Source organism: Microtus oregoni, unplaced genomic scaffold (assembly GCF_018167655.1).
Source record: "Microtus oregoni isolate MIOR12 unplaced genomic scaffold, Mior012 000021F_ref0000039, whole genome shotgun sequence".
In the NCBI taxonomy this organism is placed as follows: domain Eukaryota; kingdom Metazoa; phylum Chordata; class Mammalia; order Rodentia; family Cricetidae; genus Microtus; species Microtus oregoni.
Window position 1 is genome coordinate 18454260 of NW_024543080.1, and position 60948 is coordinate 18515207.

Sequence of the window (60948 nt, forward strand, 5' to 3'; positions counted from 1 at the left end):
GCAAAGGGGGCTGGTTGCCTAGTAAAGAAAAGAGTGCAGAAGGAAATCAGTGATGGACAGACAGCAGTCGCAACCCCCAGGAGCATAAAGGGAGCATAAAGGGCTCGTTAGTGTCGTTCAGCAACAAACAAACTTCGAGCAGCTTATGAGACACTGAAGGGTAGAAAGCTCAGCTTTTTCCTCTGCGTCAGGATCGTCCTGTTGCAGGACTGGGAGGAAGCAATGGTCCTGGAACTCAAAGGGGCTGAGCACAGTCTAACTACCAGTCACGTGACTCAACTCCTCAGAACTTCAGATTTCGCATCTCTACCGTGAGCAGGGTCCCATTTTGTCCCTGGGTTGTTCCAGGAATTAAACAACGTCATTTATATGGCATCTAGTCCATGATAAGCCTTGCTTTGATAATGAAAGAAGTAATAACATTGAGTGTACTTCATGCGCATGCCAGTCCCTCTAAGGATTCCTGCATAATAATTCAGAGTCTTCATAATTGCCCTACAAGGTAGGCGTGGATGTTATCTCCAATTTCTGATAAGGAGGTGGAAAGATCAGGGGTCGCATCAGTTCACAGAGTTGGTGGTTCAAACACAGCCTGTCTGATTTCTGAGCCCCAAAGCCTCACAACCCTTGAGCCATCTGTCTCTTTAATTCTCTGGCTACAGGCAGTCACGGTGTAACAGGAAAGCCTAGCGCAAGCTTAAGCAAGAGGCTCATCGACCACACAAGGCGGTGGAGAAGGTGGCTCAGATAAGGACAGCTGCCACTTCCTGGCAGAGAAGGCGTCAGTGCGGATGTGGCCAAGCTGAGTGATGACAGAGGGGCAAGATTTAGAAGACGGTAGGACAATGTGCCAGGCATGGGGAGAGAGCGGTTTGAGACGAAGGAGGGACTGGAAGGTGGTATTCAACTGACACAAGCAGTCCCTCGAAGGCTTTGAGCAGTGAACTCCTGAGAAATCCAGTGGTGGTTGCAGGAGGTGTGGCCGGCAGGAGGCTGGGAGACTAGTTAAGAGGCCTTTGGCATGACCTAGCTGTGAGGTAATGGGAATCTGAAGGGAACCATTAGCAAGAGGTATGGATGGAATGACAGGGTTGTGAGAGACATCACGGGAGCTGGGAGTCACCAGGGGTGGCTGCCAGGATGGAAGTCTGAACAGCAGGAGGCTATTGTTTGGAACAGGGTGGGTGTGAGGGGACCTCCATTTGCTCCTATCCTCTGTAAGGTCTCTGTATTGGCCGAGCCCTTTAGTATCCTCCAAGGTATGGGCAATCCTTGGCCAGCTTCTTTCTTCTCTGATGCAAGGTGCTGCCTCTATCTGGGAAGGCCCGTGGAGGGGAAAACATAACCTTTGTCTAGATCAAATGAAATCTGCTCTGCCCAGGACTAGGGCTGCAACCAAGGACACGTTTTATTTTTGTGTTTTCCTTTTATAATTTAATTGCAACCTACTTGCTGGGGACATTTGGCACAGTGTCTGATGTGTAGTAGATGTTCAGTCGTGAGGGCTAATGGGTGATGCTCACTATCTACACTTCTCTAAGTGACCTACATATACTGTCGCCCTCACTATCTGTGGTAGTGGGTGTGGTCCTAGGACTTTCACAGGTACCAAAATGTGAGCGTGCTCATATTTCCATTGTAAACTGGCGTTGCATTTGAAATAGCATGAGCTAGCCATTTTGCATACTTTAAACCCTCTCTGGATTAGTAACCCTGTCTGATACAATGTGAACGCTCTGTAAATGTGTATGCTTGGGAGAGATAGAATTAAAAATGCTTCAAGGGCGGGGATGCCAGGGACTGGGATGACGCTCCCAAACTTAACATGACAGTTACAGGTGGGGCATAGCCCCAAACAGAAATTTAGTCATAAGCAGGAATGAACCTAGTTTGTCTTTACTAGAATATGGTTTTTAAGTCTAATATGGAGGCAGGCTGGTTCATCACTTTACCTAGGATTGAGGCCCCATAAGCTCCTCCCCCATTTCCATGTTAACAGGTCTATTGGTGCCCTTGTTCAGGCCGTGTTTGGGCAGTCATGTTGTTGCGGTTTCACAGGTATAAGTTCTAGAATTTCTAGGAGATATGATCTCACAGCAGACACCTCTTCCTCTTACACCCTTTCCAGCCCCTCTTCTGAAATAATCCGAAGCTTTAGGCTGTTTCTGTAATTGACCTAAATTCTTAAATCCCTCTACCTAGAATTTAAGTGTGAGGATCAAGATGGCATTTTGACATGAATCCAACAGGCATTCTTGTTCATAAAGAGGTTGGCTTCATGTACTGTTCCACAAGGGCACCACACAATAAAAGTGAAACACACCGTCTCTGCCTTGCTTCTGCAGAGTGGAAAGCCAATGGGCTTTGATTGACAGAGAGAAGCCAAAACAGGGTCAGTGTGACCTCAGAGGAGGGGAATGTGTTTTGGAGCATGCTTTTCTGCTTCAAGGACCTGCCTAAGTGTAAAACACTAGTCTGGGTAGGCACTTCACCTAACATAATTTGCATGCCGGAGATTTCCTTGCACTGAAGCATAGGCAGAACGTGGCAATAAGAGCTCCTTAGGAGAAAAACAAGCTACTTTGCGAGTACTAGAGAAAGCTGTGGAGCCTTCCAGCTTCTCCAGGAGAGGCAGCCGCACAGTCTGTGATTCTTTCCTGAAGCACCTTGCAACATTAAGAACACACTGTTAGAGGATGTAGCCCCGTGACAGGAAGCATAGCCTTGAACAACACAGTGCGACTTCAAGCTAGGGATTGAGAGAGATTACAACTGTAAATATGTAAGAGGAAAGGGGGTTACTATCTGATAATCAATGTGATAGTATTTAGTATCAAACCCAAATTGGAAAACTCACTGCTAACATCTACTAAAACTAAACCAGAGACTTCCAGCTTGTTCCTATGTCCTGGAAGGAATGGCTTCTGCCTCCCTTCCTTTGCCGTTCCTGTGACGAGTTGCCCAGATCTCAGCACCCCACTTAGATCAGAGTGCTTGTCTGCTGACTCAGAAGTTGAACCTCAGAGGCTCCCCCTTTATGTTCTGGGACTCTGCAGGGTGTCAGCAGCCCTGGTACCCAGACTGCTCCTAAGGGTTCCAGCCGGAGCAATGTCCTTTTGCTTCTGTTCTTCAGGACATAAGAAGAGAACATGGACACTGTGACTTCTAGCAGACGGAGACAATGCCATGGCCATGACAGCCTGCCTGAAGATAGCTTCCTGAAATGCCTGTGCCTTGGATCTGCCCCTCACATAGGGCCATTTTGATGCTTTTTGCTTTATTTTTGTGTGCTAAAATTGTCAAGAATTTTCATATCTCACAGGATGTAACAGGAAGTAACTGTTTGATGGCTGGGTGATAATTTGAAAATGCCAAGTACAAGTGCCGGGACAGGAAAACCAAAGATTTGTGGCTTCCCCAAAAAAGCAGCTGGATGTGTCTGTCTTCTCTTTTCACTTAAATATTCAAAGAAAATGGATTTCACAACGTCTGGGCAATTCTTTCTCTCTTTGAGAGCTCATGCCCGCACTTGGGTGTATGCAATTGTTCTTCCCTCCCCCCTCTCCTTCTCTCTTTCTTTCTCTCTTTCTTTCCTAAGACAGGGTCTCTCTCTATATCTCTGGTTGCCCTGGAACTAAGTAGACCAGGCTGGCCTTGAACTCAGAGATCTGCCTTCCTCTGCCTCCCAAACTTTGGGATTAAAGGCCTGCCTCACCATACCTGGCTAACTATTCTTTTCTTAAGCATCTTTCTCTCTTTTTCTCCCTTAATACCTACACTTAACTCTGTATTAGAACCTTTTCTTTGTTAATTCCAACTTTGCTTCAAAGGAAAAATAAATAAAATGTCATACTGGGCAGGAGGGAGGAGAGAATGAGCCAATAAGCTGGCCCTCAAGGCTCTTTTTACAAGTCAGACTTTTGTTGACCTGCAAGTGACAGGAAACACAACCATGAACAGCGCTGTGCAAGTTACATAATGAGCGATCATGACTATAGCGAAGTAAGAGCAAGAGGAGGCCACTGTCTGACAATCAGTTTGATAGTACTTATTTTTGTGGGGCTGGGAATTAAACCCAGAACTTCATGAATGCTAAAGGAGTGTTCTGTCACTGGGCTGTGGCTCCAGCCCCGATATTCAATACCAGTTTGATGGACTAAGAGCCCATATTAATTGCTTTTCCCATAGCAATGAAAAAATAACTGACAAAGTCAGCCTAAGCAAGAAAGGGTTTATTTTAGCTCAGGACTCAAGCATACAGTCCTCCTATCAGCAGAGGTAGGGCTTATCTCTTAAAGGGACAGGGTATCCAGCAGATTACAACATTCTCATCTTTTTCTTATAATAAAAATGCAATGAGTTAAGCATAGCAGGTGAGGGAATTGGGACGGCGCATTCTCAAAACTGCTTCCTGTTTATTTGTGAGCATCAAAGTCTTTCTTCTGGGGGGGCTGAGAAATCTGGGTGCTGGTCACATCTTGGGGTAGCTGGTCACTTTACTCCTGTGTTCAGGATTTGTGCTGTAGAACTGTCCTCATGTCTCTTGGACCAGGCAAGGTGTTAGCAGAGCAGAGGACAAAGTTAAGTTTAGGAAGAAGACAAAAAAATTGTTTTCAAGACCAGGGAATTGAGAGGGGTGTATCTGACCTGTTTAAGGTAAATTCTTCAATTTGGCTCCTTGGAACTCATAAGAATTTTGTGAACTCATAAGAATTATGTTGTGAAAACATAAGTTTTAGACACATACATTGTATGAACAGCAGCATATTTATGTCAGAATGACAGATTTTTTTGCACAATAAAAAGTATCTTTAAGACTGAAAGGCATCTTGAGAGAGAAATTTGATAACTTGCATTTATCCTCACACCTTTATAACTTGCAGGTGCACACCTTAGTAATTTGCATTTGTATATCATAAAACACGTTTTATTTAGAACAAACAAGTCAAGAAGTTGTACTGAAATTTGTTTGATGAGGTTGTCCTTTTAAAGTGACAAAACCTCTCAGCTGTCAAACTGCATCTTTGAGAAGGATAAAATTTTACTTGAGTTATTGATTTAAAAAAATGACAGAGGACTTACTTCCTCTATTGGCTACCTAGAACCACGCCTCAGCATCCTCCATGGTCGCTGAGGGCAAGGGCATCAGGACTGTATTTGTCTTCTGCTGTTTAGCACAAGCTCCAGAAGATCCTGTGGATTAGAAAATCTGTAGGAAGACAAGCCTGCCTTGACCTGAGCAGCTCCAGCTTTTAAGTGCTGCCTAGCGCATGAGCACAGGGGGATGGCGTGGTTCCATCATACGCAGATGACAGAGCTCACGCATGCGCGCAAGGGTTTACGCAGTTGCGTCTTACGTAGATAATGCAGCCATGCTGCACGTGGGTCACGCCTGAAGGCCACCTGTGTGGCCCTGGAACCCACAAGTGTCAGCCGTATTGTGGCTGAAATCCCCTACCCACAGAGACCAGTGGGGTTAACAAAATAACCACAATTCACCGAAATCTCTACATTTGGTAACTTCTTTTGCAGGAACCAGTAACAAGGCATGACTTAATGCATCGCTCTGATAATTAAATTTCTTGACTTTTAAGACAACTGTCTCAGAATTTAATTTTCCCTGGGAAAGGACGAAAAGCCCAACAGAAAGGTGATTTGGTAACCTAGAAACATCTACTTTGTGGATTCTCCCCAGAGTTTGATGAGCAATTCTACAAAGGCTAAAGCTGTCCCTGCTACTCCCATTGGCATTCAGCCAGAACTTCATGTCAAAAGCAGCCCTCAATGGGGTTACCTTAGGAGTGAAAACCCCTAGCTGCATGCATGTTTATGTAAATCAGCAAATTTACATAGGTTGGAGATCCCCTTTCTCCTTGCTGTTTCCAAAGGTGTTCTAATTATGCAAAATTATGTCATCAACAGTCCTGGACATAGACAAGTTCATTATCAGCGGAGGCGCCAGAGTCTTGCATACTGAGTTTCCCAACTTTCAAAGGCCTTCAGTTTCAATGGGAGTCTGGCACCGATTCCAGTGATTTGTGATGTGTTGGGAGGGCCACGACGGCAAAGGTGTTCGCAGTTTAAATAATTCCCCAGCCCTTGGCATACGGCTCTGATTTAACTCTGCCCGATAACTGAAGCCCAGTGCCCCTCACCCCCACACCCAGTCATTTCCTTCCGTTTAGAAAGAGCCTGAATCCCTTTGACACACTCCCTCGCTGCCCGCAGCTTGTTTTCTATGGCATCTTTGATTAGGCCTCCTTCTCGCAGGACATTTGAATAAATAATCTGCTTGCTCCTCTTTTGTTAACAGAGTGCTTGCCTGCTGTTTCTGGTCTCCAAGACAGCTCCCAGCGTTTGCAGCCAGGAATTAAGATGCCTGTGAAATCCGCCCTTGTGCGGCAAACGCCTTGTGAGGGAGCGCTTAGAAAACACTAACTTCTTTTTCTTGTTCAGCCACCAAACAGTAGTTACTGGGAAACAGCCATTGAGAATGGGCTATTAGCGAAGAATCTCTGCAGGCAACAGCTGAGGGGCAACAAAGAAGCCGCAAAGAAAAGGCTTCGTAAGCTCCTATTTGTGACTCCTTCCTTGGAGCCCTCAAAAGTGACTTCTGCGTGCAGGCAGCTGCTTCTGCCATTTACCGTTAATCAGATAATCGCAGGGCCGGGAGAGCCCTTAATCCACTCTTCTGCATTAGCCGGGCTTGAGGCTTTCTGAAGAGCTTCCAGAATCCTCCATTGCTTTCCTCACTCCTCTGCTGGGAAAAGCCAAAAATGAACTTGGATAGGAGACATCAAGTCCTTCCAAAAGAGAGAGGGGCTTTTTGATTTGATTTTATTATTTATTTATTTGAGTCGATCCTTCACTTTCTTCCTGAACAACATGTTGACAACCGTAGTCCCTGTGATGACTGTTCTTGGCTGTCAACTTGACTACACCTTAAATTAAAAATGGAGGGCACATCTGTGAGGGTTTTTGCTTAATTTGAAGTAAGATCCGCTTCTAATCTGAATTTCTGAGTTGGGAAGTCACACCTTTAATCTGGGTTGTTTGAGCTGGGAAAGCCCACCTCTATCTGGGCCTCACCTGCTGGAAGCCTCTAGAGGGACATGGGAGAAGGAAGGTTTTGCTTTTTGCCCATTTGCTCTCACCTTGCTAGCAAGTCCATTTCTTCCCTGGTATTGGGGCTTACTTCCTCAGGATTCCAGGATCTACTGAAGACCAGCTGGGACATCCAGTCTTGTGGACTAAGCAACTGCCGGATTTTTGGACTTTCCATCCATAGGCAGCCATTGTTGTATTACCTGTACCGCAGCCTAATAACCCCTGTCTATACATACAGAGAGAGATATTATGCCCAAATCCACGAAGTCCTCCAAAAGCCAACAAGGAGACCAAGCCCCATATGTAAAAGCAAAGAGCCTTTAATTTATGCAAGTTTGCAAACTCAGTCTCTCTGCATGTCCAGTGTATTGGAGTAAACGGATAGCCTCGAGCCCAGTTAGAGTTGGGTTTTTATAGTTGTAAAGGTGGGGGTGAGGGTTTTCTGAGGTTCAGGACTCCTGATTGACTGACATTTGTCTAGGGGTGTCCTTGTGAGTGTGTGCTGGCAGGTGATCCTATCGACAGCAGTTGGAACGTTAGGCATTTCCTTTAGATGGTCTGTTCTTGGGTGGTGCTCAGGTAATCTTAGTTTGTGGTTCTTCCTGCAAACAGGTATTGCTTCAGGGTAAACTACTGAGACTCAGGCCTCCATTAAACTTATCGATGGCTAAGTCCTACTCTGGTAGGTGATAATGATTGGAAGTAAAGAACTTCCTTTGGGTGATCTGTTCATTTAGTTTATCATGGCTGGCTCCTACAGATAGAGATTTATTTTGTATGTTATTGTTAATCCCAATGGCAAGACTAAGACTACTTCCACAATTTAAAGCCAAATTTGAAGCAAGCTTCAATTAAATACTGACCAGGTGAATAGACTCCGGCCAGGTTCATACCCAGGTTTCTGAGAAATGGCCCAGTGTCAAGTATGGCCAGGGCTTAAGAAGAAAAGCCCATAATTCATTGCATTTTCCGTCAGGTCTAACCCAGGGCAAGCATGCATCCTGAAGTACCTCCAATCTGTGACCCTCCCACCCACATGTGTTCAAGCCCATCAGGGCAGAGGGGTCAAACAAACTTGCTTAGGGGACCAAAAAACATGTGGCTTATTATCTCCCATAAACAACAGCCTCCAGCATTTCAGGAACTGTCTGTCCTTGGGTAAGGGGCTTGCAGATCAGAAGCATTTTTATTTCATGGATCCTTAGGCATAGTAATTAAAACTGAAAATGTAACTTTGGTTCTCACATTATATTACTCTAGAGGACCCTGTCTAATACAGATGTTTGGTACCACAAGTGGTTCCAGAGCAACAGAAGTTAAAGGATGAATCTTTCACGTATCTGAAGTAGGCTTTCAATTTGCCAACCCCCACAGTTGCTAAAGCCTCCCCCCGTGACTGAAGCCTCTGCTAAGAGCTTGGAGAGCACGAAACACCCATGATGTGAACTATTTTACAATGAGATCAATGACTTTGATTGTCCTGATTCACCAGTTGTGGGTAGCAGTGGATTTGTTGACTCTGTAGATGAAAAGTTTTGACAGCTTGGGGGAAAACGATGCTGCTGGTTCGTTGCCCTCAGCATCTCTGGATTAATTTACATAGCATAAGGATGTATCTAGTGATAAAAGTGAGCAGCCGCAGATGTGCATAGGCAGTCTAGAGGTTTCTAGGTGTGAGCTGGGTATTGCTGTGACAGGCCTGACCATGCTGTTCGTTGGCAGACTGTGGACTTTGGATAAGGCAAAACAGGCTCCCGGAGGGAGGCAGAAAATGTAATCCATGAGGAGGCGCACTATACTACTAAAGAGCTTAATGATTTTGCTAATTTATTCGAACAGAAGTCAGGGGGATATGTGTGGGCATGGATTTGAAGGGTGTGGGATAACCGTGGAAGGAACAAAAAACTGGAACAGGCTGAGTGTATTGATACTGGCCCTCTAAGTCAAGATTCTAGGTTTAATATGGAAGTCCACATGGTTAAAAAGATGTCAAATGTTTGCTTGAATGGTTAGTTGAAGCATTTGTCAAAAGGTGGCCCACTCAAAAGGAGTTGGAGATGCCGGATATACTTTAGCTTAGTGTTGATGAAGGGATTTTTAAGGCTCAGGGAAATTGCAATGCTAGAGTGTCTACACAGCATAAGACCTAATCCTCCACAAAGAAGGCCCAGAAGATGTGTCCTTCACTAATCCTAGAAGACAAAAAATGGTGCGAGGGGCATATATTTCAAGAGCTTTGTTGTTGCCTTTTTTCTTGTGCCAGGCCTTAGGGTTGGAGATACTGCTTTGTTGGGGGCTGTGGACTCCCAGATCCTGAATTTCCTGTAAACAACTTGCTTGAGCTGCTCTGAGCAAAACAACTTGTTTTCCTGTGTTTGCAGCTGCTCTGAGCACTAGACAGGGGAGCAGTTTCTGATGGCTGCAGCTGAAAGATCCCAAGAGCTGGGGCGTGCCAGAGCACTATATGAGCTGCCCTGAACACAATAAAGTTGGCATTCTTGTTTCAAGGATGACTAGTGTCTCTGTCTGTGTGTGTATGTATTTAAATCTCCAGACGCCACACTACAGGCATAGTACCATAGTACATGTAGTAGCACGGATGCTGCTCAGTTGAATTAAATGCAATGAATTTAATTGGGCCCCAAGATAACAGGGGTGAAGTGACAGCATTGAATAGCCAAAAGCAAGGTGATTGTAGTTATAATGGGCAGCTATTGACTGGGGTTTTCTGTCCGCACCGTCCTGCAGTTATTCAGTCCCAAAGAATCACACAGAGGTCTACATTAGTTACAAACTGATTGGCCCATTAGCTCAGGCTTCTTATTAACTCTTATAACTTATATTAGCCCATAATTCTTGTCTATGTTAGCCATGTGGCTCGGTATCTTTTTTGGCGAGGCAGTCACATTTTGCTTCCTCTGAGGCTGGGTCACAACTGCAGGACTTTACTCTTCCTAGAATTCTCGTTGCTCCACCTCTACTTCCTGCCTGGTCACCCTGTCTATACTTTTTGCCTGGCTACTGGCCAATCAGCATTTATTTAAAGTATGAGTGACAGGGTACAGACCATTGTCCCATAGTAGGCAGCATTGGCAAAGCCATGTCCATAATGGCCTAAACTGTAATGGTCACCATAGGTCAAATGAATTTTATAGTGGCATGATGCCTATGGACCTTTGGTACTGGATAATCAATTGTGCTGTTTCCAGGCATGGAATAAATAATAAGCCTACTGAATTTTTATTTGATGTGTATACGTGGAAACATTCTCAAACAAATGAAGGAAAAGGCTACACTGGATTTAGGCAAAGGGGAATCTTGGCCTGTGACTGAATTTTCAGACTCAAGCAAGGTTACAGACACAGAACCCCTTGAATGAAGTGATGGCCAGGCTCCCCTGAGGAAGGACCCTTATAAGATACTTAAACACCTTTAATCCCAGCACTCAGGAGACAGAGGTAGGTGGATCTCTGAGTTCGAGGCCAGCCTGGTCTACAAGAGCTAGTTCCAGGACAGGCTCCAAAGTCACAAAGAAACCCTGTCTTGAAAAACCAAAAAAAAAAAAAAAAAAAGTCCTCATTTACTGCACAGTTGTTTACAGATTATTTAATATTCTGCTATAAAGTCTTAGTCTTTAAGTTATACAGGTATTAAGTATTATAGGTCAACAGTTTTTTCATGTTTGTTATACATATAGTCAGATTAATTAGGTTCTTTAGATACATAGAGATTGTGTTCTGTCTAGATAGATAATTTTCAACCACTTCAAGGATCTGTAGAACATAGCATTTAAATAACTTAGGGTTCTGTTGACCTGAGACACAATTGCTCCTGACAACACCAATCTATTCCTGAGAGGATGTTGAGCACCAAAAACACTCCACTTGGAGCTTCTTTTCTTCTTGGCACAATTAGCCTTTGGGCAAGGAACTGCCTATGCCTTGACCACTGACAAAGAAGTACATGGTATATAAGCAGGACACAAGGAGAACGACTGCCAAACCTTGCCAAGACAGAGTAAGATGGTTCTGAAAATTTTCCTGCCTCTGAAAATGGTCTGTCAGTTATGCTAGGCCTTAGCCAAAGTTGGTTGCTTCAACATTGCAAATGAGAGTTTCGGTGATTGCTCAGGCAGCCAGTTGTCTCTGTCATATACTGCTCACTTTGGAAGCTGCTTGACTGCACTTCCTGCCTACTCAAGTAATATCATCTCCATTCTCAGGCTTTCAATTGGGTTGAAGATTAGATAGTCATAGTTACCATCTTCTTATGATTTAGCCAAGCCATTTCCAATGCACGACTTAGACTCTTTAGAATAGAATGTTTATTAAACTCTTAGCATGTGTTCCTTGCTTAATATTGTTTGTATTTGTTGTAATTCTAATTTTATACTTAATATATGTTCCTAGTGTATATAGTTTTGTATTGGATTTGGAACTCTCTTATTTAGACAAAAAGGGGAGGTGATGGGGAATCCCTGTCAGCCAATGATCTTTAAGAGGTGGGACCAGGTTAGGGTGTGACCTTTTGGGTACCTGGAGAAAAATGTTGGCCCGCCCAGGGTTTTCTCTATGTGTGGTTCCCACGCTATACAGCTGAGTTTGGACTTCTTGTTCCTGTTTTATGAGTTTGCCCCTTATAATAAAGAAATTATGTTGGAGTTTAGCTGGTATTCTTTGATCTGCATCCAACAACACACACACACATATATATGAATGTGTATATATGTATACATAACTTATATAAGAATATACATATATATAACATACATATTCATACAATAAATCCTGTTACTCTAGCAAACTCTGAATAATACAGTCCCCAAACACTAAGATTATCACTATATTCATTTCACCGATGATCAAACTAATGCTCAAAGAATTGCTAGGCAAGGGTTCTCTGGACACAGGACTTAGGGTACTAGAATCACGACAGTTGTAGAAAAAAGCCAGAATGTGGTCACCCTAGGTTTAACTGAAGGCCAGACTATTGCCAAACCCTCTTCTCAAACCCCAACACCACCTTAAATTGCTCTTGACTCAAGGGATAGAAGATGTATCTACTGGAGCATCCTGAAGTGGTCAGAGTCCATTCTGTCTGAGTCAGAGGGCCAAGTCAGGTGTGCCAGCTTCACAATATCAACTTAGGACAGCAAGTCCTCTCTGGTTCCTCAGCGTTCACTGGAGAGGCTAGTCTAGGACTTGACTGTAGTTGTTTTTTGTTTTTACTCTTTGTTCTTTGGCTTTTTGAGGGCCTGCCACCCAGCTCCCAAATAAATCACATAGAGTCTTTTTCTTATAAAGGCCCAGCCTTAGCTTGGCTTGTTTCTTGCTAGCCTTTCTTAACTTAAATTATCCTGTCTACCTTTTACCTCTGGGCTTTTATCTTTCTCTATTCTACATATGTTTCTTTACTTCTTACTCCATGGCTTTCTGGGTGGCTGGCCCCTTCTTTTCTTGCCCCTCCATCTTCTCCCAGATTTCTCCACCTATTTATTCTCTCTGCCTGCCAGCCCCGCCTATCCTTTCTCCTGCCTCACTATTGGCCGTCCAGCTCTTATTAGACCAATCAGATGTTTTAGACAGGCAACAGTTTCACAGAGTTAAACAAATGCAACATAAAATAATACAACACATCTTTGAACCATTATCAAATGTTCCACAGCATAAACAAATAAACACATCTTGAAATAATATCCCACAACAGTTGACTCTTAAGAGATGTGGAAGTTGGGTGTACTAATGTGGTAGTTTGAAAAAAAAAATGGCCCCTAAAGGGAGTGGCACTATTAGGAAGTATGGTTTTGTTGGAGTAGGCGTGGCCTTTGTGTAGAGGAAGTGTGTCACTGTGAGGTGGGCTTTAAAGTCTCCTTTGCTCAAGCTATGGTCAGTATGGTACACAGTTCACTTCCTGTTGCTTGTGGATGAAGATGTAGGAATCTCAGCACCTTCTCCCGCACCATGTCTGCCTGCATGCCAACATGCTTCCCACCATGATAGTAATGGACTAAACATCTGAAACTGTACGCTAGCTCCAATTAAATGTTTTCCTTTGTAAGAGTTGTCGAGGCGATGGCATCCCTTCATAGCAATAGAAACCGTAACTATGACAATTAGCATCCATGTATCACATTTATGTAACACGCCACATCAGAAGCCATCCTATAAGAGACTATAAATCCTTACCTATAGTGATGCCAGTGCCAGAGACTGAGATATGAACGTGAAGTCAAGCTTCTGCCTCAATACATGGAGCAGAACCGCACTGGATTAGTGAAGAAAATCTCACTATAATGTATTCTGAGCACATATCTCACCTAAACCAGAGGTCAGAACTTTTAGACAATTTCCAAGGATATCTTCCCTCCTTCCTTTCTTCGCTTCATCCTCCTTCCTGTTCTTCCTTACTCTTTTCCTTACCACAAGGGTTCCCTCTTCCAGCATGCCTCCATGGACACAGAGGAAGCCAGGCCCTACCCAATTTCATGATAGAAGGATGAACTTGGGAGAGTCTTGTTTGAGAGATCCCCGGTCCTGTGTGTCTCTTTCCCAGTGGTGTACTCTATGACAGGATGCCAGAAAGTATGGAAAACCCCAGAGGAAGGTCAGGTTGTTGGGAAAACCAGGACTTTTGGTGGATCTGGAAGGAGATTTCAGTCAGGTGACAAAGCCACACCCATACACCAATCTTCTCTCCATCTGCCCTAAGTTGGAGAACCATCCTCTGAGCCCTGTGCTAGCCCAGTCCTTCTCCTGTGGGAGAGTCGGTGCCTCTTCCACACTTACCTGTGCCTGACAAACTCACCTGAGAGGGCAGGAGTTTAAAACAAGGATCCCAGGGCACGAAGGGCACATGACTGTCTCTGCAAGTCATACCTTAGTGCCTTAGTGCTTCTGGGATAGAGAAAGAGGGTAGAGTAAAAGCTCCATGGCTTTCAATAGGACCCTCCCTCTTTTTATTTTGTAGATAGTAGATTTTTATCGACAATGTTAGCTCTAACAATTCTCCACCTTTTCTCTACTGTGTCAAACATTTTAATTTTCTTTTAGCTTCGTCTCCAAACTTCATGTTTTCATTACCTTAGTTCTCTTTCTTTCCCTCTCTGTCACCAAATAAAAACCATTCACAGACATCAAGTGTCTTGAGCAGGTAGAACTTGGAGCCCTGTCTCTCTAGCTGTAAGATACACGAGTGGCTTCTCAGGCTGTGCTGGGCAGCAGAACCAGAGTGTCCAGGTTGAGTGCCCAGTTTGTCTTCTCAGCTCCCAGCCCACTGCTCTCTGAGAACACAGGGCCCATCCCTGACATTTCAGAAGTGGGTGGGGGACACTTTCCCTGCCCTCCCTAGGATTCCGAGATTATGGTCAGGCTGGGTGGCCCCAACCTGCTGTATACTCCAGTCATTCATGGAGAAAGAGGTCTCCAGGTGAGGCACCACCCCCACCCCTCCTGAGAATGTCACCATTCTGCTTCTGGAGCAGCTTCTGCCAGCAGCTGGCAAATCTTGGCACCAGGAAGAGGAGCCGGGCTTTGGATGTACAGAACGAGGCCTCCCTGTACCTTTCTTCAACAAAGGGGTAATGCTCCCTCACTGTGTTACCAAAGAATCTCACTTTCAACCAACCACATGCACAGTATGATAAAGAAAATCGAGAACTGTGATCTCCTTCTTCACTAGGCCCTGGGCAGGAATTGGGAGAATTTGGTACACGCTATCATAGGCCACTCTGGTTAGAACAGTCTCACTCAGGCACCTACTGGAATGTGTGGCGGTGGACTGCATGTTAACTCCCCGACAACAACTGACTTAGGACCCTATAGGACAATAAGTGTGTCACAAGCACGTCATAGGTGGATGGAACCCAAGCCTGGGATGAAGCACACACCACTCACTGAAAGAATGATTTATTGCTCTTGTGTCTGCCACAAGCCACCAAGAATCAGTGTGGGGAACTGGGAAACTCTTCCTCCAGGAGCCGAAGAAAAATGCTTCCCCTCCTGGCCAGTCTCTGTCCTCTTTGTCCAGGTACCGTGTCAACTGCCAGTTCCCCTTCTGTTCCTCGCACTGTTCCAGTCCCAGCCAGGTTAGACCCAGCAGATCTTCCCATTAGATCACCACACAGCAGCAGAGTGGCCGGCCCTTCCATCTCAAGTCTATAGCTTGGCGGTAGAACTCTGAGGGTGCGTGCATCCATCCCTGGACAGAGGTGCTTCCTAGTGCAGGTCAATATTGGGCTTCTGGACAGTTACATCCATCACCGGAGTGTCTGAAGTGTTCCCTCAAGAACACTCACCTTCTCTCTCCCCCCTCCCTCCCTCCCTCCCTCCCTCACTCCCTCCCTCCCTCCCTCCCATCTCCCTCTGCTTGGTTCCACAAGCTCTCCATTCACCATCCAGCTTCCTGGCAATCAGTGCCCTCAAGCTTCTGGCAAGAGCAGGAGAGGAGTTGTTCCCTCTGCTTTCTAAATGGCTCTGCCACCATGTTTGCTGTGTCACCTGGGCAGCTGACCTTTAACTACCTTTCATGAGTTCTGCGGAAAGAACTATGGACAGGTTGTAAATATTTATGGCTGCTACTCCTGCCACTGTCCCAGAAGCATTGCTAAGTACTTCCCATGTACAACCATTAGCATTTGTAATGAATCTATGCAACAAATAGCATCACTCGCATTTTGCATATGAGGAAATAGGCCAGGAGAAGTTATGTGAGTTTATCTGGATCACACAGTTGGTAAACAGAAATGGTGGGACTTGATCTCAAACCTGTGTGACCCAAAAGCCCAGATTTCTTCCTTCCTAAGAACCACAGAGCAAACACGTATCTAATACCAACCATACCAGGTATCCCCTCTTTTTTGGAGCGCTGACTCTAAGCTCCCCTTCTCCCCTTTCTTTTCTTCACCACCATGAAGAAAGGGGTTCCTGGTGCTCACAGCAAGACAAAGATCTGCAGTACACGGGAGGACAAGCACAGCCTATCTGCCTGCATTCACTTGCAGTTTCTTAGCCTCCAGGAGAACAGACCCATGTGACCCTTGTAGTGGCTGGAACTCACTGACAGAGGCAAAGTGTTGACTATGAAATTCCCTGAAACAGCAGATGGGGAGGAGTAGGAAAAAAAGGCACCTCAAGCTCCGGAGCCTGTCTCCCCATCTTCTTAGAATCAGTGGAGTATCAGAACCGTTCTAAGACACCAGTAGCATCGCCAGTCCCATCTGGCAGGCAAGGACACTGGCCCATTGTGCGCTGGTATCTGGGGGAGCATTGTTGATACAAGGATCTAGATCCAAATGTGCTTGTGAAGGACACTGCAGCCAGCAGCTTCCCTTTTCCTGGAGCTACTGAAATAGCCTTAGGTTGCTGGGAGGCCACAGAAGCTTCTCTGATTAGAGAAATGGATGAATGAATGCGTGACTGAGTCCCAGAGAGAACTGATAGAGAGAAAACTGTTCTGTTCTTGTGCCTAAGCAGGAATACAGCTTAGTTTGTCACTTAAACCATTCCCTGGGTTGACAGAACTGTTGTTAGTCATTGTTACAATGTAAAAAAAAAAATGGCCAGAAGGGAATAGCGCTGTACAACAGGGTTCCCATGGGAGGTTTATTGGAAGAGGAGAGAGAAGGGGGGAGAGAGGAAGGGGCAGAGACTAGTCCCTGGAGACAAGGGGGGGGGCAAAGGTCCACCTTTTATTAGGAACTTAGTGAATGTTCACAGGAGGTGCTCTTAGTGGAGGAAGCTAAGAACCCCAAGGACAGGCCAGTACAGAGGCCTGAATACGAGCAGCCATGATCACCATTAGCCAAGTCCAGATAGTGATAAGCGGTCAGAACAGCATAGCTACATCGTATGGATCCTTTCCCTGGGAGATGAGTTGTGGTTTGCCTGCTTGTCTTCCTCTCTACAGATGACGTTACCGTGGTAGCCATTTGACCCAGGTGTCACAAGTGGACATCTGCACATGGTCTCAGGAGAGATATCTCCTCTAAACCAACAAAGAGAAAGACCAAAAACCACCACGGCTTTTCTTCACAGATACGACACACAGAACGACCGTAGTCACCTTGCCACTGTGACCAGAGATAATGCCATTGCACTGGGGGGTCACAAGATGGAAGAGAAAAATCTAGGGTTTCTGGGAAGATCACTGCATCATTGAACACTGAAACCACATGCCCTCAGATTTCTTAAGTGATATAAAAGCAGTGGTGAGAGCCAAAGTTCTATTTTAAATTTTAATTACTATGCCTAAGAGATCCCTGAAACAAAATGCCTCTGATCTGGAAGCCCCTTGCCCAAGGACAGACAGTTCCCGGAATGCTGGAGGCTGTTGTGTATGGGAGATAGCAGGTTCTTCATTCTCCTAAACAAGTTTGTTTGACCCATACTCACAAGATACGCTTGATCACATATGGACGGGAGGTTCACAGGCTGGAGGTATATCAGGATGTAAGCTTGCCCCTGTTTGGACCTGTCCTTCCCCCCTTCTTCCTCCTCTTCTTCCTCCTCCTCCTCCTCCTCCTTCTCCTTCTTCTTTATTTCTTTTTTTATTTTTCGAGACAGCGTTTTTTCTGTAGTTTTGGAGCCTGTCCTGGAACTAGCTCTTGTAGACCAGGCTGGCCTCAAACTCACAGAGATCCGCCTGCCTCTGCCTCCCAAGTGCTGGGATTAAAGGCATGCACCACCATCACCCAGCTTATGGGCTTTCCTTCTTGTTTTTTTTTTTTTTTTTTTTTTTTTTGTTTTTTTTTTTTTTTTTTTTTTTGTTTTTCGAGACAGGGTTTCTCTGTGGCTTTGGAGCCTGTCCTGGAACTAGCTCTGTAGACCAGGCTGGTCTCGAACTCACAGAGATCCGCCTGCCTCTGCCTCCCGAGTGCTGGGATTAAAGGCGTGCGCCACCACCGCCCGGCTGGGCTTTCCTTCTTAACCCACTACAAATTGTGATTCTGGGCCATTTCCCGGAAACTTGGGTATGGACCTGACCAGAGCCCATTCACCTGGCCAGTATTTCATTAAAACCGCTTCACAGCAATTTGACTTTAAACTGTGGTGGTGGTCTTATTCTCAATGGGCGGGACTCATACTGCCTCATGCTTTCAGCCATGTCTGGGGACACTTCCATGACATGCAGTGAGAGCAAGAGAAAGATCTAGATGCCAACGTGCTAACAAGGGCAGAACAAGCAAGCCTGTACCAAGATGAGTCTTTGCTGTTGCCAACACCTTATCAATCGGCTTGTGTGACTTCCAAAAGACTTTAGAAATGTAACGAATGACACACGTTTGTTGAGGACCGACCACATGCTGGGTGCAATGCTAGTTGCTACGGTTGCAAGAAGGGACAAAGCAGACAAGGTCATCATCACATAGAAAGGCTTGTTTTGTTTGGTCCTTGCCCTGCTATGGATAGAACACAGCCTCACACAAGCTGAGCAGGAGCCCCACTCCTGAGCTTCCTCCACCCCATTCTAGACTACCCGCGCATGCTCGCTACTATAATAACCCTGACCGTCAGGAGAGCACGGAGACACAGATCACGTACCAAAGAAACCTGGACCGTAAGAGTCCAGATGTAGTCGCAGAAGAGAAGGGAGCAAGAGACAGAGAGCAAAAGAATTCCCCCTGGAACCGGGATGTCTCTCTTCTCTCTCTTACACATGGATTAGAGCCACTATCTCCCTTTATCTCAGCAGTCTCTGCTATTCTTTCAATGTGATTCCAGTTCCCAGGAGAATCAAGTGGGCTTTTCTTTCTCCGGGTAGGTGAGGCACACAGGGCGAGTACCCTGTGTTGTGTACACAGATACTCCCATAGATGATCTCAGTAGCCTGGAGTCCCTTCCTTCCCTCCAGTTCACGGTTTCATGTGCTCAGTGCTGCAACTGCTGACGGCCTATCTAGCTAATAAAACAAAAATAAACCTGGACCAGTGGGGTCTTCACGCACACCCACATCCACACCCTAGCATCTCCACTACCAGCCACGGGAGCCCTTGAACACTCCTACCTGGCTCTATACCTTCACACAGCCTCGCGTACACACGGCCGTTTAACATGAACTTCAGCAAGGAAGCTTCCAACTCTCAGACAGGAATTTCATGAACAAAGGACAAATGCAGAAAAAAAGAAACGAGTGTTTGAAAGGAACCGAAAATTGTCTCATACCGGCCCTCTGATTTAGTTTTTTTTCCTTGTTTGTACATTCTGTGTCCGAAAGAAAACAGCTTTTCATGAATTGGGCATCAGTCCAGGCGCTTGGGCTTGGCGCGTCGCCAGCAGAGCTGTGTGAATTCAGCCCGGCAGCCCGCTTTGAAAGGCGGCGGCAACATCTAACCCAAGCCGGGTCCAAATAAGGAAGCCCGGGGAAAGAGTCAGGGGCCTGTTGCTCGGTCATGTCTCTCAGCGGCACCCTCCAAGTGATCTTGGTGGCCAAGGGGACAGAGCTGAATGAAAAGTTTCACGAGACTCTCAGAAGTCACCGCCTGAGCATCAAACCTGAATAACCGGGAGAGACGCAAGGCGGGCAGACCTTCAGTGGTTCCCGCCTGCCCACGCTGCAGGTTTTTCAGGTCCTTGCTTGAGCGTGCACTCCCAGGCGTAAATAAACGTGCGCTCAGCAGCCGCGTCAGCCAGCAGGCTATTTAAGCCGACAGGCACCAGCACCCGCTGCTTCCAGCCCAGAGCTCGCCCAGGCGTCCACGTAAGTAGCGTTCTGAGGTTGGCCTTGAATGCGGGAAACAAATTTGTTTAGAGATGAGCCCAAAACGCTAAACTTAAAACAGTTGGATTTTTATTTGTTTGTTTCTTTTCTGCTGGAAAATGGTTGAGGTGAAAGGGGAAATAAAAATATAATGCTAGTGTTCTCTCCCCTCCCATCCTCGACCCCAGGGTAGAGTCAGAGGGTTGCTGAGCTGATAAACTAGGTCTTTTGCAAAAATCGTGCACCAGATTGTGGTGAATTTGGAGCGGGAAGCAGAGCGGTGTTTGTTGTTGTTTACAGTTTCTTGTTTCCTTTTTCATCACCTGTGCAACTGTTATTTATCATTCCCTCATTTAAATACTAATTACTGCGGTTCTACCGCCCAACTTATTATCTGAAAATCAAACATAATCGGGTTTAAAATATATATCTTGTGTTTGGTGTAGACGGAGTGACTCTCTGGCTGGGTTTTGAACTTGCAGATATATTCTTGTTCTCCATATAGCTGCAGTAATGAAAATATCTGTCGGTTAATAATGAAAAGAAACGCTGCACTTTGGGTTTTGCAGAAAGCAGAGGCTTGTGGATTTTGAGCTCAAACTGGTGTCCAGGTACTCAAGGTCAACTGTTAGGCGGAGGAAGAGTCATTGCATAAAAGGAACAGTAATCGTGTATTTTAGATGAGAAGGTCTTGAAGAGAGATGCCAACCATGTCCTGCAGCTGGTCTCAGGACAGGGCTTCTGTATCCCGGGCAGGTACTGCAGAAGACACAGGCTGGAGAGGTGGGAGAGAAGGGGGCGGGGGACAGCTCTCACATGACTAATGCTGAGGAAATGCAAGTGGGGCAAAGGAGGAGAACTGACATTAAATCCGTAGTTCATCTGCTTAGGTCAAGGGCTCAGAGATGCAGGCATATGTGATAGCTCATGCCTGGAATCTCAGCTCTTGGTAGGCTGAGGCAGGAGGATTGCGTTGAGTTTGAGACTAGCAGAGTTTCAGAGCAAGACCCTGCCTCAAATAAACAAAAACCAAGATTTGGTGATGAAGCATTAGAATGTGATAGAATTCCAGCCCACTCCCACGTCTTTACCACCAAGGAGCCCCACCCCAACCTTTTTTTTTTTTTTTTTTTTGAGACTCTGTTTCACACTATGTAGCTTTGGTTGACCTGGAACTCTCCATGCAGATCAGGCTAGTCTAGAACTTACAGAGGTCTACTTGAGTGCTAAGCTTATGTCCAACTCCAACACATTGTTTTTAAAGGTCTTTTTTAAAAATGCGTTTTTACTTGAAATAGAATCCTATCACATTTCCGCTCCCTTTCCTTCCCCCAATCTCTCTTAGCTATGCTCCCTGAACCCTTCCCATATCCTCCCTATGTCTTTGATTATTAACTGTCATGTATGTGTTTGTGTACACGTGTGTGTATATGCACAGACATGTATAAATGCAAGCTGAGTCCTTTGGAGGGGGGGCGTTGAGACAGGATTTCTCTGTGTAGCTTTGGAGCCTGCCTTGGAACTTGCTCTGTGGACTAGACTGGCCCTGAACTCACAGAAATCCACCTGCCTCTGCCTCCCGAGTGCTGGATCAAAGGCGGGCACCACCGCCGCCTAGCCCGACACTGAGTCCATTTTGTTGAGGGTGTGTATGCAGTTAAAGCCTGACTCCTCTGTATTGGACAGCCAATGAGGAGACTCACCCACATCTTGAAACACATTTTCTAGACCCCTGGGAAGTCCACGAGTGCTAAATCAAGGTTGTGCCTTGATTTTTGTTTTTTATTTGCATAGAATTCTTTCTTTTTTCATTTATTCATTTATTTATTTATATTTATTTTTCTTTCCATCTCGCCCGATCAGTTCCCCTCCTCCCCACCCATCCACTGCTCCTCCACAGTGGAGCCTTGTTTTTGTAAGGAGCTTAAAACTGCAGATCAAGGATCAAGAAGCTAGCAGATGTGTGGGGCAGGGATGATGGGCTTAAACCTTCAGCACAGCGGGCTCTCCATCGCCACCAATCTGAAGCTGAGTTACATGTCTGCAAAGGTCTTGTCCTAGACAAGCTATGACGAGAGCATTTGGGGCTGGGAGCAAGAGCAGAGATGCTAAAGGCAGTGCTAACAGAAAGGTGAGAGACAGCATGTGTTTTGTTTTGTTTTGTTTGTTTTGTTCTGGCTTTTCTAGACAGGGTTTCTCTGTAGCTTTGGAGACTGTTCTGGAACTCACTCTGTAGACCAGGCTGGCCTCAAACTCACAGAGATCCGCCTGCCGAGTGTTGGGATTAGAGTGTTGGGTGGTGTGCACCACCACCACCTGGCTGAGACAGCATACACTGTATGTGAGCTCATTTGAGGTGGGATAATGCAGGTTAGTGGTGGCCTGGCGAAGGGGACCAAGAAGAGGCTTGGGGTATGGGGGCAGATGAGATCTGGGGAGTGATGGATTTTTTTTTTAAATTCCCTTTTCTTCTGGTTTTTTGAAACCCAGGTTGGCTTCAAACTCACAGTGATCCTCCTGTACCATCTTCTAGAGGTTCCCCCAGGAAACATTAGGATGGGTCTGTTTATCAGTATGAAGTCAGGGCAGCCCCAAGCAAAGGCATGAGCGGGTGACATCTGTCTTCCCGACTTCGTCCATTCCTACCATCCTTCACCTCCTCCTCACACCTCTGTGGACACAGGTGCTAGTGTGGGGGTGGGGACGGGGCCACAGGGCCCCACTGACCCTGCCCTGGCTAGCTGCCTGTGTTTAAGATAGCGTCGGACTGTGCTGTTTCCAAGGTCTCCCTCTCTCAGGGATTTGTTTACCCACCTTTGGCAAACCAATTAAAGTTATGATGTTAATAGACAGTAATTACTTAATGAACCCTGGGTTATTAAATAGGTTCTAACAAGATAACCTATCTGGGAGTTCTTTCAAATGTTTTTTCTTTCTTTTCTTTCTTTTTTCTTCCTTCCTTCTTTCTTTCCTTTCTCCCTTTCCCTCTCTCTTCCTTCTGTCTTCTTTTCTTTCTTCCTTTTTTCTTCCTTCCTTCCTTTTCTTCCTCCCTCCCTCCCTCTCTCTCTTCCTTTCTCTCTTCTTTTCTTCCTTCCTTTCTTCTTCTCTCTCTCTTTTTTCCTTTTTTTTGCTGATTTTGTTGTTTGACTGTTTGAGGCAGGGTCTCATGTAACCCAGATGGCCTCAACTTTGATATGTAGCTGTCTGTTTTGAACCTCCTACCCCCAGCTCCTGAGTCCTGAAATTATAGGTTTGTGCTATCACACCAGCTTTGAAATGTTGTATAAATATAATTATCATTTGAATTTTAAAGTAAGCAATTAAGAAAACCACTTTCAGGCAAAAATGTGTAATCTCTGTTCATCAGAATTAATTCCAAACCACGGTGAGAAAGAGTGTCAAGATTATAGGTTTTCAGTCTCACCCTAAAGCACCATCGAAGCCTGGGTCTTACTAAATTGTCTTTTCTGAATTAGACAGTTCTTTGTTAAATAGATTTGCTTTAGTGTGTGTAAGAGAGAAAGGGCAGGAGGGAGAGAGAGAGAGGACAGTAGTGGGAGCGGCAGCCTGTTCAAGGAGGACTAGGGACAGAGGTGAAGCGGAACTCTACCCTGAACCCCAGAAACTAGCCTCACAGAAGGTACTAGGCTGTAAGCATCAGGGCAGTAAGCCAACACTGGGTACCACTGCTATTCTGAAGCCAAAACTACTTCCTGTCACTTCGAGTTCATGAGAAAAGTTTTTAGACAAACAATGGGGTCATACAGCTGGTCAATCATGTGCAGAAGTGACAGGATTTCTCCCTTTGACGACTTTCCTTTTGCTCATCTCCTTCACTGTTGTTCCTGTGTAGAACGGCTCATTTCAAAGGTCCCTTGGATTTTTGTCTTTAATGGCTATGATGCGTAACCTGGATTAAGTTTTGAACACTGATGAATTCCTCAGACTTCTAAAATGCTGAGGGAATGGGGCTGTGAGTAATAGGAATGTAGCCTGGAGGGGTGCACAGAGTGCCAGCCCCACCCAGCATGGAAGAAACACCTTCCTGCCTGCTGACCCGGGGCATGCTGGTGGGCACAGGCTTGATGGGAATACAGATGACCTCCACTGCACAGACGGAAGAAGTGTGTCCTGGTGCAGATGGAGCATCCTCCCGGCTCACAGCCTCTGTGTTTCAGTTGGTCCCATTGGACGTTTGCCAGTCTAATGCTGTTGATCCCGGGCGTATGTGAAATTTGGAGTGGGTGACATACACCAAGGCAGGTGCAGGTTTGCCCATCCCTTCCAGCTGCCAGGAAAGTCCCTGTATCTATCTATCCTTGGTGAGATATCCTCACAGGCACGAGCACAGACTAGTCCCGGCAGAAGACAACCCAGCCCTCAGAGCAGAGAGTACTTTCTTAGCTGCAATGCTATTTTAAGACAGGAGTGAGGCCCAAAGATTAGAAGTCTTAATTGAGTTTTTAGCATGTGTGTTTGTGTGTGGGTGTGTGTGGGTGTGCCACAATGTGTATGTGTGTTGTGTGGGGTGGGCATGTGCCAGTGTGCATGCGTTCGTGTGTGTGTGTGTCTGTCTGTCTGTGTGCCTAGGTCAGAAGACACCTTGGATCTGGTTCCCTCCTGCCACAAGGAATTCTGAGGATGGAACTCAGATCGTCAGACTTGGCAGCAAGTGCCTTTGCTGGCTGAGCCATCTCGAAGGCCCACAAGGGGAGTCTAAATAACTGCGCCTTCCCTGTCTTCCCTAGCTGGAGTCACAGATTATCTGATCATCTCTGATTACAACCCATGAAAGTTCAAGAGAGCAAACTAATTTCCCTGGGATTGTAGCATTCCGCTAAGCAGGCACAGGGACCCAGGTCTCCCAACACCGCAGAGGCACTGTACCCCTTCTCTCAGGTTCCCTGAAGAAGCTGGGTGCTTACACTGCAAGGAGATCACTGTTCATATCAGTCAAACAAAAAGAAGTTCAGAATAAATGTAGGAAGCTCAACGGGCTAATCCTCACAAGGTTGAGCTGCTTTGTTTCAGGTGATTACTCGTTCGTGGCTACGTTGCCATGCAGGTAGCAACTGACATGCTATCCAAAATAGGGATGTTCGTTTTACCCATCTCCATGTTTCTTATAATTTACTCTGGTGGTTTCTATAAAATGAAAACCCTGCCCGTCTGTTTACAAGTGAACCAGTCTATCCTCATATGGTGGAAACAAACAAGAAAAGCCCAAGGTAGACACCGAATTGGTTCTGACCTTTAGACTGTTAATCAGGAAACCAATGACAGTCATTCTGGATCTAGATGGATCTAGATGGAAATTTCCTGGAATCCTTCAGGTCGTGGCCGATCTGCTCACACAGTGCAGTCTTTGTTCATGTATTGCCACTTGCTGCCTATGTGGCTTCTCCCTAAGGAAATTTATACAAGCAGGTCTCTCTGCCCACCTCCCTAGTCTGCTGGTGGCTGGGAGTGAAACGCTATATAAGTAAGTGATGCGGAAGCACCTGTCACCCCGTTAAATGTCCCTCTCACTCTTCGTTCTTTGGGGTTACCTGGGAACTCCAGGAACTGTGAAGTAGGATTGAAGCGGGCAAGAGGCTCCCTTTCATTTGCTCACCCAATCCAGTTCAGAGTTCAGACTTTTGAAGCTCTTCTGAGAGCTTCTAGACGACTAAACAGCCTCGGGGGCAGATCTCGACGAGGCTGCAAGAGGACCTGATGTTATTTAACTTGATTAGGAGAAGACTAAAATTCACTTAATTATGCTGTTGGAAGGCATTGCGCCAGTGGCCAGTTACTCACTTTGACCTTCAAGGAAAACAATTCAAGGTCAGGGATGGGTGTGGGCCACAGCTCAGTGGACGTTGCAAGCCCTCAAGTACCGCCTGTATGCAAAGGTATGGAAAGATGCACAAGCAAGTTCTGGAAAATAGACTGACTGCCGGTCTGTCGATTGTTATGTGTTTGCCCATTTGTTTGTCTCCTATCAAAGCATTTGTTAACTAGGGACTGGAGAGATGGATCATCGGTTAAAAGCACTGGATGCTCTTCCAAAGGACCCAGGTTCAATTCCCAGCATGCACATGGCAGCTCACAAATGTCCGTTAACTCCAGTTTCAGGGGATTCAACTATTTCTTGGGGTCTCTTTGGGAACCAGGTGCACACACAGAGGTGCAGTGGTTTTCTGGACAAAGCAAATGACATATTCTAAGAAATCATATCATGCTTAAGTTTTGAGTAAAAAAAAAATAAATCATATTGCCATTTAATGATTTAAAATCTGATGCCATTCAGTTGCCCAACATTGCACCTTGAGCCACTGGGAAAGCTGGGTCTGTACCGTGAATGTATATAGTGTTTATAGTTTGCAGCTCATAGACATCTCATTGACTCCTACATAAATGACGTGGGGTAGCTGGAGTAGGGTGGCCGCAGTGGAAGGTTCAGACCTGGAGGTTCACAGCAAGTGTGAGCTGTCCAACGGCGCGTGGAGATTGAGCCACATTTCCGACGTTCGAACTTCCTGGCGCTCCGCCCACTCTCTTTCTGCAGTGTGTCAGAAGGTTAGAGAAATATTCTACTACTCTGGGTTCAGCAGAACTTTCTAGTATATCTGTCTCCTTAGAGTTTGTGTGTGTGTGTGTGTGTGTGTGTGTGTGTGTGTGTGGTGTTAATGACTAGGCGAAATCTTTACATCTGTTGTTTGTCCCACTAGCTGAGCACCTGTTCATAAAAACAGCTCAATTGTGGAAAAAAGTGTAACTGAGTTTCCTGGCAACAGGCAGCTGTGGTAGTTGGACTTTGGCATATTTTGGCATTGTACAGGTGCCTGTGGTGTGCCGTTTCATCATCTCCTAATCGCAGTCATAAAATAAGGATGGCAGTTAGATCATAAAAAGTAATACTTGATTAAAGCGTATTGGGACAAAGTGATAACTCCATTTTGTCAATGAGTCTTTCCTGGACTTTTCAAGATGCACAGACCATCTGGGGAAGCATCCTTGCTCGCTTTAGGCAGAGTGCAGTGACCTAAGGAAGTACAGACAGGGCCCTCACCTCCTGATGGTCATCCATGCTCAATCTTACAGGTCCCTTACTACTGTTTCTTACCCTGTCATTTGGATTTGAGTAAAAATACTGTAGAACCCAGCACAGATTCTCAAAATAAATCAATAAATCCTGGTACCACATCTCCAGAATTACAAATGCACAACCATTCGCAAGATTGAGCGATGAGACTGAGAACATTTTTAGAAAGAAACTCTAATTTTTAATATTTGAAAGTGTCCAACGAGCTGCAGAATACAAGACTAGTTTATTGACTTCATTCTCCACAGCCCATGTAGCATCCTCATCATCATCATCATCATCACCACCATCATCATCATCATCTATGCCCCGGCAATGCTTGAGCATGCATGGACAGCCCGTTTATGGCGGTTCTCCAGTTGTTGCTATCCTGGCCAGTCCTAGATGCTTGTGTTATTGCCATTCCCAGGTTCCACAGTCTTCCCTTATGCTGTCTACCCACCCACGTATAACCTACCTTTACTGTATACATGTTTTAGATTACCAAACTGATCTCTGTCATCCACTTTTACATTTTGATCATCCGTATACTTTCACGTGACAAACACATCACCCTACTTGCAAGCTATTGATCTAATGGAGCTAATTAATACTTTTCCATATAAATTTAATTCAAGAATTAAATGAGCAACCACATTGAGTAACACACCCCAAAACATAGAAAGAAATTCATTAGCTGCCATTTTGGCATATTTGGAACAATTTTTTATTCATTGCAAACTATAGAAAATTGATCTGCTTCTTATTTGTGTCCATACTTGGTCATACAAATATTTTCAGCTTTAATGATTCTCTTTAGGAAATATGAAAATTTTGTCCCGTGAAAATCTCTAATTGGTACAATAAACATCAAATTTTTTTCAAAGGTGAATTTGATCGTTCTGTGTATTTCCCAGATGCCCTCCTTCTTTTTCCTCTGGTCTGATGTTCCCTAAACACATGGATACCCCTAGAATCCCTCAAGGATGAAGGGTTTGGGCCTTTATTTGTGTCTGGTGGCAGAGCTAACCTTCTTTGAGAAGCAGTGGATATTTGTAGTTGCTAAGCTTTAGCGCACCACACTCAGCCCCACGGCGGGCAGACACCCTGAGCCTTTCTCTTTCTCCCAGACAACGTCTAGACACTGCGAAAGAAACCAGTGTTCAGAAGATAGGAGGGCCCAGAATGTCATTTTAGCTTTAGCCTCAGAGCTCCAGTGTTACTCTGTCTTCAGTGACCTTCATCCTAATTACTGTGGCCTGCTAATCCAAACAGCAGCAGACATGGGAAGTCCCGTAGGAGCTCCTGTCCCATACCTAAATGTCACATCTGACAGACAGTAAGGGGACCAGATGCTCCGGTTTGCTTGGGATGCGTCCATTGTGGCCTGTTGTAGAGGTGCCCTTATTCCATGAGTGTTCTAGCTTAGATGACAAATTGTATTATATATAATTTAACAGGCTGAATATGAAAAGGCACATGGTTATAACATGTTTCATGGCCACTCAGCAATCCTTTGGAGGAGGAATTTGGTACAAAATATTCGTCAAATCAAGGCCTCTGAAGTCTTCAGACTAGGCCCCCTTCTCCCACTGGAGGCCCCAGTAAACTGTTACTAAGGAAGGCATGGTCCTTTAATGTCTGTACTACTCAGAACACCAGTACTCAGAACAGAGATCACCTCCAGATCCTCTGGTCCAAACCTTCCTTCTGTGGATGAAGACTTAATTATAATTTTGTGGAAGTGTGTGTAGTCTTACACTATTCTGAATTGTTTTGTGAGCATCACCACCACTGCTCACTGCTCCTTGCCTGTCTGCTCCGGCTGAGTTTTTGGTCCTACTTTACTTGAAGAGAAGAGAATCAAATTTCAAATAAAAAAAAGGACATAGCCAAGGTCCTATGAGGACTGGGTGGAGAGTTTAAAGTGGAATCCATCTCTGGTCCCCCTGCCAGTGTCCTGCCCAGCACTCCGCACTAGTTAATCTTTTCACTCAGTAAGGAGGGTTTAAAATGCATCGTCTACAATGTACCCAACCCAGATGCACGAGCATTCTGTTTGTAATGGATGCTACATGCCCTAAAGCCCCTAGCTTCTGCTTTATTCTAACTGCCGCAGACCCTTACCGGTGACTACACTGCCCTTGTGTGATGGTGCCACTTGGTGGCATGCTAAGAGAGTGTGGCACACAACTGCAACCTGTGCCCGTCTTTTGGATGAGGAGGAAAGGAAAATGCAGACTCCTGGCCCACCCATCGCCTGCTGTTAGCAGTAACAGTGTAATTAATCTTGTCTCAGACAACCTGTGTCCACTCCCTTCCTCCCCGTCCCTCCCTATTCCATTCATGCCACAGGGACAGCTTTAAGGACACAAAACACCTGACCATGTTTTAGGACCTTTTCTAGGTACGGGCACAATCAGAATTGTGCTATAAGCTCCCAAATCTTCAAGAGTTTCTTGTAAGTTCCATGAACATCTACACCAAAACCTCATTTCCCAAGCCAATTTTTAATTAAAATAGTCTTTTAGAAAGACGTTTGCTTTCCAAATAAGCAAATGGCATCACTGGGCTATTTCAGCAGGGTAATTTCCTCTGATAGTAACAATCACACAGTGTTTTAGCTGTGCCCTCTGCTGTGAGTTAGCCTGGGAGTCTATCTAAGTTCATAATCTTTCTGGGGAAGACTCCTTTGAGCTCGTGAACCTCATTATAAAAGGCAGCTTGCCTACTCACACAGGGGTTCCTCTCTCTCTTGCCCATTTATCTCCAAAGAGATTGAGCCCAACTCCTCGCTCCTTTCGCAACTTGCTCAGGGGAGCCTAAAGCTTTATTCTGGTCTTTCACTGTTCCCGGTGCTTCATATGCAAGACCGGAACAGCTAGGCAAACGGCAGGCTTTCAGTGAAAAGAACCCGGTGCCTGTGAGAAGAATTGGATGTTAAGGGTCAACTAATGGTCGACTCACGGCTGGAAGTCGTTCCCAGACACCCGCCCCTCTGGTGGTTTTGTTTTCTTATAACATCTTCCTGTTTTCAAAAGAGGCTATAGAAAAGTCTAAACCATTGCAACATGCTTCAGGAACTTCCTGGATCGATTCAATACAAGTGTACGACCTAGGGATGGACTGGTAGCAACAGATACTAAGCCCTTGTTGCTCTCCCCAAAGGTAAGCGGTCCACTCCATTCTGTTGAATGCTGCAACTCCTTCTCATTTGTATGGCACATTCGCCACCAATGTCCTCTCTCGGCTCTATCTGCACCAGCGAAAAGGAACATGTGAAGCAGGGGAGCCAGCCTAGTTGGTGGTGTGAGCTGCTCTTCCTGACTCCTCCAGTGGGCTGGATCATGCCACAGGCACACTGGGCATCGCTTCTCTTGTGACCCTGTGACATCACTTAGTCCTGTTTTCTCTTTTACACATAGCTAGGGTTTATCTGTTCACTTGGCTACTCAGCACAGTGGAAATATGGCATGGTAGTTAAGATTGTGGATGGAGAAGTCGGGCTTTCTGAGTCTGAGGCTCCATTCCGCACCCCCAAAACCTTGAGATTTGAAGCGTCTGCCTCCACTTCCAACCTTGCCGTAGAATTGTTGGAATTAAATGCTCGTCACCCCATCAGCCTTTGATGTAAAAAGTGGGTTCTGGGGCTAGGACTGAAAAGTCTTCAGGCTTGTGTTGATAGCCTTTTCCACCTCCCTGGCCTCCTCTTCCGTCCTATGAATGTAGTCTCATGGATAAAAGGGAAGAAAGAGAAAGCAAGGAAATGGTGGGAAGGAATGAGCAGAAATTCATTTTTTTAAGTGTGGCAGGACCAACAAGGAAGCACAAAGCGATGTGCTCTGTGCAGAAGGCTCACTGCAGATGAGAGCCTCACCCCGTCCGTCAGTGTCCAGATCTCCCAGCAACATCCTCTCGCAATGAGGCTACATTCACAGCATTTGACTTTTAAAGAAAGGTTCCAGTGTCCACCAGTGGGCTTTCCCATTCCATGAAGATTAAAAGGGAGGGATTGTAACCCAGAAAAAGTCAGACATAAACGGGTCTTTCCAGGCGTCTAGCCAGGAGAGTCTTCGTTCTCATGCATTGAAGTGCAGCAGCACATCACACAAGAAACACTGAATTGTTGTGAGTAAGTGTGTTTGAACACAGCATGGGAGGGTAAGGTGTGCACCTCATAGGAGTGAGCAAAATGAGCTCTCTAATGCTTAGCATTTGAGATTGCAGGGTATTTGATGGTTTTTATTTTCCTATATTAATCAAATTTCATTTTGAAATGTGTGTGTGTATATTTGCATGTCTGTGTATGCATATTTTCATGTGTGAGCACAAGTGTGTGTGTGCATATGTGTGTGTGTGTGCATGTGTGTGTGTGCATATGTGTGTGTGTGCGCATGTGTGTGTGCATATGTGTGTGAGCACAAGTGTGTGCATATGTGTGTGTGCATATGTGTGTGCGCGCGCATGTGTGTGTGCATATGTGTGTGCATGTGTGTGTGCATATGTGTGTGCGCATGTGTGTGTGCGCATGTGTGTGTGTGTGTGCAAGTGTGTGTGTGCATATGTGTGTGTGCATGTGTGTGTGTGTGTGTGCCCGCGCGCAGTGTAATACACACATGGGGAGGTCAGAGGACAATCTTGGGTTTCATTCTTCAGGTACTTCCCATCTTTGAGACGGTGTTTCTCACAGGCCTGGAACTTCACCAAGTAAATTAGAAGAGCTGGCCAGCAATCTTAGCAGGGATCTGCGCGTCTCCTCCTCCCATCTTGCCGTTCCTAGGATCATAAATGTTTGCCACCACATCTGGCTTATTACATGGGTTCTGGGGATTTGAACTCAGGCCTCAAACTTGGCAGCAAGCACTTTTCCAACAGAGGCATCTCGCCATTTTGTCCTTAATTCTGCTCCATTTCCTAGAACAGCAGGATTACTAAGGCAAGAAGAGAGGAGAGCAACGTAGGGAGAAATATTGGGAAACAGCGAACTGGATCAAAAGCAGTGCAGGACCTTTACGAAAGCTCAGAACATGCAGAACTAAAAAGAAAAGGCAACGCTTCATATTTTTAAGACCTGGATTACTCCTTGACAGATGCCCAATTCTGTGGCAGGGTCAAAATATCAGAACCCCAGCATGATGTCACCTGTGCCAAGCAAAGCTTGCAGGAATGAGGCTCTTGGTTGTGGGAGCCCATGTGTGACTCAGTTTCCATCTGGAGTCCATTCTGACTTGTAAGTCATTTGAGTTCAAGTTTGCCTGCTCTACTTTGTCCAATAACTTTGAGGGCTGTGAGAGACTTCTGATTTAGCCCATGAGAAAAGAACACTCTATCTAGTAGACAGTACACTGCTGATGATAAACCCCAGGAACATCAAGATAGAAAGTAAGGCTGCTTCTTAGCAGGGAGCACGTGATGGAGAGGAGGCTGCTCACTCAAGGACAGGAATGGTCTTGTGGTTAGATACTGACTGACCGTCTTGCCATACTTTATTCTGCTTTTGTATATATGTAAGTTCCGAAATAAACTGCTTGGTTTGACCAGTCGGCCGCCAGACAGACCTCTGGATTCCATCCTGTCTTCTACCCCAGCTCCCTTCATCTGACTTTCCTTTGGCTTTGAGGATCCCCACTCCAGGAACCCTCGCTGACTTTGTAGGATCGGGCTCCTACTCTTAGTCTGGTTACTGGCAACCAGTTGGTATAGCATGGATTCGGGTGAAGTGGGCATTTCAATCTTTTAGTCTTGAGTCATACGAAGCATGTTCCAGAATAGTATGCTTGCATGCATGCCTGTCAGTGTGAATTGGTGGCTCGGCCTGTGTTGTTGCTGTCAAACTGGTCAAACATACATACATACGTGAATATACTTACAGAACATACTTCAACTTCTTCACCTGTCACACGGTGTCAGGACAAGGCTTTAAAGGAGTATATTCCATTGCCTCTGTTGACTAATGTCAAGTAAAACACAAGGAGTTTTGAAGGAGAGGCATAGAAGTCCGCATGGATGTCATCCCGGAAGCCAAGGGAACGAGGCTAGAGTGACCACAGCAGGTCAGCAATGGCCCAGGCCACTTTGGCAAAGACCTTCAGTCCTCACCACCCTAATTCCTCCCCCAAGGTGAAGATGGATGCTTAAGTCAAAGACTCAAGTGGGTGATGTAGCGAAAGCCTGGGGCTTGTGAGAGCCACACAGCATAAGGAGAACATATTTAGAGGCATGAACCAACCTTGATGCTCAGGAAATCAGAAGCTGCCCTTTCTCCTTCCTGCAGCTAAAATAAAAGACAGAATTTTCAGCCCTCCCCTGACCCTGTAGACAAGTTAGTTAATGTTTTTTGATCGCAGAACATGACCGATTCCATTGTAGTTTCAAAAAGAGCATTTTCAGAGAAATTAAAATGCCAAAGATAAGCCAGAGCTCAGCACACGGTCATACAGATACACCATACAATGTCCACAGCTCAGCACATGGTGATCACCATACAGGTACACCATACAAATACACCGCACAGTGTCCACAGCTCAGCACACGGTGATCACTGTACAGACACACCAAACAGTGTCCACAGCTCAGCACACGGTGATTGCTGTACAGATACACCACACATCCACAGTAATAATCTCTCCCCACTTTTTTTTGTCTGTCCATTGTCCTTCCTCTTTCCCATCCATCACTTAGTGTCCACCTGGAGACTGGTAGTTCCTTGGTGTGTGTGTGGGGGGGGGGGGTTAACTGACTAACCCATTTTAAGGGCAAAATCAAGTTTTGGCATCCAAGAGCTCTGGAGAAGCAAAATAATCAGGCTTTCAGCATGTCACAGATGGGAGTTCCTAGTGATTAGCTTTCTACCCATTTTTCAGCATTGTTCCAGTGACCAGGGGAAGCAACTAAGCTAACTTGGAGACCAAATCCAAGCTCCAAAAAAAGAAAATACTTCAAATCCCGTTACGGGCTGAAACAGGAAATACTTTTACACAGTAAACAGTAATCAGATGGGGCCTTTCACCCTAAGAGGTCACACAAGCCGGGGATGAAAATAGTTTGAAGGGTTTTGAATGTCCGTCACGGAGGGCAGGAGCACACAGCTCCAAGAGAGATTAAGGTTGACAACACTGTTGGTACTGAGGCAGGGAATTGGGATGCGACTACCATTCAAATGAGAGTTTTACTGGAGAGCTTTGCCAAGAAATGTTGACGTTACCCTGTAAAGAGAAACACTTGCACTTCCTATAAGCCAACAGGTCCAGACCTCATAATCACTGAAAGAACTCCCCTAGCAGGGCTGCAGAAGGCAGGGACAAGAATGGTCAGCCCCTGGCATTGCCGAAGAAATAAAATTCTCTTTAAAAACTTAAAACTTATCTTTCAAAGTTATTTCTCTAAAACTATCTCAGCTTACCATCTCCTCAAATGTTGAGGGGACACACAGCCAAGAAGACGTAGGTAAGCCGTGGAACTTTCTAAACGCATACAGTTAATTCCAGTGGTTAAATTGCAAGATACGAGAATAGTTGAAATGCTGTCCCTCACTCTCTCCCACTCTAGGTTCCTAAAATGTGGTTTTCATTCAGGAGGTGAGGGAGGAGTGGGCCTAGACATAGCCACTGATGATTCTAAGACTCAGCAGGGCTTGTCTTGACGGCCACTGTTCTTAGCTCAAGCACAGTAATAAGGAAGTGTCTATGTAAAAGGACACCTCTTCAGGCGTGTCTATCATGGGTGCCAGAATGTAGGGGCAGATCCATTAGGGCTAGAGACAGGATCTAGGACCTTGCATATGCTAGGTTCTACCCACTGAGATTTAACCCAAATATCTAAGTCACTGTTCTATGCTATGCGGAGGCACCATCACCAAAGCATCATATATAAGATAGCATTTAGTCGAGGGCTTGCTTCCAGTTTCAGAGGGTTAATTCCTGAGCATCAAGGCCAGGAATGTGGCAGCAGGCATGGCACTGGAGCAGTAGCTGGGAGCTTTCATCCACGTGGCAGGTGGAAGGCCCGCGGGCAGGGAGCACAGGCTGGGCCTGGTGTGGGCCCACACCCCAGTGATCCATCTCCTGGGGGAAAGGCCTAATCCTAATCCTTCATGGGAACCAAACATCTGTTCTCTGAGCCTATGGGGGCCATCCTCATCCAAACCCCTACACAGAGTGTTCCTTTTCATCAGTTTCTCAGAGATACTGAAAGTTTGGATGAGCCTCCTTTGACCTTCTGTGGAGCCGTGGTCCGGTAACCAACAAGTAGGAGGAGCCCCAGCCTTCTTTTGTGTGTGTGTGTGTGTGTGTGTGTGTGTGTGTGGTTTTTTTCGAGACAGGGTTTCTCTGTGATTTTGGAGCCTGTCCTGGAACTAGCTCTTGTAGACCAGGCTGGTCTCGAACTCACAGAGATCCGCCTGCCTCTGCCTCCCGAGTGCTGGGATTAAAAGCGTGCGCCACCACCACCCGGCAAGCCCCAGGCTTCTAAAGCAGACACCATCACTTCTCCTGGAGGAGGAGCCAGGCACCATTGTTTTTTTTCACTCGAAAAGATAAAATGTTTCCAGAACCAATTACTTTTAGGAAGTTCACGTGAACACAACAAAAATACAGGCAAGGAAAACTGGGAAATATCCCGAAGGAATGATACACCTCACAGTTGGCAGGTATCAGGCTCGTCGGCATGCAGAAAACCATGGGTACACTCCCCAGTGCGTACAACACACACACACACACACACACACACACACACACTCAGGAGGTGGAGTCAGGAGGCTCAGAAGTTCAAAAATCATAAACAGCTATATAGAAAGCTTGGGACCCTGTCTTAAGGGGTGGGGGAAAGAATTCACACGCTTTTCCACTGTGGCCGACTCCCGGGGAATTTCTTTCTCTACTGATTCGGTGTGAGTGGCATAAACGAGAGGTCATAATTCTGGGAGAGGGAGGAGATAAAAGGTGGCCAACGCTTCTCAGTTCACAGCACTTTGCGTGAGCTACTTAGTGTAGGTGGATGTGCAAAGCAAAGGACCATGGGCTCGTGGGACGTGAAGCTGTTGGACCCTCACAACTGCCAGCCCAGGCTTTGGAACTGATTTAGAAAAAAAGCCAGCTGTTTTCATTTAACCTCTCGGAAAAAAGGCTTGTGCAATGACTTCGCCACCCACAGAAGAAAAATACAATGACAGGACAAATTGCTCTTCAGAGTGTTTCCTAAGAGGTGGACAACCACAGCCGTGAAATTGGTGTTGCGATGAAATGGTCAGCAGCTTCAAAACCGCTCTTAGTTGTCTGTGTCTGACATTGTTTAGACTATCTTCAGAGAAACTTCTCAAGAGTTTCCTTATTTCCTTACTGGATTCAACTGAGAAGCTTTACAAGGCCAAGGTTACCAGGGCAGTGTGATTTACACACACACACACACACACACACACACACACACACACAGAGAGAGAGAGAGAGAGAGAGAGAGAGAGAGAGAGAGAACAAAGCAAAAGCTTTTACCAATGAGAGAGTTCTGAAATAATAGTGCCTGAGCTCTGCGGAGCAGTAACAAATCCATCTGACGGTAGAACCCTTTCATCCCCATGGCTAGAAACCAAGTACACTTGTTTAGTGTACCTTGGAAGAGGTACAGGTGCAGTCCGAGGACTGTCCCACCTGTCTCCTTAGCAGTCAGCAATGGTTCTGCCGACTAACCCTAGCAATCCTTCGAAGTCAATCACCCCTATCACCACGTGATCCCACGGAGGCATGTTAGCAGCCCACGGTTAGATAGCAGCAGTTACAAAAAGACAGGAAAGCGTGTGGGTAATTCTGAATGGGGTTCGCAGTGTGATATTTCTGGAGGCCCAAGGATTCCACAAGGGAGCAACAGGGGTTCTGGGGGAAGAGCCAGCAGGACCGGAAATCATTCCAGGGCAAGAAGTAAGCCCAGAGGCAGCGTTGCCCTTGCTGTGTTCTTTTGGTTGGCAGCTTGAACAGTGGTGGGTTACTTCACTGGACGGCTTTGGCTGGGATTAGTGTCTAACTAGAAACACACCCGCTGAACGTGGCAACAAGCCCTCCTTGCGCTCACACTGTTACCCTCCTACCTTCCTCCCACTAAACTGAAGACAGCCTGGCTTACTGAAAAGAGGCTCGCGAAACACCGGCCTTGAGCCAATGCTCAGTGTGTGCGCCATAGAGCGCTGGTTATGGTCGGAAATTGGCAGAGCTCTGGGGCCTCTGCCTCGATGTCCCTGGCTGTGGAGAGATAACTTTCCAGAGAGAGAGAGAGAGAGAGAGAGAGAGAGAGAGAGAGAGAGAGAGAGAGAGAGAGAGAGAGAGTCATAGGTGCAGGGAGGCTCCATGCTAATGGGAGAGGCAGTGCTGACCGGTCGGACCCTGATTACCTCGGTACAGAGACTTGGTACACGTTTTAACTTGAGGAGCATCCAGTTGCTGGATTTGATGATAATTTGATGGTGATCTGGCAAGTGGTTTGAACCCCAGTCCCACTTAGTTGAAAGGCTTCTCGTCCTGTCTGAAACCTCCTCAAGGGAACTAGAGGAGGGGTAAAGGCAATTATTCAGGAAGTAGGGAGTATAGGTCACATGTGAAAAGGTCTAAGCGCTGGGCACATTATCCAGGTAGCTCACCGCAGGCACAAACCACATCCTAACCCACTCACGACTCTGCTGAGGACTTTGAGGGTGGTTTGCGTCCCACACTGCTGCTTTGTCAAGCCTGTATGAAATTTACAGCAGAGAATATCTTGAAGTCCAACGTTCTCTACCTCCCAGTCTTCAACCCCGTCGTGGCACAGGACGGGGGGAGTACCTCGGTCAGTTTTCTTAGCCTGGAGTCTGAAGCTACATAGATGGGGAGGGGACACAGCAGGAAGGTCACACCCCAATCTGACAACAATATTTGTCTTAAAAGTGAAGACGTTTAAGAGACCTTGAAGCCCGAGGTGAACCTGTTTTCCTTTGAGGAAGTCCGAGGTTTTAAATAACAGTTGATTTTGATCCTGCATAATTGTGTAAGTTTTTAAAGTCATCACCCCCAACACAGGGCAGCACAGTGGGGTGGGCTCTTGGGAGGCGGGGGGGGGGGGGGCTGGCAATAGCAAGACTGGGGTTCACAGCTTAGGTTAAAAAGTTGCCAGGAAAGTGGGCAAAGGTGGTTGCAGCAGTCCCTGGCAAGGCACGCAGGTGGCTCAGCCTTCTCCATTCATTCCATAACCCCAAAGTAAGTCATTATCTTTGTAGTTTCATTTCCACATCTGTAAATCAGGAAGACCTTTAAAGCGTCATCTAAAATTTTATAGCTGTAATTTGTGACTATGTGAGCAATTTAACTTTCCCGCTATGATTTTAATGTACTTCAGATTTTTTTACAGTATGAGTTATTTTTGTAATCAGGAAAAAAAGTAAATGTCTATTGGTGTTATTCGTTTTTAAAAATGTACGGTCTCCATTTTCCCAACTTGTACTGTGGGCGTCTCTTCCTCCAAAGTGTGCGGTGCCTAGCGCTCCCTGGTAAGGCCCCCACGTGCTAGCTAGCTGCGGAGGCGGGGTGCGCGGCCTGGGAGGCGTGCCCAGGGGCCGGGAGCCCTGCCCCGCGTGTGTCCTAGGTCCCCAGGGCAGCTCCGGATCAGCTCCGGATCTCCAGAGGCAGCTCTTGAGGCGCTTCCTTTACTGTCCCCTCCGAGAGGCAGCCCGAAGTCGTCTTCATCCTCCTCTCCATCCTTTGCTAGGTTGGGGACCTTGCCGAGAGGCTGGGAACTTGCTCCGTAGTCCGTCCTCCGGGTCCCCGGGGAGGGCGCCCGCGAGCCCCGCAGTCCGCAGCTCGCCGGGGATGGGGCGGAGGGGGGCTCGGTGGGACCCCGGGAGGGGACAGGCCGGCCTCGCTCACCCGGCTCTTCTTCTTCCCCCGCAGCCGCGCCAGAACCATGTCAGCGGAGACCACGACCGGCCCCACGGAGGACCAGGTGGAGATCCTGGAATACAACTTCAACAAGGTCAACAAGCATCCCGACCCCACCACGCTGTGCCTCATCGCCGCCGAGGCGGGCCTCACGGAGGAGGAGACGCAGGTGAGTCCTCAAGCCTAGCACATCGCCGGGGACTGTCGGGTCCCCGCGCCTCTCGCGGGCCTCCACTGCGTGGATCCCAGTCCATGTATCACTCCGCAGCTCCTTGGGCGCCCAGTCCACCTCCACCCCAAACCCCAACCCATCACCACTTATTTTCCTTCTGACTTTCCTTTGCCTCCCAGAGCCGGGACCATACTTTCTCCTCTCATGGTTGGAGCATTTCACTTGCTGTGTGTGCTTTCAGTTTCCCAGCTCAGTAACTCCCCGCTCTGTGCTGGAGATCTTCAGGAAGGTTTGTTTTCATCAGGGGTATCACAGTTGGAAGGGACTTTGGCGATCAGCTATAAATTCAGCCCTTGGGTTTGTCAAAAGGAGGAACCTAAGGCGGGGGTGGCAGGCACCTGCCAGGATTGTTAAATCGCTCTTCCCGCCACATTGCTACATTGCGGAGCTGCATGCCTCTCGGCTACACAACCTAACTGGCACGTTGCCGTGGTTCGGTTTGGGTTTTGTTGTCGTTCTATTAATCCCCTGGTTCTGAGGCTTAGAGTCTTTCCCCAGAATTTTCCAAGAAGGTAGTCCGCTGACGTTATGCTGCACAACCCCCTAGAGTGATGATAACGTGTCTGTTAAAGGTTTCCTTGTTATCCGACTAATCCTGAAAATTGCTTAAGGTAGAGATTGCAGCGCCGCCTGGCGCAGTGTTGGAGCAGTTAGCCGACTTTCACTGCCTAGTCCTGTCTAAACTCTGACTTCTCTTTTCCCTTTGGTCACGGAAAGATGATTTGCTCTGCACGATAAACCGATCCTGCCTTTCTCAAAGCACTTTATGCCTCTCAATGCTACGCTGAAACAGGGATGTTCGTTTCCCTTCCAGTTTAGTAGGCGGAAGAAGGAGGGGCTTTGTCCTCTCTTCACCCTGCTCAGTTGAAGCTTAAAACCTTGTAATGAGGGCTCTCTGGTATCCTGGAACCAAAATCCCGAGCCTCAAGCCCTAGATGATCTTTAATAAGCCCAGGGCAACATGGAGAATTTACCCATATGTAATCCTTCCAGTCCCAGATCAAACAGAATCAGAATCAGAACCCAATAGAAGATGATGGTTTATTGTAATCCAAGTCTAAAAGCTCCTGTGTCTTGGAGCCCGTGGAAAGACAGGCTGTTGAAGTATTAGCAGTTTAAAATCCATGCCGTATTTAGTGATCATGAAGATGTCTCGGGTTTTAAGAACTGGGCTCTTGAATATCATGCACACAGTACCAATGAGGGACCTAACCCTGGAGTCTCTTCAACCTTCAAAGCAGAATAGTCATGTTTGTCTGTATTTACCATCATGTGTGCATGTGTGCTGCTGGAGATGGACGCTAAGGCCTTGAGCATGCTAAGCATGGCCTGTGCCTCTGAGCTGGGCCACCTCCCCCATGCTGACCTTTGGAGCAGTAAATACCTGGCGTGTTTTGTTTCAGATACTTGCTGAGTGTAACACCACTTATCTTGTCACCTGTGAGCTCAGGAAAGGAACCGAGGCACAGAAAGCTGACGTTGCTAAAACTGCAACAGTCTGGTTCCATGCTTAGACCCTGGGCCTCTGTGCTATACGACCGCCACAGAGGAGGGCTGGAAACAGCTGTATGTGGTGACATGGGAAGGAAGGACAGAAAGATCAGCTTACCTGTGCATTAAGCAATGGGCATTCCAGGCTATTGCTAACCTTCCCTCCAGATCTCTCTGCTATTAAAGAATTGCAATGAAATCCAGCAGGAGCTGAAAGAAAGGGCGTCTGCCTTTTAGTGCATGAGACCAACAAATGCAGAAATTCACACGACAGGGATGTCAGCCCATGATAAGTTCTTCTGTCTCACCTCTCCTGCCATCCTCAAATGCACAAATGGTGCAGCCAGCCTGACAAGGGTGGTGTGTGGATGAGTGAGCCTCATGGGAGGGCCTGGCTTCCTTTTCCTGCCACGGGCCAACACCTTCTTCCTGCAGAGGCCTGCTTGCCCTCATCTTCCTGTCTAGACCTGCAGGGAAGTACCTGGAACCCAGAGCTCAGAGTCTCAGCAGGAGGCTTCTGAAGGAGGCTTCTGCTTGCCCTGTCATTTCTGGTTGGACTGGGTCCCATCTCTCCATCCTTTCTTAGCGCCACACACCAGCTTCACCCTTCTATTCTTCCCTAACATTTACATTTTAAAAGATGTTATCTACAAAAAGGAAAGTGTCTTCTGCAGACACAAAGTCCAGTGATGAGAATGCAAGCTAAGACAATTGCCTTTGTCTGTAGGAGGTCTTTAGGGATGCTTCATAGACCTCCGTGGAGGCCAGCGCTTGCTGGTTCTCTCCTATCTGACTCCTGCTGTCGGCATAGCCCCTGCCTCTCTTCTTCACTAGTGTGGTCCTCTCCCAGGCAAAATGGTATTCACCACAGACGCCAGATCCCATCCTGACACCAGCCATCTCCAGAGATAGAATCAGGCCCCTTCCCCCTTTATAGACAGACATGGTCTTCCTCTGTAGTCCAACCTGGCCATGAACTCACAATCCTCCTGCCTCAGCTGATGACTGCTGGGATTATTGACAGGTATCACGATATCCAGCATCGCATTCTTTCCCTAAACCAAGTGTTATGTTAGTAACAGAGAAATACACATGATCCACTCTTGAGAGGTCATTACTGATTTCACACTGTGGAGATTTTTACGAAGGCGAGAAAGACCAGAATGCGGAAGCACTCTGGCTGGGGACCCTTGTAGACCTCTTTTTCTCCCCTCCCCCACCCTGCATGAAATGGGTGCTATACCAACATCCTAATAAGGTGTGAGGGAGGCACTTCTCAGAACGTGGTGTGAAAAGCCAGTCCTTGTGCTCATGAGTCACCGGTGCATCTGCAGACCTTGTAACAATCCCACTATCAAACCGAGTTCTAGGAAGCCAGTGTTCAGCAAGGGCCTTGTGGTGAGAGGCCTTCTTTAATTGCTTTTGTTGGGATCCATGGAGGAGTGTTTCTCATTCCTTTGTATATCTGCTGCATTTAAGTTAAATGAAATCCTACAGAATCCTACTCCCTGTGGCTTTTACTGTATGGAAGTCAGTGTAAAGAGGACTGGGAAAATTGCTTCATTTTTACCCCGAGAGGCCAGAATGGTACAGTTGTCTTTACACACACTTGCACACACACACACACAAACACATACACACAGAGTCTTCTTCACACACAATTGCACATGCGTGCACACACACAAGTACAGTGTAGCTGGCCTTGCTTCTTGAGGAAGTTCCCAGTATTTTTATCTTTTTGGTGTTCTGGGCTTGTTCCCAGGATCCAGTGTTTTCAGTTGTTGCATGTTTTAGCAGTGGGCTAAGACCTCTAAAGGTCTCGCTCTGAAAAGAACGAAATGCTAGTTGTTAGAGAAAAGGACAAGAACAATGTTGTTTTGCCCTGACCCCTCCCAACCCAGTATCCAATTATCATCTGTTCACCCAGAGTAAATAAATTTCCATCAGTGAGCCGGGGTAATGAGAGCACCCATTCATGGCAAACAAGGGATGAATGTCTTTCCCGGGGGATGGCTGAAACAAAGAAGAGAGAAAGAGACAAAGCCAGGTGGAAAATTAGGATTTATGGGAGTCAGAGGATACAAGATCCAGAGCTAGACAGAAAAGGAGCCAGCAAGAGACTGTGTATTTTGTTACCAGCAACTAGTTTGCTGGATTATGATGTATATCCTGAATTGACAATCTCTCTCTCTCTCTCTCTCTCTCCCTCCCTCCTTCTTACTTGTCTGTCTATCTATCTATCTATCTATCTACCTATCTATCTATCATCTATCTATCTATCATCTATCTATCATCTATCCTTCTATCTATCATCTATCTACTTACCTACCTATCTCATCTATCATCTATCAATCAATCATCTATCTATCTACTTACCTACCTACCTAATCTCTCTCTCTCTCTCCCTCTCTCTCTCTCTCTCTCTCTCTCCCTTCCTTCAGAAAGCAGCAGCTAAGCTTTTCTCACACCTCTTCCCATCTCTCAGTACCAGAGCTTAATTTGTTAAGCATTTAGATTGAACCTTGCAAATTCACAAATGTGGTTCAGGTGGAAGCTATTTTGGGTAATGACCCATCAATACTCTGCATGTGAAGATGCGGGGTGGGGGGGGGCTCTTTTGAATGAGGCCAGCTTAACCACTTTGTCTTAAATGAGTCCTGATAGAAAGTGTGGGTTTTTTTTCTCTCTTCTAGGTTTTAATTAGTCTTGAAAATGCTGCCATTTATGCAGCTCTAGTTCCTGGAAACCCCTCAGTTACCTCATTAATGAAGTTGGCACCATGCTGCTCTCAAACCAGACCCAGGCTTGACCGAGCACACACACAGATTAAAACAAGAGAATGTGCCCACTCGTCACAATCAGAGTTGGGGTCAAGCCCTGTCACATAAGCCCTTTCTTCTCCTTAAGATTAGTGATGCCCAGGGGGATAGGGTTCATTTGGTAGGATGCTTACCTAGCGTGCCCAGGCCATAGGTTGCTTCTTCAGCACTGACTAAACCAGACACCGGGAACACCTGTAATCCAAGTGTTTGGGAGGTAGAGGCAGGAGGATCAGATGTTCAAGCTCTCCAGATACATAGTGGATTCAAGGACAGGCTGTGCAACTTGGGCCTGTTTCAAAAGCAATAACAGGAAAAGAAAGGGAAAAAAAATAAAATAAATAATACAGAGAGAGAGAAAAGAAAGAGTAGTACCCCAGAGTGAAATGAGACATACGGGGAGCAAGTGCCCTGGAGAAGGCTTCCTTCTGGTGGTCCCCCCTTCACCCTTTCTATTGATGTTCTCTGCTGCCACCCCCGGGATAAGGGTGGAGAGACAATTGGTCCTGGTAGAGGGAGGAGGCAGAAGCAGAGGCTCAGCAGGTGAACCGCAGCTGGAGAGAGTGAGCTCTGACATATCCACGCACGCACGCACGCACGCACGCACGCACGCGCACGCGCATACGTGTAGGCTGTAGAGCAGTGGGCTGGGAGCCCTTCTCCGTCCTGAAGCCTCCGGCCCTTGCCTGAGTGACAGCCTGCCCCCAGCTTGTCAGCGGCTCTTCCGTCCCGTGGCTCACATCCTTTCTTCTGATCTTGGGCTCCTTAGATCTCAGGAGAAGCCAGCTTTTCTCCAACAGGGCCCAGCCTACTTGTGAGGCTGAACATGAACGCTGAATAAATGTTTCTTACTGGGGCCACCTCTGTCAGTCCACCCCAGAGCGGCTGAATTACCGCTCTACTCTCTCTCCTTCCTTTCGGCGGCTTGTCCGCCTCCTTACCCCTAGACTAGGTAATCCTTAGGAAACCCACAAGGGGCGATAGAGACCACCAAAGCTTACCTCTCTGTTCGCAGATGAGCTGACCGACTGGCTCTGTTCCTAGGGACTTCTTGTAGGCAGTCACTGACAGGAGAGTTGACTGTTGGTCTACCCACAATGCTCACCTACGCCAGCATCTTGATGGATTAGATCTGCGCTGTGAAATCTGACCATTACCCGTGTCCTCCACGACACGGGAGGTGCGGGCTCAAGAGAAAACTGTGTGTTATGTCCTTCCAAGGAGAGAAGCCTGCTGCTTCAGTTTTCTCAACAGTGCCTTTCAAAGCTGGTTTCTTCAAATCCCAGTTTCCTTCCGAGCCCCTGGTTCAGACCTTATCCCCCAGCAGTTTTAATTTATTTGTCTCCATGGCCCTCAGTCTGAAGTGATGTTGTAAAGGCTGCCAGTTCGTGAAAAGTGTGCCACCCTGCCTTACAGCTTACAGGAACATTGTGGGCCACCCTTAGTACCGTTCCAGAAGTCTCCCATTGAGGCCTCCCCAGAATTACTACTGACATTGGTAAGGGTTCAATATTTGAGTGACGCTGAGCAGGATAGCTATGAATCCTGGATAAAGCCACCTCTCACTGCTCAGAGGTCCACTCCATGGATTCCTAAGAAGAGTGGTTCAAGGTCGCCTAGTGCTTATGAGTTATGAGTCGTTCATTGAACAAAATCTTACCAGATACTACTAAGGAGCAAAGCCCAGGTTGACATCGGCACCCATCATGAGATATGGAACCCAGAGACTAGAAAACTCTGGGGGCATCAAGAGTTGCTTCAGCTTCTATTCTCTCATGAAACATTGACTAATGGGTTACATCTTGAGACTTTGTGTAAGGGTGGGAGGAGGGGGGAAGATACAATGATGATAAGATGAAAACAGCCTTGGTGTTCATGGATCCTTCCAGAAGAGCGTGTATGCAGGCAATTAAAGTAATGCAAGTCCTACGAGGTTAACAAAACAGAAGGAGAACCAGAGAGAGAGAGAGAGAGAGAGAGAGAGAGAGAGAGAGAGAGAGAAAGTCGGATGAAGACTATGTGGCGTGCACAGATTTCCCAGGGTTGGGGTCGTGCTGAGAGAACCACCCCCACAGGCCTTGCTTCTTTCCTTCCCAATTGGGCCACACAGACTACCCTTAGCCATGAAACAGACATTTCAGTTTTTCAGTACGTAACAGGTAATTCTTGATGTTTCTTTCTTTCAGAAATGGTTTAAGCAACGCCTGGCCCAGTGGCGGCGGTCAGAAGGCTTGCCCTCCGAATGCAGGTCTGTCACAGATTAGGGAGCCAGCTGCACCTGCAGCCTCCCTGGCTCTCCTGAACTCCGCCTGCGGCTCCTCACCTGGGCTTACCCAGGCTCTTTCGATGTTTCAGTGCAGAGTTGAATGTCCCATCGTTGGCTGGCCTGCTATTTAATACAATGTGTGTGTGTGTTTTTAAAATGTATATAGCTAAAAAAGAAAATAACAGGAAGCTAAATGCAGTTCTGTGTAAAGCGATGGCTTGGCTGGGGAAGGGGCGAGGCTTGCGTTTCCCTTTGGATTTCAATGAAAGAAGATGTGGAATGGCTTTCTGTCTGCGTTCGTCGTCAGCTGCCAGTAGCGATTCACGTGTACCATTCGTTTCCAAGCCCCCAGACTTCTGTGGAAAAGCTATCAGAACAGGCAGGGAAGACTTCTCCCGAACTCACCCCCCTGTGCCTTTCCCCTCTGTTTTACTGAGTTCACTGGTAGTTGGATGAGCACACGGGTGTATTGTCAAAGTCTCTGTGTTACCTCAGAAAGAACCCTAAGCTAGCAGCTTTAGACTCCAAGTGGCAGAAAAGCAAGTAGCTAAGAAAAAAAATTTACAGAGTCTGGAGTTTACCTTATTTAAATGAATTTGTTAAGTTTATTTTGCTGAATAAAATGAACTGCTTTTTGTCTCAAAAATGATATTCTAAATAAAAGAGTTTTTGTTGAAAATTCATGGAGGTTTATTTATTTATTCATTCATTCGATTTTAAAGCTGACTAGGAAGCCTGAAAGGGCTCTGTTTTCCAATTCTTTGCTACTCCAAGTGTGGTCCAGAATCTTCCCCATCAGTATTAGCTACAAGCTTGTAAGACGTGCAGACTCCAAGCCACAGGCCTGACCTCCAGATGCAGAATCTGCATTTCCCACAAGGTCCCCCAAATGAACCACACTGTTTCACGGGGATCCAACCCTTGTCTCAGAGAGCATCTCAGGTCACAGGGTGCTTGTCACCCAAAAGAGTAACTTGGTTACAAAGGATTAAATGCATAGGGGATGTTTGTTTGCTTGCTTGGGTTTTTAAGAGGCATCAGCTGAGCCTAGCATGGTGGCACAGGCCTTCAGTCCCAGAACTTGGGAGGCACAGGCAGGTGGATCTCTGAGTTTGAAGTCACCCTGGTTTACACAGATGAGTTCCAAGACAGCCAGGGCTGCACAGAGAAACCCTGTTTCTGAAAAAACAAAACAAACCAAGTCATCGGCTCATCAGCTCGTAAGTAATTTTGGATTGTTAGAGTAACTCCCTAATGTCATTGGGGATTTAAGGTCATTCTGTCTTCACACTTTGCTACGATTGATTGGTTGATTGACTGATTTATGAGACAGTCTCACTGTGTAGCCCAGGTTGGCCTTGAATCAAGTTCCTGCTGCCTCTTCCTCCCAAGGGCTGGGATTTCGGGTGCACAGCATTTCCACTTCCAAACCTTTAGTGCCTAACTGACCATTAAATGAATGGATGCTGAGATACTGAGTCTGCATTTCATAGGGAGGTAGGTGGGTCACATGACCAGCAAATCAAGGTTGTGAATGTAGGAAAGCAGGAAAGGGTGGAGATTGGAAATTCATGCTAAGCCATCCAAGAGCGATGCTTGGCACACTTCTGAACTCTCACCTACCATGCTGGCTCAGTCTTTCCATTTCTTTAAAGTAGAGCCTGTGAGTAAAACAGTAAGGATTGTCGCTAATACAAATGTTTACAAGATCCTATTAAACATCCTCGGTCAGCTTCCTCTCTGTCTACCTTAAAACAGTCCTTCTGTAAACAGATACACTATGAACCAGAGCCCGAACGGAATGGCCTGGCGTCTGGCACACTGCCCTGTAACCTAATTCATGTTCTGAGCAGCCGTCAGCACCCAGGATAAATTCTGACTTCCTTCTGGCCAAGAAGAAGGGCAAAGGTGGGGACAAAGCAGGAATGTGGACATATAGTGACAGAGAACATGGAGAGAGTAATTTTTCTGTTTCTGAGTGTTCTGTTGGTACCGTCTATGCATGGAGGGAAAAGAAGTGCTACCTAGACGACCGTGGGGAGAGACACTGCTCAGATCTGCCCATGGGCAGCGAGGGATGCCAAGCAAGGTCTAACACTGGGTCAGAACCCATTTCACATTTATGTATGGGGGGGGGTCACTCTGCTCTTGAAACCCCTAGAAGATGACTCTCAGGAGTTGGTTCTCTTCCTCCACAGTATAGGTTCCGGAGAGTGAACTCAGATCACTGAGTTTGGAGGCCAACGCCTTTACCAGCCCAAGGTTAGAAGTCTTTCAAGTACGCATGAGCCATGCTGCAAGCAAGAACAATTCAGGACAAGAAAGGTTAATCAAAGTATGTCTTACTAGGTTGAAAGACCACTTCGGGTACCCAAGCATCCAGAGTCCTTGACTAGCAACAAGGACTGGGAAGCAACAAGACTTTCAGATGGGAATTTGTGCAAGTTCTAGTCAACTCGACTTGCCTTTTTTTGAATTATAAAACAAGGTCAGCAATCGTTATTGAAGTCTTGTAAATAAGCAACTCTTATCCCTACAAGTACTAGAGAAGACTGGGGCTGGTTTGTGTTGCCACATAAGGCTTAATGAGAAGTTAGAGCGCTGGGGGCAGAGCTTGAAGGAGCAACTTCCATTTCTTGATTAAAAGACACACACAGAGGGGGCTGGAGAGATGGCTCAGTGGTTAAAAGCACTGTCTGCTCTTCCAAAGGTCCTGAGTTCAATTCCCAGCAACCACATGGTGGCTCACAACCATCTGTAATGAGGTCTGGTGCCCTCTTCTGACCTGCAGACATACACACAGACAGAACATTGTATACATAATAAATAAATAAATAAATAAATAATAAAAAAAAAGACACACACAGAGCAGACAGTATCCTTTGCCATGATCTAGTGTTGTTATGTCTTCAGAAACAAAGATAGCCAAAAATGAAAATGAAAAAAAACTATAAAAATTACCCACCCTCTTATTAATCTTATTGTTTTAGTGTACCATAATTGGGGTAATGATATACTTGGAGCCATATTAGAAACTGCAGTTCAAGCCCTTTCTTTGTCCTGAGAGAATAAAGAGATTCTTCCTAAGTGGGGAAAATGGCTTTTGTTTAGGAAAACATCCTGATATTTTTTAGGAACTCTGGGGAGAAGGAAGGGGTGAAGAGGGGGAGGAAGATAGGAGGAGGAGGAGGAGGAGGAGGAGGAGGAGGAGGAGGACGCTGAGAGGCTGTAACGGGAAATCCAATGTCGGTCCTGGGAGTTTAGGTAGGAGGCTACCTGGGCATTTTAAGAAAGACAAGAGATGGAAGTGAGGGAGAGCCATGAATGAAAAAAAGAAATAAAAACAAAGGAAAGGAAACATGACCATTCCTAGTGAGAAAGTTTACTATAGATTTGTGGAGAGCATATTTGTGGAGAGGATTTGTGAGGGACATCTGGGAGAGTCCAGAGTGGACCTGATCAGACTGAGCTGGGCCATATGGGGAGGGTCTGGGAAGAGAGAACGAGGTGCAGCAGCCAGGAGGTTCAAAGAAAGAAGATGAAAAGGTTGAGTAACCAAGAGGTTGGATTATATAGGGAAGGGCAGCTGGGGAAGGGCAGCCCAGTCCCCTGGGCTGGAGAGTTCAGGATAGGGGTGGGTATGTCAGTCAAGAAGGCCTTGTAACAGGTAGGGACCTAGGGATGCTGGGAGAACCTGGCGGCCAGGTCTGCTGTGATATGTGAAATAGGCACCTCAGCCATTTGTCCCAGGTTTGAAAACTAATAAGCCCATGATAGTAATTGTCAGCTGCCCTGGAAGGGAACCAGTGGAACCTGGAGTCCTGGGTTCAGGGGCTGCACACTGCTTCTCTCTGCCCTCTTTGGCATCAGCATCCATTAGACTTTAGGAACTCCACTTACCTCAAGAGCTCCCGGTTAGAGCCCCAGCTGATCCATCTTTTTTTTTTTTTTTTTTGGTTTTTCGAGACAGGGTTTCTCTGTGGCTTTGGAGCCTGTCCTGGAACTAGCTGTGTAGACCAGGCTGGTCTCGAACTCACAGAGATCCGCCTGCCTCTGCCTCCCGAGTGCTGGGATTAAAGGCGTGCGCCACCATCGCCCGGCCAGCTGATCCATCTTAATATGTCTCCTGCACCCAAGGCTCAGGGAACACATAAGACTCAATGAAGTGGAGGCAGAAAGACTGTAAAACCAGGAAGTTTGCATTTTCTTCCTGTGATGGGAGCATCTTAGTGACCTGGGCACGGGTCGGACCAGGGTGTAGGAGAGCAGCAGCCACTGCCAAACAGGTGTCACGACGCCTGGAACTGTGACATGGTGCTCTTCATAAACAAATGTGGGAACAAAGAAGCTGTGTTCCTAAGACCCGCTTCCTCCCTCTCACCATCTGGGTCGCACTAAAGGCGGAGGGGACGGTCTGAAGAGATGTTCTTCCTGACCCGTAGCAACTGTGACTTCTTGTGAGACTTTGCTGCCTACGTTTGGGAAAATGTAAGAAGATTTGAATTTTCAGTAGAGTGTCCCTCCACATGGAAGTGCTTTCACAAACTTCCCTGGCAACTAGTGACACAGGCACTGGACGCAACATCCCATTGGCCAGAGTGACACTCATGACCATATCTCACCCCAAGTCCATAACCCCTTATTGAGACTCCCTTTCCAGGAAGTTCTACATTGTATCAAATGAACAGTCAAAACTAGCCATTGTAGCCACAAAGAATACAATTCACACAACATGATGTTCACAAATATATCTTGGAACAGAAATCTTTCTATGATCAAAGCTTAAAAATGTCAAATGTTCTACGTATTTACTCACTTTTACTCAAAAAAGATAAAGGAAAAGAGTGTGTGTCTTTTAGGCTACTTTTGGCCACAAGGGCCTGAGTATTTAGCTGAGAATGAAGACTCTAAAGCCTGTGTCCTGCACAGCAGAGGCAGATGTAGATCTCAGAGTTGGTTAGGCAGTTGGGCCAGGCCTCTCCCTCATCCTCTCACCATTCCTGGGATTCTCGTCTTTTCTCCTCACAGTCACAAAATAACAGCTCCAGTTCCAGGCATCACATCTCATTGCCAGTGGCCAAATGCTGAATGAGAAAGCCCAGCTTCCCCTTTTAGGCATCTCTTCGTTTATTTTCTCCCAGAAGGAAAGCTCTTTTCTGAGCATCTCCCTATCATCAGTCTTGTCCTTCCTTCTCATAGTTAGGCATCCAGCCACATACCCACTTCATGCCTATAATTGGTACATCAGAACACACTGGTGCTAACTGCAGGAGCTTATTAAAGAGTTGATAAATGAGCCAAAGGTGAGTAGAATTGCCGTGGTTGGCTTAGGCCAGTAACAGCACATTCCTGGATCCCTGTAACTGGAAGGTGTCTCTCCTGCCCGCCAATTCCCAAATAACCACCAAGAGACTTAATACTAATTACAAACTGTTTGGTCTATTAGCTCAGGCTTTTTAGTAATTTGCTCTTAATTAGCAATTTATTAAATTAACCCATTTCTATTACGTTATACTTTTACAAGGCTCATGGTTTGTTACCTCATATCTTGCTTCCCCAGTGACTGCTGGCAGCTCCGCGACTTGGCGCTCTCTCTCTCTCTCTCCTTGGATTTCTTGCCTACCTTATTATGCCCTGCCATAGGCCAAAGCAGCTTCTTTGTTAACCAATGGTAATGAAACATTCACAGTGTACAGAAGGACATCCCACATCAGGGCCCATCTTCCCTGGACAGGCTGTTGCTTGATACCTGAAGAGAACTGGCTTTTTCGTACTAAGAATAAAAGAACTCTGTGAGCAGTCATCTGCAACTGTGTTTGTCACACTGTTGCTTTTTGTTGTTGTTGTTTTTTGTGTTTTGTTTTTGTTTTTTCCAGACAGGGTTTCTCTGTGTTGCTTTGGAGCCTGTCCTGGAACTAACCCTTGTAGACCATGCTGGCCTTGAACTCACAGAGATACGTCTGCCCCTGCCTGCTGAGAACTGGGATTAAAGGCCGGTGCCACTTCTGCCTGCCATATTGTTGCTTCTAAAGGCAGGAAATGCTCAAGGGAAAGGCTGTTGCTTCCTAATGGTTAAAAGACTTTAAGATTCCCAAGGAGGGTTTGCAGAGATTGCTCAGTGATTAAGAGCGCTGGGTGTTCTTTCAGGGAACACGAGTTTAATTCCCATCATACAAGGTGGCAAATTGCCTTAAAACACCAACACACACAAAATAGTAAAATAAACCGAGGCTGGAGAGATAGCTCAGAGGTTAAGAGCACTGGCTGCTCTTCCAGAGGTCCTGAGTTCAATTCCCAGCAACCACATGGTGGCTCACAACCATCTGTACTGAGATCTGGCGCCCTCCTCTGGCGTGCAGGCGTACATCGAGGCAGAATGTTGTATACATAATAAATAAATAAATCTTTAAAAAATAATAATAATAAAATAAACCTAAAATAATCAAAGGTTGAACAAACTGTTCATGCAAGAGTATTCATTGGCAAACAAATCCCCACAGCCTGAAGAGATACAATGATTCTTTGTCACCCCAGCTTAGACATTCATCTCATGTGGGTAGAAACCCTTCCTGTGTATTAACAGCCATTACTGTATTCATTGCTCTGGCTTATACACCCTTGGTCATTCACCATAGTGACTGAGGCATTAAAGTGCTTAGCAAATCCTGCTCCCTACTTGTGCATATGGAGACCACCTCTGCAATCTCCTGGCCATCTCCAGTCTGCTAGCTACATGGAGATGCCGTAGATCTAGAAGACAGCCAAAGGAGCCTGGCACCCAGGATGATCGCATGAACAGAGCATCTTGTCCTCTCACCAGCTGAGATGCAATGTTTGAGGAATGCTTTCCTTTGTGTGTGTAAACCGCTGAGAGTCACACTCTTTGTTACTGCAGTCCGCCAACATCGGTGAGCACGGTTTCCTGTTGAAGCGAGAACCTTCTCAGAGGAGAAGCCACCCCATTCTGCTCCCCAGGCCATTCCTTGCCCTTCGGATTTTTGTTTCTTTACTCAGTCAAATCTTTCCCACCAGTTGGCTCCAGTTTCTGGAGAAGAGTGATTAAGAAAAGTTCCTTCTTTAATGGGTGGATTTGATTGGGGCCCTTGTGGCTTGGGATAGCATCCCAGACACATTTGCCAGACTATGGACGTGACAGCCAAGAGGCTTGGTGAGAAGCTAGCAAGGGAGGACATAGCACACTGGAGACCACAGAGGCCAAGGTAGGTCTTATTAAGTAAACCGGGTGTCTGAGTCAGATCATCAGAGAGGGTGCACAGACATGTGTTTGCACTTGCATGGCCCTGGCACTCGAGATCTTGAGTTTCTGCCTAGAATTTCGCTACATATAACATCCAGGGTTTTCCGAGCAGAGATGCCAGCACGCTTCGGCGGACTCCAGCTTTGGCTCTAATGTGGAGCAAATGCGTGCTGGCCCACAGCGTAATCACAGTAACCGAATCCCAGGAGGAAAGGGAGAGCCCAAAATATCAGTTCCTCTGAAATGTTGAGCATCCAAAGTCCCCACGAAAGTTAAATAAAATGAATTAGCAGGAACACAGGGACCCCTCTGACTCAGCTGCGGGTGTTGCACCGCTGGGAGTGGATAGGAAGTAGTGGACAGGAAGCAGGGTACAGTAGCACACACCTGTACCTGCAGCACTTAGTGGGTTGGTCAGGAGGCTCACACAGTTGAGGGCAGCCTGGGCTACGTAGGAAGGTTCTGACCAGCTCTGGCTACATAACGAGACCCTATCTAAAATAGTCATAGCAATAAAACAATCAAAAATGAGAAACCGTGTTCCATAATGGATGTAGCCTACAGACTGTGGTACCCCAGGGCTGTGACTGTCTTAGTCAGTGCTCTATGGCTGTGAAGAGGCACCAAGACCATGGCAACTCTAATAAAGGAAAACATTTAATTGTGACTAGCTTACAGTTCAGAGGTTCAGTCCGTTATCATCATGGCAGGACTCACGGTGGAGTGCAGGCAGACATGGTGCTGGAGAGGAGCGGAGAGTTCTACATCCAGATGGGCAGGCGGCAGGAAGAGAATGAATTGCACTTTTTCCAAAAAGACCGCACCTACAGCAAGTGCTACGCCACATCTCCTAACAGTGCCACTCCCCTATGCACCTATGGGGGCCAATTTTATTCAAACCACCGCGGCGACTCAGAACAGATTCCCATGGGATGCTTTCAAAGCCGCTCTTGGTCTGGACCATACTGTAGCGGTTCTGGTTTCACTGATCTGGGTTGTAGTCTGAGCATCAGAACGTTTTTAAGCTCACTTGTGATATTTGACGTGGAAAGGGAGGTAAGAGCTATAGCTCTCGGTTCTAGAAGCTAGATCCAGGAGAGCATTTAGCAAGTTACTAAACACACTAGTTTCTGTTGCACATATAATAGTAGTAATTTACAATTTTAACTAAGATGTAATTCACACGAAAGCATGATTTAGAGGCTTCTCTCCTACTGTTCATGAATGTTGATCACTGCTATCTACTGCCAGGGTATTTCATCAGCCGCGTGTTGGATCGGATTTGTGTCCTTTCGATCCTTATGTATAGAAATCTGCATATGCAAAGGAATGGAGGTGTCTTTAGAGGCGATAGGTCACGAGAGTAGAGCCTTTATGAATAAAACAGGATGGAATTAGTGCCACAAAAGCTTCCTGCTCTGTGCCATGTTAAAATGAAGACTGTCCAAGAAGAGGGATTTTTGCACACAAGGGACCTGTTAGCACCTTGACTTGACTTGACCTTGACTTGCTTCCTCACCTCCAGAGCTGAGAAACAATCGCCTACATAAGCCACCTAGTTTGTGGGAATTCATCACCCACCTCCACTAAACTAGCCTCCCAGAGAACCTAAGGGCCATGGCAGTCAGTTGGTCCTCTTCATCCCTCAGCTCCTACATCTTAATGCCGTGTCTACTTTCACTAATTTGTCCATCTGAAACATTTCATCAGCTTTTCGTTTTCCTTTCCTCTTCCTTCCCCACTTTTTGCTGCTTCTTTTTTTTTTTTTTTTCTTGAGCTAGGATCTGCAGCCCAGTTGGCCTTGATCTCACTCACATTTTCTGCTTCAGGCCTGAGTACTAGGCAGAAGTGTGACCCACCGTGTGCAGCCTATTCTGGACATTTCAAATACGCAGAATACTGTGGCATGATGTCTTTTCCCCTCCTGGTATGCTGTTTTCAAGGTGAAGTAATCTATCATGTGGCTCGGTCGTGTTTCACCTGCTCCTCAACTGAAAGCCGTTCACGATGCTTCCACGCCTCCGCTGCGCTTGGTGACACTGTGGTGAACTTCTGCACCCAAGCATCTATTTTCTGAACGTGTATTTCCCACTCTTCAGTACGTAAGTAGGAGTGGCCTGGTTGGAGCCCGTGTTGAATTCATGTAACTTTCTGAGGAGCTGGCCAACTGCGTTCAGCTGCCTCATTCTGTAGTGTACCAGGAGAAGGTCAACAGTCTCAGTTTAGAAAACAAACCAACGAAGCCGCTTGGGCAGGTGTATAACGTGGCGTTCACTGATTGGCACGTCTCTAATGACTATGGATGTCGGTGAGCATTGCTGCGCATGCTCGCTGGCCATTCACATGCCGTCCTTGGAGAAGCCCGACTTGAATGCCTTGTCTTTACTTGTCCCTTCCGTGTTTGAGACAGGGTTTCATTAGAGTGGCCCAGGTCGGCCTTGAAGTCATTATCCGCCTCCTCCACACACCAAAATCTGGAATCTAAAATGTACTTCACCATGCGAGGAGTTTTCTCTGTTCGTCTTAAAGTTGGGTTATTTATCTGTTTGCTGAGACGTAAGAATTTTTTTTTCTACCTATTTTGGATAGTAGAGCCTCACCACATGTATAATTTGGAAATATTTTTTCCCCATTCTGAACAAAATAACCTTTTAAAATTATTATTATATTTTATGTATGTGAGTATTTTACCTCTCTGTGTATCTGTGCACCATATGCATGTGTGGTGCTTGTGCAGGTCGGAAGAGGGCGCCGGATTCCCTGGAACTGAAGTTACGGTGGTTGTGAGTCACCGTGTGGTTCTGGGACTCAAACCCTGATCCTCCGGAAGAGCAGCTAGTGCTGTCAATCACCAAGCCACTGCTTCAGCTCCAGACCCCCATTTTTGTCACTGTCCTTAGAAACACCAAAGTTCTCAATGCTGATAAAATATAAAGTATGATATTTTCTTCGGTTGCTTGTATATTGATGGCATAGACGTTTTGCTAACAAATATAGTGTCCTGTTATCTCCCCAGGTTGCCAAGTGCTGGGATTGCAGGTGTGCCTCACTGCATCTACCACAGGATGGCTTTTTTGCAAAGGTAAAGTGATGGGCAATAGTGAGAGAAGCTAAAATCCTGGCTTCAAAGCTGTGTAGCTTGAGGAGGAGGGACGGGGATCCAGCTGGCTCACCAAGTGATGCCCACGGCACCGTCACAAGCTATCTTGTTCAGTAAGGAAATCTCGACAGCAGCAGCAACAAAGTAATGCATGCATGTTTGTGCACCGTGTGTGTACCTGGAGCCCAAGGAGGTCAGAAGAGGGAACCAGATCCTTCCATTCCCTCCCTCCCTCTCTCCTTTTTTTAATATAACTTTTCTTTTATTGATTCTTTGGGAATTTCTCATCATACATCCCAACCCCACCCACTTCCGAGTCTTTCTATAACCACCCTTTACCCCTTTATTCTCCCCCTCAAAATGAAATAAAAATTAAAAACAAAACAAAGCAAAAGCCATCTCACCGCCTCCTCCCCCGGGAGAGACCCACTTCTCTACCAATTGCAGCCAGAGAGAACTCACTTCCATGACAAAGGTCACATCTCCAGTTCCGCTGTCCACGCACCATTTTCTCCTCCATCTTTCCCGCTTTCCATCATGCATTCATTTGCCGTTGTGGCATCGGAAGCTTCCGTGCATCCCACAGTTTACCCTTCTGCCCAAACAGCTTTACTTGCAAATGTTTCTTGCAATGATTCATTTGTCTGGTTCAAGGCCTCTGGCTTCTGCAACACCATCAACACCGGACCCTCACTGAGATTCCTTTTGGATGTCTTGCTGTTGTCCTGAGTTGTGGAGATCCTGCGGCTATGATTCCACAGGGCCAACCCCTTCCTGCCCTCCAGTAACTCATAGATGGGATAGATGCTGAGGTGGGTAAAGTCAAAGTCCTGGATCTGGGCTTGGGTGGTAGCTGAGTTGGTCAGTCCACAAGCTCTCCTGTGCCCATGCCACTAGGCAAGACACAGGTGCATGTGCATGCACACACATACACACACTGCCTAGGTAGGGCCAGCTCTCCTGAGCTGGTTTTAAAAAAATTATTTATTTATTTTCATTTCATGTTCATTGGTGTTTTGTCTGTGTGAGGGTGTCAGATCCCCCGGAACTGGAGTTACAGACAGCTGTGAGCTGCCATGTGGATGTTGGAAATCAAATCCCTCTCTGGAAGAGCAACCAGTGCTCTTAATAGCTGAGCCATCCTTGTTTCTCAGCCAGGTCTTTCTTGCTCTTTGTATTCTTCTGTTTCCTTGTCCTTGTCTTATAAAAAACCAACTGTGGCCAACACAAAGCAGGAGCAGTACACAAAGCCAATGACGTCTTTAAACTAGAGCTGGGTATAGCAACACACTTCTTTAATTCCAGCACTCGAGAGGCAGAGGCAGGCGGACCATTGTGAGTTCAAGGATAGGCTGGTCTACACAGACAGAACTTGTCTCAAATAAAAACAACAATAATAGAAGGAAGTGAAGTAATAAGGGCGGCAGCGGGGCTGCGTCCCCAACACCCCAGCCGCCTGCCCGGCTAGCTTATGCCCCGAAATAATTACACGGACACTGTATTCCTCCAAACACTGCCTGGCCCATTCTCTTCTAGGCTAATTCTCACATATTAATTTAGCCCACCTCTAATCATCTGTATGTAGCACCCCAAGGTGCGCTTACCGGGGAGATTCCAGCCTAGTCCATCCTGGGTCGGAGCTTCATCCCGGGAGCGGGGCATGGCGTCTCTCTCTGAGGCGTCTGCTCCCGAGAGGAAAGCTGTCGAGACTGACCTCACTTCCTCTTCCTCCCAGCGTTCTGTTCTGTTTACTCCTCCCACCTATCTTCTAATCAATAAAATGGGCCAAGGCAGTTCCTTTATTAGCCAATGACCTTCCTCCATCAAGGAAGGGAAGGAGGAGGAAGAGAAGGAGGGGGAGAAGGAATCCTTAGATTATACAGGTTGGATGCAGTTTCCTTTCCCTACAGTAAGCACTGAGAGAATGGCTTCAAGGTGGCAGACTCAGATGGGCACCGGGATGGAGGACTAAGGGAGCTTTCGGTGGCTAGCCTTTGTATTAAAGCTGAGCACACAAGGTCCATATTCCCTGCCTTGAATGGTACAATTGCTCCCCGGGTCTGCATTCACCTTCAAAATGGAGCAAAGATAAAGACCAAGCAGAAGTGTAGAACACATGAGTCAGAGCCTCAGCTTTTCTGGCTGAAAGGTAGAAGGACGTCAGGTCACTGATGTTGAGATGTCCCTGCAGAGTCCCCTAGGCCATTCTCACCACACATCCCAGAGCTGAGATGTCCCTGCAGAGCACCCTAGGCCGTTCTCACCACGCATCCCAGAGCTGAGATGTCCCTGCAGAGCACCCTAGGCCGTTCTCACCACACATCCCAGAGCTGAGATGTCCCTGCAGAGCACCCTAGGCCGTTCTCACCACGCATCCCAGAGCCTTTTAAACAGGAATCATGACTGCAGCACAAGTGTTCTGTTTTCCCTTTCCCGCAGGCAACAGACGTTTGTCTGGGTGAAGTTACGTCTCTATATCATACTTTCCTTGTGGGGTTCTGGAAGGGTAGAAGAAAAGCATTAATGACCTCCAGAGGCTTATTGCTGAAGAGCCCGAGAATACCGGCAGCCCTGAGTGGGAAGTGATGGAGACACTGGGCAAAGAGCAGATGGTCTTTGCTCCCAGGCATGAACCACAGCCTAGACCCTGGGACTCTATCCCATGGAGTGAGCAGAAACCCCAGGGAACCACATGCCAGGATAAACACGAAGCCTTGGGCTCTGTGCCCAGTTGAGTAGAGAATGACTAATGCATGGGACAGCTCTCAACAAGGAATGCAGTGCCTTCCAGAGCATTGCCTTTCTGCAGAAGCAGGGCTGAGCCTGGGCAAAGGCGAACCTCAGGGTGAGCGTCTGAGAATCACATTCCATTCCCGCCCGTCGGGAGTCTATGGTCTTTTCTTCCCATACGCCTACCTCCTTCCATCAAAACGTCCCTGCTTTGTATGTCACCCTTTCTGGGGTTTTCACTTGTTTAGTAACCCCCAAGTTCACAGAACGACTTCAGCAAATGCATGCTGAGGCTTTAAGATGAGTCCTTGGTGCCTGCGCTCCACAGTGCATGCTGTGTGAATTCTGGAATTCTCTCCTTGCAGTACTGTGATTTTTAATATCTGCCATCCTTTTTAGTGACTTGGACTGGAATCTTTCCATTTCATGAAAAGCAGCTTTAAAATTCCATTCAGTCTGGTGAACTTTTGTCTGGAGGTATTATTCAGCGTCTCTAGAGGTGACCGAGAGAAAATGCAATCGTTGGCAAAGCCTGGGATGGAAAGTCCTGTGACTTAGCAGCATGGGCATGTGGCTGTTAGAACCCACAGGATAATCTCAACCTTTCCTCGGTGTTGACCAAGGCTTCAGGGCGGGGCACACCAAGACTCTCAGGGTCAATCTCAGAGTCTACTCTGCTGAGGAAAACAAAAAACAAAAACCTGCTATGAGGCAACTTAAGATACACCAGGGGACAAGATACCACAGATTTATACAGTTGCCCTCAATGTCCACAGGGCTTCAATGTCCCATGTGGAAATTCCAAGTCAATAGATGGTTGAGATATTTGCATATAACCTATGCATACCCTGCCATATTGTTGAAACCTCCTCTAGATTACCTACAGTACTTAATACAAAGCAAATGCTCTATAAATAGTTGTTTAGGGGATAATCACAAAAGGGGATCTGTACATGTCCAATATAGATGCAAATATTAGATGTGCATATAGGTTACAGGCTTTATTATATGTTTTTATCTGTTTTGGTTGAATTTGTAGTTACAGAACCTACAACTTCAATATAAAAAAAAACTACAAAAATACAGAAAGGCCAACACTAAGACACATGGCCAAGCCATATGTAAGTTTCTTCTTTTGTCTCCCTGGAGGATTCTTTTCCATTTCCTCTAGTCCCATCAGGCTGTGGCCTCATTGCCTCAGGGAAAGAACACAGCAAAAGAGAAAATGAGAACAGCTTCAAAGTGGATTTGCTCCTGATTCTAAAAGCTGAGATGTTCAGAGTACTCTAGGGCTAAGATGTTGTGAGGGTGACCAAAGGAAGAGAATTTGTGCCATCTCTGAACTGGGAAGAGATGTTCATACGGGTGAATAATAAAAAAAAGGGGGGAGGGAGATGAGAGGTTGTGAGTTCTGAGAGCAGAAATGATGGTGTCTGTCAACACAGTCACCGGGAAAGAAAGAAAGCCCTAGAAAAAAACAGCTGTGTGTAAGCCAGTAGGGTGGGGGGCAGCCTGGCGCACATGCCACATCTCAGGCAGGCCCTCTAGAAAGTTAGAGGACATGACGAGAACACGGGGAGAGCGCAACTCGTGTCAGCAGTAACCAGGGGACGGGGACCCAAAGGTCTTCCTGATTCTGAATGCTTGTCCCTATTCCCCTAGTATCCTGGTGCTGAGGAGTCTTTGGGAACCCCAGAAAAATATGAAACGGCTTTCCCACTAGCTGAGTAGCAAAAGGCGCAGAGTCAGAAAGCAAGGAGAATTATAAAGTCCCGTTTTTCATAGATCTAAGTTTGTGCCCGGGTTTTGCTTCCCAAAAGTTGGCTAGTGGTATAGAAAAGGAAGCAGCAGGTAGCCTCAGGGCTGGAGGAGGTTAGAATCTGATTGTGGAGAGTCACTCTGAAGTCTCTGGATTCCCCAAGCTACCACTACAGAGAAGAACTTGAAGACTTATTTGTTTCTCTGCTTAAGTAAAAGCTATGTACTCCAGCAAAGCAATGTGCTGCTTCAGATCAAAAAGACGCACGCTTCTTAACGCTAACCTTGCCATGGCTTTTAAAAACCATGAATCACCTTAGAATTGCCATGACTTAAAGCAGCTCGTTAAGCACTGTCATATATGTTTGTTGGTGGGAATAATCCTATGGTGAGAATTGCTAAGACACAGTGTTTACTTCACAAACAAGTTGAGGGAGATTTGGAACGTTTCCTAAAAGATAAAATTGATTCATCTGAGTCTATGACTAATAGTCATGGGAGCCACTTGAAGGAGAACGCTTATGTTGGCAATGGATG

General features: G+C 46.5%; 1 protein-coding gene and 1 non-coding gene across 4 annotated transcripts; one reads left to right on the forward strand and one right to left on the reverse strand.

Annotated features, from left to right (window-relative positions):
• Nucleotides 1-19432: 19432 nt before the first annotated feature.
• On the forward strand, nt 19433-46244 carry Hopx (HOP homeobox). 3 transcript variants are annotated; one of them, XM_041671429.1, is made up of 3 exons: nt 19433-19800; nt 38770-38926; nt 45486-46244. In XM_041671429.1, the coding sequence occupies exons 2-3, from the start codon at nt 38783-38785 to the stop codon at nt 45561-45563; spliced, it is 222 nt and encodes a 73-aa protein (XP_041527363.1). In that variant the 5' UTR covers nt 19433-19800; nt 38770-38782; the 3' UTR covers nt 45564-46244. The 3 variants fall into 3 exon arrangements, with proteins under 3 accessions (XP_041527363.1, XP_041527361.1, XP_041527362.1); XM_041671427.1 differs by lacking the exon at nt 19433-19800 and adding an exon at nt 21854-21931; XM_041671428.1 differs by lacking the exon at nt 19433-19800 and adding an exon at nt 38433-38587.
• LOC121460994 lies at nt 41705-41808 on the reverse strand. Its single transcript, XR_005976137.1, has one exon. It is a non-coding gene; the product is annotated as a small nucleolar RNA U13 (small nucleolar RNA).
• Nucleotides 46245-60948: the final 14704 nt, after the last annotated feature.

Bases quoted from the DNA above. Each gene is read 5' to 3' on its own strand.
- Hopx (XM_041671427.1), top strand. From the start codon at position 21,906: ATGCTAAAGGCAGTGCTAACAGAAAG. The intron at 21,932-38,769 runs GTGAGAGACAGC...CTTCCCCCGCAG, and splicing joins AAGGCAGTGCTAACAGAAAG to CCGCGCCAGAACCATGTCAG. The intron at 38,927-45,485 runs GTGAGTCCTCAA...TCTTTCTTTCAG, and splicing joins TCACGGAGGAGGAGACGCAG to AAATGGTTTAAGCAACGCCT.